The sequence below is a fragment of the Microtus pennsylvanicus genome, chromosome 4 (genome assembly GCF_037038515.1).
Source record: "Microtus pennsylvanicus isolate mMicPen1 chromosome 4, mMicPen1.hap1, whole genome shotgun sequence".
NCBI classification, from domain to species: domain Eukaryota; kingdom Metazoa; phylum Chordata; class Mammalia; order Rodentia; family Cricetidae; genus Microtus; species Microtus pennsylvanicus.
Genome location: NC_134582.1, coordinates 72,063,322 through 72,124,269, shown reverse-complemented (window position 1 = coordinate 72,124,269; position 60,948 = coordinate 72,063,322). Strand labels below are relative to the sequence as shown.

General features: G+C 45.2%; 1 protein-coding gene and 7 pseudogenes across 1 annotated transcript in view; 1 reads left to right on the top strand and 7 right to left on the bottom strand.

The window, feature by feature from the left end:
- Nucleotides 1-1,483: 1,483 nt before the first annotated feature.
- On the bottom strand, nt 1,484-2,257 carry LOC142848545 (chromatin target of PRMT1 protein pseudogene; annotated as a pseudogene).
- A 3,258-nt stretch (nt 2,258-5,515) lies between these two features.
- On the bottom strand, nt 5,516-6,328 carry LOC142848544 (chromatin target of PRMT1 protein pseudogene; annotated as a pseudogene).
- Nucleotides 6,329-9,595: 3,267 nt separating this feature from the next.
- Nucleotides 9,596-10,408, bottom strand: LOC142848543 (chromatin target of PRMT1 protein pseudogene; annotated as a pseudogene).
- Nucleotides 10,409-13,677: 3,269 nt separating this feature from the next.
- On the bottom strand, nt 13,678-14,490 carry LOC142848542 (chromatin target of PRMT1 protein pseudogene; annotated as a pseudogene).
- Nucleotides 14,491-17,756: 3,266 nt separating this feature from the next.
- LOC142848541 (chromatin target of PRMT1 protein pseudogene) lies at nt 17,757-18,569 on the bottom strand (annotated as a pseudogene).
- Nucleotides 18,570-21,835: 3,266 nt separating this feature from the next.
- On the bottom strand, nt 21,836-22,648 carry LOC142848540 (chromatin target of PRMT1 protein pseudogene; annotated as a pseudogene).
- A 3,266-nt stretch (nt 22,649-25,914) lies between these two features.
- LOC142848539 (chromatin target of PRMT1 protein pseudogene) lies at nt 25,915-26,727 on the bottom strand (annotated as a pseudogene).
- A 30,893-nt stretch (nt 26,728-57,620) lies between these two features.
- The window catches only part of Ercc6l2 (ERCC excision repair 6 like 2), a 96,849-nt gene continuing 93,521 nt past the window's right edge, over nt 57,621-60,948 (top strand). The window contains exons 1-2 of the mRNA XM_075969375.1: nt 57,621-57,681; nt 58,030-58,158. Coding sequence (XP_075825490.1) covers nt 58,119-58,158 — 40 coding nt within the window. The 5' untranslated portion in view covers nt 57,621-57,681; nt 58,030-58,118. The remainder of the gene's footprint in view (nt 57,682-58,029; nt 58,159-60,948) is intronic.

The window sequence follows — 60,948 nt, the reverse complement described above, 5'->3', positions numbered from 1 at the left end:
TGGTCCTCGTTGGTCACGTAGGCAGCAGGTTATCTTCAGTCAGGTCACAGTAGGCCTGGAAGTTACAACTAGGAGATGACACACCTAGTTCTCTAGATAGTTTGGAATGCGGGGTGGGTTCCGCTAACAGATAGCTCTCATTAACAACCAATTTGGGTGTGGGGTAGGCTCTGTCAATAGAACCATTCTTAACACAATTAGGGGTGTGGGGTTCTCTGCAGACTCCCCAGGGTGATGGTTCCTGTAATGATTTTAGGAGGAAATTGGCTCCTGACAGTTTTTGAGCCAGGGTTTCTGAGTAGCAATAGAACCTGTCTGGAAACTTGCTCTGTAGACCAGGCTGACCTTGAACTCATTAAGACCAGCCTGCTTCTGCCTCCCAAGTGTAGGGATTAAATTGATTGCCACCAACGCCCAGGCTTTGTTTTTCAAAACAAAACCTTTGGATCTAACCAAAGATGCTTTGTTTAGATTTTCCCTAAGCATTATCCATAATAGATTGTAACTAACACATTACATAGAAACCAACATTCATAATCCATTTTTGGGTGGAGGGGAGAAATATGCATAGTATTCTAGGCTACTTCCTAATGATTGGGTGCTGAAAATTTTTTTGAATGAGACAACAGTTTCTTATAACGAGCCAGATAAATGGATTCCACTGAAACTGAACAGCTAATATTATTGTTAAAATTAAACCTTCAAGATGTTAAAAATATAAGCGATTTTTGTAGATTGAACCAAGACTGGTTCTGGACATAAGTAGCTGCATGTCTGCAGTTAGGTTGTAAAGCTTCTCCTTTGGCGACCACAAATGGTTTCTCTTTTGCTAAATGTGAAAAATCTCTTGGAAATGACACAAAGGCCAGATAAGTTAAAAAATGTTATTTTAGGGTGGAAATTCTACACATCCAGCTCAGCATGTCCTATGCAATGTCAAATACTAAATCAAAGTGGCTACAACGTGTAGGCCGTTCCTGACCCAGGAGCACTATCAACATTTCCAAATTACCCCCTTCACCATCAACAAAGCAAAAACACCTTCAGTTTAGCTGTGAGCACACAGTTCTTAAGGAAGGTGTAGAACTCTAACCCAGAGAGCTCACATCAGTGAGAACTCTGGCTGCTTCTGGGAACTCTTTCTGGGATCATAAAGGTGATTAGAAGAAATATTAAACTATCGGCGTATACAGCAGGTGAGGCAGAGACTGGAAAAAAGTTCTCCTCACAGGGCCCACACATTCCTGCTTAAACCCAAGACTGGGTGACTGGATAAACAACAAAACAAACTCAGCCGAATCAAGGAAAATGGGGTTCATTTCACAGAGCATCGAAAGGTGAACAGAACAGACGAAAGGCACCCATTGGTGGCAAGGGAGTCCACAACCCACGGTGTGAGTCCTTTCGGCCTCAGTCAGAGTCCTTCTCATGGGTGCTCAAGGCTATTTCTTCATAGGCACACCTGTGGTGATTTCCAGAGAGTCTAAGAGGCAGGCAGGCAGGCTTCAGTTTCAGAATCTGCCTCTGCCATGTAGGCATCCACCTCATCATCCAGGCATGCTCTAGTGTTGGACATGTATGCATCCAGTTCTTTGTCCAGCTGCTCATTGGTCAATGCAGGGCGAGTGCGGGCACCTCTGCCTCCATCACGGCATCCAAAGTTCCCTCTTCCCCAACCTATCACAGCCAGACCTCTACCACCGATTCCACCACCACCTCTAGCTGCATGCCCTCGGCCCCTTCTCCCAGGACCTCCACGACCTGGAACAGCACCACCTCTTGAGTCCATTTGTGGGGCAGCAAAGTCTTGGTAACTTCGGAGGAGCGGGCTTCGACCTTGGAATGACAACCCGCCCCTTGGCAGGCTTCTGGTGGCAAGTCCCCCTCGTAGTCCTCCCCTTCCTCTTCCTCTTCCACTTCCTCGTCCTTGGCGAAAGCCTCCCTGGATTTTGGGTAGGCCTTGTACTCCAATCGCTCCCCTGGACAGGTCACCTCTGGGTAGGCCTAAGGGAGCCTGGATGTTCCTCTTGTTATCCAGGCGCTGCTTAAGTTTTAATGCTGCCTGGACGGAGGGTCTATTCTCCATCTGCTGGGCCAGTCTTCTGTTTCTGGCGCTGCCTTGCAGCTGCTGCTGCAGCGAAGCCCGAATAGTCGCTGGCGTGGACTGTTTGTTCTCCAGCAGACTAGTAAAGCGCTCATTTAGAGACAACTTGGGGGTTCTTATTAGCACCACTTCCCCCCCTGACTGTGCATCCATCTTCAGGTCCTGAGAATCAAAGGGAATGGACCTCAGGTCTCCCCTCGCGGACGCTGCCGCCATGTTTGCTGAATCTGAGCTGACAAGAACCACTCGGGTTTATTTGCTGGGTGCTTGGGTTAGGTCCTTGCCTAAAGGGTATGATGCGAAGCTCACTCCTGGTCGCGTGGCTATCTAGTTCACTGACACTTCTGCTTGTCCGGCCCACCCTCTCCTTCCTTTCCTTTGTGCTAGTCCGTGCTGCCAATCCAGGAATCTCACAATGAGACTGTGTCTGAGAGAGGTCTCCACGCCTTTTTATATTCTCCTCTAGGGGTGGGACTAAAGGCCTGCACCAATGGGATTAGAGTGTGTGTTAGGGTGTGGCTACTGGGATTAAACGGGTGTGTTTCTAAATCTGCTCATTAGGCTGATCCATGGCACTCTTTTACTCTCAGATCTTTAGGTAATCTTTATTTATTAAAATACTATTGAAATGTCACTATTTTCCCACTTTCTATCTAAGAGAAAAGAGAAGGCTATAACCAATATGAGCATATACAATAAGTACAGGCAATAAATATATCAACAATGCCCCATCCATTTGTGTTTGACAAATTCAGAGAAAGATTTCACCTCTATCCTATCTATTTGGGTTCCAAGTTTTCTCCATAATTGATTTTCTATCGTAATTTGCTTTCTTTTTCTGGAAAACTAGAGCTGTAGCTATCAAATCCTCAACTCCCTCAGAGACCCAAGAAGGAAATAACAGGAACTGAGTAAGCAGGAGGTGCAAGCAGGCGACTTCCAAACCATGCAATGACAGAAAACGACTGTCTGCCCATACAGTAACCCAAACCGAGTTTCTGGTAGCATCGGGGCATCCATCTTCAGCCTTCAGGCCTAGCATATTCGACAGGCTTTTCTTTGAGGGAGGACATTCTGTGTCCTGCTTGTCTTTAGGACAATGTCATGTAGGCAGTTGAGACAAGGGCATTTTTTGCCCGATGGCTTCCTTTTTTGCCACAGAGAAAGTAAACTCCATGTGCAGTTTCTTCCATGTCCATTATCTTCTCAGAAGAAGATTGCAGCTGCAAGAAGCAGACATGTCTCATTGTCACAAAGAGAAGTGTACAAGGAGCTCTGGGCTGCGAGCCTGCCGCCTGGCTCCCAGCCGCCTTGCTCCCAGCCGCCTGGCCAGCTTATGCCCCGAAATAACAACACACAAACTGTATTCTTGTAAACACTGCTTGGCCCGTTAGTTCCAGCCTCTTATTGCCTAATCTCACATCTTGATTAACCCATTTCTAATAATCTGTGTTGCACCAACATGTGGTGGCTTACCGGGAAAGATTCAGCACGTCTGACCTGGCGGCTGGCTCCATGGCTGCTGCCCTGGAGAGGAGAGGTTTGGCGTCAGGCTCACTTCCCTTCTTCCCAGCATTCTCTTCTGTCTACTCCTCCCACCTACGTCTGACCTTTCAGGCCAAGCAGTTTCTTTATTAATTATTCAGTGAAAGCAACAGATAGACATATGACCTTCCCACACCAGAGAACAACCAAGGTTATTAAAACATTTTAATTGCCATATTCTGTAGATCGCTGAAGTGTTTGAAAATGACCTATCCTTCTAAATTATATCTTTGTTTCATCTTGAAAATATACCTAGTATGACTATGAGTTCAATTGTACTAGATGATTAACTACTAACCTATATTTCTTTATTATATTAAACAGTTAATTGATCATAAGAATTTTCAAAGTCTAGAAATTTTATAATTTATATTAAATGAGCTGTAGAGGTACAATAGCTCAGACAAGAATGGAAATGTGTGTAGAGCATGTTTTACTAAAATTGACCTCAAGTTTGTATCAATATACAAAATTTGTATATATACAGTATACCATACTAAACCAATGCAAAACACTTAAAAGAAATAGGTGCTAAAAACTGGATCAATAATCATTTTTATTTTTTTTTCATTTTATCTCTCTTCTCTCTCTGTCTCTGTCACTCTCTGTCTCTCGCTCTCTGTCTACTTGTATTTCACCATTGTGGGTTTTTGAGCCAGGGTTTCTGAGTAGCAATAGAACCTGTCCGGAAACTTGCTCTGTAGACCAGGCTGACCTTGAACTCATTAAGACCAGCCTGCTTCTGCCTCCCAAGTGTAGGGATTAAATTGATTGCCACCAACACCCAGGCTTTGTTTTTCAAAACAAAACCTTTGGATCTAACCAAAGATGCTTTGTTTAGATTTTCCCTAAGCATTATCCATAATAAATTGTAACTAACACATTACACAAAAACCAACATCCATAATCCATTTTTGGGTGGAGGGGAGAAATGTGCATAGTTTTCTAGGCTACTTCCTAATGATTGGGTGCTGATAAATTTTTTGAATGAAACAACAGTTTGTTATAACGAGCCAGATAAATGGATTCCACTGAAACTGAACAGCTGACAAATTATTGTTAAAATTAAACCTTCAAGAGGTTCAAAAAGAAGCGATGTTTGTAGATTGAACCAAGACTGGTTCTGGACATAGGTAACTGCACGTCTGCAGTTAGGTTGTAAAGCTTCTCCTAGCAGAGAGTCTTTGGCGACCACAAATGGCTTCTCTTTCACTAAATGTGAAAAATCTCTTGGAAATGACACAAAGGCCAGATAAGTTAAAAAATGTTATTTTAGGGTGGAAATTCTACACATCCGGCTCAGCATGTCCTATGCAATGTCAACGACTAAATCAAAGTGGCTACAACGTGTACGCCGTTCCTGACTCAGGAGCACTATCAACATTTCCAAATTACCCCCTTCACCATCAACATAGCACACACACCTTCAGTTTAGCTGTGAGCACACAGCTCTTAAGGAAGGTGTAGAACTCTAACCCAGAGAGCTCCCATCAGTGAGAACTCTGGCTGCTTCTGGGAACTCTTTCTGGGATCATAAAGGTGATTAGAAGAAATATTAAACTATCGGCGTATACAGCAGGTGAGGCAGAGACTGGAAAAAAGTTCTCCTCACAGGGCCAACGCATTCCTGCTTAAACCCAAGACTGGGTGACTGGATAAACAACAAAACAAACTCAGCCGAATCAAGGAAAATGGGGTTTATTTCACAGAGCATCAAAAGGTGAACAGAACAGACGAAAGGCACCCATTGGTGGCAAGGGAGTCCACAACCCACGGTGTGAGTCCTTCCGGCCTCAGTCAGAGTCCTTCTCATGGGTGCTCAAGGCTATTTCTTCATAGGCACAGCTGTGGTGATTTCCAGAGAGTCTAAGTGGCAGGCAAGCAGGCTTCAGTTTCTGAATCTGCCTCTGCCATGTAGGCATCCAACTCAGCATCCAAGCAGGCTTCAGTTTCTGAATCTGCCTCTGCCATGTAGGCATCCAACTCAGCATCCAGGCGTGCTTTAGTGTTGGACATGTATGCATCCAGTTCTTTGTCCAGCTGCTCCTTGGTCAATCCAGGGCGAGTGCGGTCACCTCTGCCTCCATCACGGCATCCAAAGTTCCCTCTTCCCCAACCTATCACAGCCAGACCTCTACCACCGATTCTACCACGACCCCTAGCTGCACGCCCTCGGCCCCTTCTCCAAGGACCTCCACGACCTGGAACAGCACCACCTCTTGAATCCATTCGTGGGGCAGCAAAGTCTTGTTCACCTCGGAGGAGCGGGCTTCGACCTTGGAATGACAACCCGCCCCTTGGCAGGCTTCTGGTGGCAAGTCCCCCACGTAGTCCTCCCCTTCCTCGTCCTCGGCAAAAGCCTCCCTGGATTTTGGGTAGGCCTCGTCCTCCAATCGCTCCCCTGGACAGGTCACCTCTGGGTAGGCCTAAGGGAGTCTGGATGTTCCTCTTGTTACCCAGGCGCTGCCTAAATTTTGATTCTGCCCAGACAGAGGGTCTATTCTCCATCTGCTGGGCCAGTCTTCTGTTTCTGGCGCTGCCCTGCAGCTGCTGCTGCAGCGAAGCCCGAATAGTCACTGGCGTGGGCTGTTTGTTCTCCAGCAGCATAGTAAAGCGCTCATTTAGAGACAACTTGGTGGTTCTTTTTAGCACCAGTTTCGGTTCTGACTGTGCATCCATCTTCAGGTCCTGAGAATCGAAGGAGTTGGACTCCAGGGCTCCTCTTGCGGCCGCTCTGGGCGGGTTTGCTGAATCTGAGCTGACAAGAACCACTCGGGTTTATTTGCTGGGTGCTTGGGTTAGGTGCTTGCCTAAAGGGTATGATGCGAAGCTCACTCCTGGTCGCGTGGCTATCTAGTCCACCGACACTTCTGCTTGTCCGGCCCACCCTCTCCTTCCTTTCCTTTGTGCTAGTCCGTGCTGCCAATCCAGGAATCTCACAATGAGACTGTGTCTGAGAGAGGTCTCCACGCCTTTTTATATTCTCCTCTAGGGGTGGGACTAAAGGCCTGCACCAATGGGATTAGAGTGTGTGTTAGGGTGTGGCTACTGGGATTAAACGGGTGTGTTTCTAAATCTGCTCATTAGGCTGATCCATGGCACTCTTTTACTCTCAGATCTTTAGCTAATCTTTATTTATTAAAATACTATTGAAATGTCACTATTTTCCCACTTTCTATCTAAGAGAAAAGAGAAGGCTATAACCAATATGAGCATATACAATAAGTACAGGCAATAAATACATCAACAATGCCCCATCCATTTGTGTTTGACAAATTCAGAGAAAGATTTCACCTCTATCCTATCTATTTGGGTTCCAAGTTTTCTCCCTAATTGATTTTCTATCGTAATTTGCTTTCTTTTTCTGGAAAACTAGAGCTGTAGCTATCAAATCCTCAACTCCCTCAGAGACCCAAGAAGGAAATAACAGGAACTGAGTAAGCAGGAGGTGCAAGCAGGCGACTTCCAAACCATGCAATGACAGAAAACAACTGTCTGCCCGTACAGTAACCCAAACCGAGTTTCTGCTAGCATCGGGGCATCCATCTTCAGCCTTCAGGCCTAGCATATTCGACAGGCTTTTCCGCGAGGGAGGATATTCTGTGTCCTGCTTGTCTTTAGGACAATGTCATGTAGGCAGTTGAGACAAGGGCATTTTTTGCCCGATGGCTTCCTTTTTTGCCACAGAGAAAGTAAACTCCATGTGCAGTTTCTTCCATGTCCATTATCTTCTCAGAAGAAGATTGCAGCTGCAAGAAGCAGACATGTCTCATTGTCACAAAGAGAAGTGTACAAGGAGCTCTGGGCTGCGAGCCTGCCGCCTGGCTCCCAGCCGCCTTGCTCCCAGCCGCCTGGCCAGCTTATGCCCCGAAATAACAACACACAAACTGTATTCTTGTAAACACTGCTTGGCCCGTTAGTTCTAGCCTCTTATTGCCTAATCTCACATCTTGATTAACCCATTTCTAATAATCTGTGTTGCACCAACATGTGGTGGCTTACCGGGAAAGATTCAGCACGTCTGATCTGGCGGCTGGCTCCATGGCGGCTGCCCTGGAGAGGAGAGGCATGGCGTCAGGCTCACTTCCCTTCTTCCCAGCATTCTGTTCTGTCTACTCCTCCCACCTACGTCTGACCTTTCAGGCCAAGCAGTTTCTTTATTAATTATTCAATGAAAGCAACAGATAGACATATGACCTTCCCACACCAGAGAACAACCAAGGTTATTAAAACAATTTAATTGCCATATTCTGTAGATCTCTGAAGTGTTTGAAAATGACCTATCCTTCTAAATTATCTTTGTTTCATCTTGAAAATATACCTAGTATGACTATGAGTTCAATTGTACTAGGTGATTAACTACTAACCTATATTTCTTTATTATATTAAACAGTTAATTGATCATAAGAATTTTCAAAGTCTAGAAATTTATATTAATTTATATTAAATGAGCTGTAGAGGTACAATAGCTCAGACAAGAATGGAAATGTGTGTAGAGCATGTTTTACTAAAATTGACCTCAAGTTTGTATCAATATACAAAATTTGTATATATACAGTATACCATACTAAACCAATGCAAAACACTTAAACGAAATAGGTGCTAAAAACTGGATCAATAATCTTTTTTATTTTTTTTTTCATTTTATCTCTCTTCTCTCTCTGTCTCTGTCACTCTCTCTCTCTCTGTCTCTCGCTCTCTGTCTACTTCTATTTCACCATTGTGGGTTTTTGAGCCAGGGTTTCTGAGTAGCAATAGAACCTGTCCGGAAACTTGCTCTGTAGACCAGGCTGACCTTGTACTCATTAAGACCAGCCTGCTTCTGCCTCCCAAGTGTAGGGATTAAATTGATTGCCACCAACACCCAGGCTTTGTTTTTCAAAACAAAACCTTTGGATCTAACCAAAGATGCTTTGTTTAGATTTTCCCTAAGCATTATCCATAATAAATTGTAACTAACACATTACACAAAAACCAACATCCATAATCCATTTTTGGGTGGAGGGGAGAAATGTGCATAGTTTTCTAGGCTACTTCCTAATGATTGGGTGCTGATAAATTTTTTGAATGAAACAACAGTTTGTTATAACGAGCCAGATAAATGGATTCCACTGAAACTGAACAGCTGACAAATTATTGTTAAAATTAAACCTTCAAGAGGTTCAAAAAGAAGCGATGTTTGTAGATTGAACCAAGACTGGTTCTGGACATAGGTAGCTGCACGTCTGCAGTTAGGTTGTAAAGCTTCTCCTAGCAGAGAGTCTTTGGCGACCACAAATGGCTTCTCTTTCACTAAATGTGAAAAATCTCTTGGAAATGACACAAAGGCCAGATAAGTTAAAAAATGTTATTTTAGGGTGGAAATTCTACACATCCGGCTCAGCATGTCCTATGCAATGTCAACGACTAAATCAAAGTGGCTACAACGTGTACGCCGTTCCTGACTCAGGAGCACTATCAACATTTCCAAATTACCCCCTTCACCATCAACATAGCACACACACCTTCAGTTTAGCTGTGAGCACACAGCTCTTAAGGAAGGTGTAGAACTCTAACCCAGAGAGCTCCCATCAGTGAGAACTCTGGCTGCTTCTGGGAACTCTTTCTGGGATCATAAAGGTGATTAGAAGAAATATTAAACTATCGGCGTATACAGCAGGTGAGGCAGAGACTGGAAAAAAGTTCTCCTCACAGGGCCAACGCATTCCTGCTTAAACCCAAGACTGGGTGACTGGATAAACAACAAAACAAACTCAGCCGAATCAAGGAAAATGGGGTTTATTTCACAGAGCATCAAAAGGTGAACAGAACAGACGAAAGGCACCCATCGGTGGCAAGGGAGTCCACAACCCACGGTGTGAGTCCTTCCGGCCTCAGTCAGAGTCCTTCTCATGGGTGCTCAAGGCTATTTCTTCATAGGCACAGCTGTGGTGATTTCCAGAGAGTCTAAGTGGCAGGCAAGCAGGCTTCAGTTTCTGAATCTGCCTCTGCCATGTAGGCATCCAACTCAGCATCCAAGCAGGCTTCAGTTTCTGAATCTGCCTCTGCCATGTAGGCATCCAACTCAGCATCCAGGCGTGCTTTAGTGTTGGACATGTATGCATCCAGTTCTTTGTCCAGCTGCTCCTTGGTCAATCCAGGGCGAGTGCGGTCACCTCTGCCTCCATCACGGCATCCAAAGTTCCCTCTTCCCCAACCTATCACAGCCAGACCTCTACCACCGATTCTACCACGACCCCTAGCTGCACGCCCTCGGCCCCTTCTCCAAGGACCTCCACGACCTGGAACAGCACCACCTCTTGAATCCATTCGTGGGGCAGCAAAGTCTTGTTCACCTCGGAGGAGCGGGCTTCGACCTTGGAATGACAACCCGCCCCTTGGCAGGCTTCTGGTGGCAAGTCCCCCACGTAGTCCTCCCCTTCCTCGTCCTCGGCAAAAGCCTCCCTGGATTTTGGGTAGGCCTCGTCCTCCAATCGCTCCCCTGGACAGGTCACCTCTGGGTAGGCCTAAGGGAGTCTGGATGTTCCTCTTGTTACCCAGGCGCTGCCTAAATTTTGATTCTGCCCAGACAGAGGGTCTATTCTCCATCTGCTGGGCCAGTCTTCTGTTTCTGGCGCTGCCCTGCAGCTGCTGCTGCAGCGAAGCCCGAATAGTCACTGGCGTGGGCTGTTTGTTCTCCAGCAGCATAGTAAAGCGCTCATTTAGAGACAACTTGGTGGTTCTTTTTAGCACCAGTTTCGGTTCTGACTGTGCATCCATCTTCAGGTCCTGAGAATCGAAGGAGTTGGACTCCAGGGCTCCTCTTGCGGCCGCTCTGGGCGGGTTTGCTGAATCTGAGCTGACAAGAACCACTCGGGTTTATTTGCTGGGTGCTTGGGTTAGGTGCTTGCCTAAAGGGTATGATGCGAAGCTCACTCCTGGTCGCGTGGCTATCTAGTCCACCGACACTTCTGCTTGTCCGGCCCACCCTCTCCTTCCTTTCCTTTGTGCTAGTCCGTGCTGCCAATCCAGGAATCTCACAATGAGACTGTGTCTGAGAGAGGTCTCCACGCCTTTTTATAGTCTCCTCTAGGGGTGGGACTAAAGGCCTGCACCAATGGGATTAGAGTGTGTGTTAGGGTGTGGCTACTGGGATTAAACGGGTGTGTTTCTAAATCTGCTCATTAGGCTGATCCATGGCACTCTTTTACTCTCAGATCTTTAGGTAATCTTTATTTATTAAAATACTATTGAAATGTCACTATTTTCCCACTTTCTATCTAAGAGAAAAGAGAAGGCTATAACCAATATGAGCATATACAATAAGTACAGGCAATAAATACATCAACAATGCCCCATCCATTTGTGTCTGACAAATTCAGAGAAAGATTTCACCTCTATCCTATCTATTTGGGTTCAAAGTTTTCTCCCTAATTGATTTTCTATCGTAATTTGCTTTCTTTTTCTGGAAAACTAGAGCTGTAGCTATCAAATCCTCAACTCCCTCAGAGACCCAAGAAGGAAATAACAGGAACTGAGTAAGCAGGAGGTGCAAGCAGGCGACTTCCAAACCATGCAATGACAGAAAACAACTGTCTGCCCGTACAGTAACCCAAACCGAGTTTCTGCTAGCATCGGGGCATCCATCTTCAGCCTTCAGGCCTAGCATATTCGACAGGCTTTTCCGCGAGGGAGGATATTCTGTGTCCTGCTTGTCTTTAGGACAATGTCATGTAGGCAGTTGAGACAAGGGCATTTTTTGCCCGATGGCTTCCTTTTTTGCCACAGAGAAAGTAAACTCCATGTGCAGTTTCTTCCATGTCCATTATCTTCTCAGAAGAAGATTGCAGCTGCAAGAAGCAGACATGTCTCATTGTCACAAAGAGAAGTGTACAAGGAGCTCTGGGCTGCGAGCCTGCCGCCTGGCTCCCAGCCGCCTTGCTCCCAGCCGCCTGGCCAGCTTATGCCCCGAAATAACAACACACAAACTGTATTCTTGTAAACACTGCTTGGCCCGTTAGTTCTAGCCTCTTATTGCCTAATCTCACATCTTGATTAACCCATTTCTAATAATCTGTGTTGCACCAACATGTGGTGGCTTACCGGGAAAGATTCAGCACGTCTGATCTGGCGGCTGGCTCCATGGCGGCTGCCCTGGAGAGGAGAGGCATGGCGTCAGGCTCACTTCCCTTCTTCCCAGCATTCTGTTCTGTCTACTCCTCCCACCTACGTCTGACCTTTCAGGCCAAGCAGTTTCTTTATTAATTATTCAATGAAAGCAACAGATAGACATATGACCTTCCCACACCAGAGAACAACCAAGGTTATTAAAACAATTTAATTGCCATATTCTGTAGATCTCTGAAGTGTTTGAAAATGACCTATCCTTCTAAATTATCTTTGTTTCATCTTGAAAATATACCTAGTATGACTATGAGTTCAATTGTACTAGGTGATTAACTACTAACCTATATTTCTTTATTATATTAAACAGTTAATTGATCATAAGAATTTTCAAAGTCTAGAAATTTATATTAATTTATATTAAATGAGCTGTAGAGGTACAATAGCTCAGACAAGAATGGAAATGTGTGTAGAGCATGTTTTACTAAAATTGACCTCAAGTTTGTATCAATATACAAAATTTGTATATATACAGTATACCATACTAAACCAATGCAAAACACTTAAACGAAATAGGTGCTAAAAACTGGATCAATAATCTTTTTTATTTTTTTTTTCATTTTATCTCTCTTCTCTCTCTGTCTCTGTCACTCTCTCTCTCTCTCTGTCTCTCGCTCTCTGTCTACTTCTATTTCACCATTGTGGGTTTTTGAGCCAGGGTTTCTGAGTAGCAATAGAACCTGTCCGGAAACTTGCTCTGTAGACCAGGCTGACCTTGTACTCATTAAGACCAGCCTGCTTCTGCCTCCCAAGTGTAGGGATTAAATTGATTGCCACCAACACCCAGGCTTTGTTTTTCAAAACAAAACCTTTGGATCTAACCAAAGATGCTTTGTTTAGATTTTCCCTAAGCATTATCCATAATAAATTGTAACTAACACATTACACAAAAACCAACATCCATAATCCATTTTTGGGTGGAGGGGAGAAATGTGCATAGTTTTCTAGGCTACTTCCTAATGATTGGGTGCTGATAAATTTTTTGAATGAAACAACAGTTTGTTATAACGAGCCAGATAAATGGATTCCACTGAAACTGAACAGCTGACAAATTATTGTTAAAATTAAACCTTCAAGAGGTTCAAAAAGAAGCGATGTTTGTAGATTGAACCAAGACTGGTTCTGGACATAGGTAACTGCACGTCTGCAGTTAGGTTGTAAAGCTTCTCCTAGCAGAGAGTCTTTGGCGACCACAAATGGCTTCTCTTTCACTAAATGTGAAAAATCTCTTGGAAATGACACAAAGGCCAGATAAGTTAAAAAATGTTATTTTAGGGTGGAAATTCTACACATCCGGCTCAGCATGTCCTATGCAATGTCAACGACTAAATCAAAGTGGCTACAACGTGTACGCCGTTCCTGACTCAGGAGCACTATCAACATTTCCAAATTACCCCCTTCACCATCAACATAGCACACACACCTTCAGTTTAGCTGTGAGCACACAGCTCTTAAGGAAGGTGTAGAACTCTAACCCAGAGAGCTCCCATCAGTGAGAACTCTGGCTGCTTCTGGGAACTCTTTCTGGGATCATAAAGGTGATTAGAAGAAATATTAAACTATCGGCGTATACAGCAGGTGAGGCAGAGACTGGAAAAAAGTTCTCCTCACAGGGCCAACGCATTCCTGCTTAAACCCAAGACTGGGTGACTGGATAAACAACAAAACAAACTCAGCCGAATCAAGGAAAATGGGGTTTATTTCACAGAGCATCAAAAGGTGAACAGAACAGACGAAAGGCACCCATTGGTGGCAAGGGAGTCCACAACCCACGGTGTGAGTCCTTCCGGCCTCAGTCAGAGTCCTTCTCATGGGTGCTCAAGGCTATTTCTTCATAGGCACAGCTGTGGTGATTTCCAGAGAGTCTAAGTGGCAGGCAAGCAGGCTTCAGTTTCTGAATCTGCCTCTGCCATGTAGGCATCCAACTCAGCATCCAAGCAGGCTTCAGTTTTTGAATCTGCCTCTGCCATGTAGGCATCCAACTCAGCATCCAGGCGTGCTTTAGTGTTGGACATGTATGCATCCAGTTCTTTGTCCAGCTGCTCCTTGGTCAATCCCGGGCGAGTGCGGTCACCTCTGCCTCCATCACGGCATCCAAAGTTCCCTCTTCCCCAACCTATCACAGCCAGACCTCTACCACCGATTCTACCACGACCCCTAGCTGCACGCCCTCGGCCCCTTCTCCAAGGACCTCCACGACCTGGAACAGCACCACCTCTTGAATCCATTCGTGGGGCAGCAAAGTCTTGTTCACCTCGGAGGAGCGGGCTTCGACCTTGGAATGACAACCCGCCCCTTGGCAGGCTTCTGGTGGCAAGTCCCCCACGTAGTCCTCCCCTTCCTCGTCCTCGGCAAAAGCCTCCCTGGATTTTGGGTAGGCCTCGTCCTCCAATCGCTCCCCTGGACAGGTCACCTCTGGGTAGGCCTAAGGGAGTCTGGATGTTCCTCTTGTTACCCAGGCGCTGCCTAAATTTTGATTCTGCCCAGACAGAGGGTCTATTCTCCATCTGCTGGGCCAGTCTTCTGTTTCTGGCGCTGCCCTGCAGCTGCTGCTGCAGCGAAGCCCGAATAGTCACTGGCGTGGGCTGTTTGTTCTCCAGCAGCATAGTAAAGCGCTCATTTAGAGACAACTTGGTGGTTCTTTTTAGCACCAGTTTCGGTTCTGACTGTGCATCCATCTTCAGGTCCTGAGAATCGAAGGAGTTGGACTCCAGGGCTCCTCTTGCGGCCGCTCTGGGCGGGTTTGCTGAATCTGAGCTGACAAGAACCACTCGGGTTTATTTGCTGGGTGCTTGGGTTAGGTGCTTGCCTAAAGGGTATGATGCGAAGCTCACTCCTGGTCGCGTGGCTATCTAGTCCACCGACACTTCTGCTTGTCCGGCCCACCCTCTCCTTCCTTTCCTTTGTGCTAGTCCGTGCTGCCAATCCAGGAATCTCACAATGAGACTGTGTCTGAGAGAGGTCTCCACGCCTTTTTATAGTCTCCTCTAGGGGTGGGACTAAAGGCCTGCACCAATGGGATTAGAGTGTGTGTTAGGGTGTGGCTACTGGGATTAAACGGGTGTGTTTCTAAATCTGCTCATTAGGCTGATCCATGGCACTCTTTTACTCTCAGATCTTTAGGTAATCTTTATTTATTAAAATACTATTGAAATGTCACTATTTTCCCACTTTCTATCTAAGAGAAAAGAGAAGGCTATAACCAATATGAGCATATACAATAAGTACAGGCAATAAATACATCAACAATGCCCCATCCATTTGTGTCTGACAAATTCAGAGAAAGATTTCACCTCTATCCTATCTATTTGGGTTCAAAGTTTTCTCCCTAATTGATTTTCTATCGTAATTTGCTTTCTTTTTCTGGAAAACTAGAGCTGTAGCTATCAAATCCTCAACTCCCTCAGAGACCCAAGAAGGAAATAACAGGAACTGAGTAAGCAGGAGGTGCAAGCAGGCGACTTCCAAACCATGCAATGACAGAAAACAACTGTCTGCCCGTACAGTAACCCAAACCGAGTTTCTGCTAGCATCGGGGCATCCATCTTCAGCCTTCAGGCCTAGCATATTCGACAGGCTTTTCCGCGAGGGAGGATATTCTGTGTCCTGCTTGTCTTTAGGACAATGTCATGTAGGCAGTTGAGACAAGGGCATTTTTTGCCCGATGGCTTCCTTTTTTGCCACAGAGAAAGTAAACTCCATGTGCAGTTTCTTCCATGTCCATTATCTTCTCAGAAGAAGATTGCAGCTGCAAGAAGCAGACATGTCTCATTGTCACAAAGAGAAGTGTACAAGGAGCTCTGGGCTGCGAGCCTGCCGCCTGGCTCCCAGCCGCCTTGCTCCCAGCCGCCTGGCCAGCTTATGCCCCGAAATAACAACACACAAACTGTATTCTTGTAAACACTGCTTGGCCCGTTAGTTCTAGCCTCTTATTGCCTAATCTCACATCTTGATTAACCCATTTCTAATAATCTGTGTTGCACCAACATGTGGTGGCTTACCGGGAAAGATTCAGCACGTCTGATCTGGCGGCTGGCTCCATGGCGGCTGCCCTGGAGAGGAGAGGCATGGCGTCAGGCTCACTTCCCTTCTTCCCAGCATTCTGTTCTGTCTACTCCTCCCACCTACGTCTGACCTTTCAGGCCAAGCAGTTTCTTTATTAATTATTCAATGAAAGCAACAGATAGACATATGACCTTCCCACATCAGAGAACAACCAAGGTTATTAAAACAATTTAATTGCCATATTCTGTAGATCTCTGAAGTGTTTGAAAATGACCTATCCTTCTAAATTATCTTTGTTTCATCTTGAAAATATACCTAGTATGACTATGAGTTCAATTGTACTAGGTGATTAACTACTAACCTATATTTCTTTATTATATTAAACAGTTAATTGATCATAAGAATTTTCAAAGTCTAGAAATTTATATTAATTTATATTAAATGAGCTGTAGAGGTACAATAGCTCAGACAAGAATGGAAATGTGTGTAGAGCATGTTTTACTAAAATTGACCTCAAGTTTGTATCAATATACAAAATTTGTATATATACAGTATACCATACTAAACCAATGCAAAACACTTAAACGAAATAGGTGCTAAAAACTGGATCAATAATCTTTTTTATTTTTTTTTCATTTTATCTCTCTTCTCTCTCTGTCTCTGTCACTCTCTCTCTCTCTGTCTCTCGCTCTCTGTCTACTTCTATTTCACCATTGTGGGTTTTTGAGCCAGGGTTTCTGAGTAGCAATAGAACCTGTCCGGAAACTTGCTCTGTAGACCAGGCTGACCTTGTACTCATTAAGACCAGCCTGCTTCTGCCTCCCAAGTGTAGGGATTAAATTGATTGCCACCAACACCCAGGCTTTGTTTTTCAAAACAAAACCTTTGGATCTAACCAAAGATGCTTTGTTTAGATTTTCCCTAAGCATTATCCATAATAAATTGTAACTAACACATTACACAAAAACCAACATCCATAATCCATTTTTGGGTGGAGGGGAGAAATGTGCATAGTTTTCTAGGCTACTTCCTAATGATTGGGTGCTGATAAATTTTTTGAATGAAACAACAGTTTGTTATAACGAGCCAGATAAATGGATTCCACTGAAACTGAACAGCTGACAAATTATTGTTAAAATTAAACCTTCAAGAGGTTCAAAAAGAAGCGATGTTTGTAGATTGAACCAAGACTGGTTCTGGACATAGGTAACTGCATGTCTGCAGTTAGGTTGTAAAGCTTCTCCTAGCAGAGAGTCTTTGGCGACCACAAATGGCTTCTCTTTCACTAAATGTGAAAAATCTCTTGGAAATGACACAAAGGCCAGATAAGTTAAAAAATGTTATTTTAGGGTGGAAATTCTACACATCCGGCTCAGCATGTCCTATGCAATGTCAACGACTAAATCAAAGTGGCTACAACGTGTACGCCGTTCCTGACTCAGGAGCACTATCAACATTTCCAAATTACCCCCTTCACCATCAACATAGCACACACACCTTCAGTTTAGCTGTGAGCACACAGCTCTTAAGGAAGGTGTAGAACTCTAACCCAGAGAGCTCCCATCAGTGAGAACTCTGGCTGCTTCTGGGAACTCTTTCTGGGATCATAAAGGTGATTAGAAGAAATATTAAACTATCGGCGTATACAGCAGGTGAGGCAGAGACTGGAAAAAAGTTCTCCTCACAGGGCCAACGCATTCCTGCTTAAACCCAAGACTGGGTGACTGGATAAACAACAAAACAAACTCAGCCGAATCAAGGAAAATGGGGTTTATTTCACAGAGCATCAAAAGGTGAACAGAACAGACGAAAGGCACCCATCGGTGGCAAGGGAGTCCACAACCCACGGTGTGAGTCCTTCCGGCCTCAGTCAGAGTCCTTCTCATGGGTGCTCAAGGCTATTTCTTCATAGGCACAGCTGTGGTGATTTCCAGAGAGTCTAAGTGGCAGGCAAGCAGGCTTCAGTTTCTGAATCTGCCTCTGCCATGTAGGCATCCAACTCAGCATCCAAGCAGGCTTCAGTTTCTGAATCTGCCTCTGCCATGTAGGCATCCAACTCAGCATCCAGGCGTGCTTTAGTGTTGGACATGTATGCATCCAGTTCTTTGTCCAGCTGCTCCTTGGTCAATCCAGGGCGAGTGCGGTCACCTCTGCCTCCATCACGGCATCCAAAGTTCCCTCTTCCCCAACCTATCACAGCCAGACCTCTACCACCGATTCTACCACGACCCCTAGCTGCACGCCCTCGGCCCCTTCTCCAAGGACCTCCACGACCTGGAACAGCACCACCTCTTGAATCCATTCGTGGGGCAGCAAAGTCTTGTTCACCTCGGAGGAGCGGGCTTCGACCTTGGAATGACAACCCGCCCCTTGGCAGGCTTCTGGTGGCAAGTCCCCCACGTAGTCCTCCCCTTCCTCGTCCTCGGCAAAAGCCTCCCTGGATTTTGGGTAGGCCTCGTCCTCCAATCGCTCCCCTGGACAGGTCACCTCTGGGTAGGCCTAAGGGAGTCTGGATGTTCCTCTTGTTACCCAGGCGCTGCCTAAATTTTGATTCTGCCCAGACAGAGGGTCTATTCTCCATCTGCTGGGCCAGTCTTCTGTTTCTGGCGCTGCCCTGCAGCTGCTGCTGCAGCGAAGCCCGAATAGTCACTGGCGTGGGCTGTTTGTTCTCCAGCAGCATAGTAAAGCGCTCATTTAGAGACAACTTGGTGGTTCTTTTTAGCACCAGTTTCGGTTCTGACTGTGCATCCATCTTCAGGTCCTGAGAATCGAAGGAGTTGGACTCCAGGGCTCCTCTTGCGGCCGCTCTGGGCGGGTTTGCTGAATCTGAGCTGACAAGAACCACTCGGGTTTATTTGCTGGGTGCTTGGGTTAGGTGCTTGCCTAAAGGGTATGATGCGAAGCTCACTCCTGGTCGCGTGGCTATCTAGTCCACCGACACTTCTGCTTGTCCGGCCCACCCTCTCCTTCCTTTCCTTTGTGCTAGTCCGTGCTGCCAATCCAGGAATCTCACAATGAGACTGTGTCTGAGAGAGGTCTCCACGCCTTTTTATAGTCTCCTCTAGGGGTGGGACTAAAGGCCTGCACCAATGGGATTAGAGTGTGTGTTAGGGTGTGGCTACTGGGATTAAACGGGTGTGTTTCTAAATCTGCTCATTAGGCTGATCCATGGCACTCTTTTACTCTCAGATCTTTAGGTAATCTTTATTTATTAAAATACTATTGAAATGTCACTATTTTCCCACTTTCTATCTAAGAGAAAAGAGAAGGCTATAACCAATATGAGCATATACAATAAGTACAGGCAATAAATACATCAACAATGCCCCATCCATTTGTGTCTGACAAATTCAGAGAAAGATTTCACCTCTATCCTATCTATTTGGGTTCAAAGTTTTCTCCCTAATTGATTTTCTATCGTAATTTGCTTTCTTTTTCTGGAAAACTAGAGCTGTAGCTATCAAATCCTCAACTCCCTCAGAGACCCAAGAAGGAAATAACAGGAACTGAGTAAGCAGGAGGTGCAAGCAGGCGACTTCCAAACCATGCAATGACAGAAAACAACTGTCTGCCCGTACAGTAACCCAAACCGAGTTTCTGCTAGCATCGGGGCATCCATCTTCAGCCTTCAGGCCTAGCATATTCGACAGGCTTTTCCGCGAGGGAGGATATTCTGTGTCCTGCTTGTCTTTAGGACAATGTCATGTAGGCAGTTGAGACAAGGGCATTTTTTGCCCGATGGCTTCCTTTTTTGCCACAGAGAAAGTAAACTCCATGTGCAGTTTCTTCCATGTCCATTATCTTCTCAGAAGAAGATTGCAGCTGCAAGAAGCAGACATGTCTCATTGTCACAAAGAGAAGTGTACAAGGAGCTCTGGGCTGCGAGCCTGCCGCCTGGCTCCCAGCCGCCTTGCTCCCAGCCGCCTGGCCAGCTTATGCCCCGAAATAACAACACACAAACTGTATTCTTGTAAACACTGCTTGGCCCGTTAGTTCTAGCCTCTTATTGCCTAATCTCACATCTTGATTAACCCATTTCTAATAATCTGTGTTGCACCAACATGTGGTGGCTTACCGGGAAAGATTCAGCACGTCTGATCTGGCGGCTGGCTCCATGGCGGCTGCCCTGGAGAGGAGAGGCATGGCGTCAGGCTCACTTCCCTTCTTCCCAGCATTCTGTTCTGTCTACTCCTCCCACCTACGTCTGACCTTTCAGGCCAAGCAGTTTCTTTATTAATTATTCAATGAAAGCAACAGATAGACATATGACCTTCCCACACCAGAGAACAACCAAGGTTATTAAAACAATTTAATTGCCATATTCTGTAGATCTCTGAAGTGTTTGAAAATGACCTATCCTTCTAAATTATCTTTGTTTCATCTTGAAAATATACCTAGTATGACTATGAGTTCAATTGTACTAGGTGATTAACTACTAACCTATATTTCTTTATTATATTAAACAGTTAATTGATCATAAGAATTTTCAAAGTCTAGAAATTTATATTAATTTATATTAAATGAGCTGTAGAGGTACAATAGCTCAGACAAGAATGGAAATGTGTGTAGAGCATGTTTTACTAAAATTGACCTCAAGTTTGTATCAATATACAAAATTTGTATATATACAGTATACCATACTAAACCAATGCAAAACACTTAAACGAAATAGGTGCTAAAAACTGGATCAATAATCTTTTTTATTTTTTTTTCATTTTATCTCTCTTCTCTCTCTGTCTCTGTCACTCTCTCTCTCTCTGTCTCTCGCTCTCTGTCTACTTCTATTTCACCATTGTGGGTTTTTGAGCCAGGGTTTCTGAGTAGCAATAGAACCTGTCCGGAAACTTGCTCTGTAGACCAGGCTGACCTTGTACTCATTAAGACCAGCCTGCTTCTGCCTCCCAAGTGTAGGGATTAAATTGATTGCCACCAACACCCAGGCTTTGTTTTTCAAAACAAAACCTTTGGATCTAACCAAAGATGCTTTGTTTAGATTTTCCCTAAGCATTATCCATAATAAATTGTAACTAACACATTACACAAAAACCAACATCCATAATCCATTTTTGGGTGGAGGGGAGAAATGTGCATAGTTTTCTAGGCTACTTCCTAATGATTGGGTGCTGATAAATTTTTTGAATGAAACAACAGTTTGTTATAACGAGCCAGATAAATGGATTCCACTGAAACTGAACAGCTGACAAATTATTGTTAAAATTAAACCTTCAAGAGGTTCAAAAAGAAGCGATGTTTGTAGATTGAACCAAGACTGGTTCTGGACATAGGTAGCTGCACGTCTGCAGTTAGGTTGTAAAGCTTCTCCTAGCAGAGAGTCTTTGGCGACCACAAATGGCTTCTCTTTCACTAAATGTGAAAAATCTCTTGGAAATGACACAAAGGCCAGATAAGTTAAAAAATGTTATTTTAGGGTGGAAATTCTACACATCCGGCTCAGCATGTCCTATGCAATGTCAACGACTAAATCAAAGTGGCTACAACGTGTACGCCGTTCCTGACTCAGGAGCACTATCAACATTTCCAAATTACCCCCTTCACCATCAACATAGCACACACACCTTCAGTTTAGCTGTGAGCACACAGCTCTTAAGGAAGGTGTAGAACTCTAACCCAGAGAGCTCCCATCAGTGAGAACTCTGGCTGCTTCTGGGAACTCTTTCTGGGATCATAAAGGTGATTAGAAGAAATATTAAACTATCGGCGTATACAGCAGGTGAGGCAGAGACTGGAAAAAAGTTCTCCTCACAGGGCCAACGCATTCCTGCTTAAACCCAAGACTGGGTGACTGGATAAACAACAAAACAAACTCAGCCGAATCAAGGAAAATGGGGTTTATTTCACAGAGCATCAAAAGGTGAACAGAACAGACGAAAGGCACCCATCGGTGGCAAGGGAGTCCACAACCCACGGTGTGAGTCCTTCCGGCCTCAGTCAGAGTCCTTCTCATGGGTGCTCAAGGCTATTTCTTCATAGGCACAGCTGTGGTGATTTCCAGAGAGTCTAAGTGGCAGGCAAGCAGGCTTCAGTTTCTGAATCTGCCTCTGCCATGTAGGCATCCAACTCAGCATCCAAGCAGGCTTCAGTTTCTGAATCTGCCTCTGCCATGTAGGCATCCAACTCAGCATCCAGGCGTGCTTTAGTGTTGGACATGTATGCATCCAGTTCTTTGTCCAGCTGCTCCTTGGTCAATCCAGGGCGAGTGCGGTCACCTCTGCCTCCATCACGGCATCCAAAGTTCCCTCTTCCCCAACCTATCACAGCCAGACCTCTACCACCGATTCTACCACGACCCCTAGCTGCACGCCCTCGGCCCCTTCTCCAAGGACCTCCACGACCTGGAACAGCACCACCTCTTGAATCCATTCGTGGGGCAGCAAAGTCTTGTTCACCTCGGAGGAGCGGGCTTCGACCTTGGAATGACAACCCGCCCCTTGGCAGGCTTCTGGTGGCAAGTCCCCCACGTAGTCCTCCCCTTCCTCGTCCTCGGCAAAAGCCTCCCTGGATTTTGGGTAGGCCTCGTCCTCCAATCGCTCCCCTGGACAGGTCACCTCTGGGTAGGCCTAAGGGAGTCTGGATGTTCCTCTTGTTACCCAGGCGCTGCCTAAATTTTGATTCTGCCCAGACAGAGGGTCTATTCTCCATCTGCTGGGCCAGTCTTCTGTTTCTGGCGCTGCCCTGCAGCTGCTGCTGCAGCGAAGCCCGAATAGTCACTGGCGTGGGCTGTTTGTTCTCCAGCAGCATAGTAAAGCGCTCATTTAGAGACAACTTGGTGGTTCTTTTTAGCACCAGTTTCGGTTCTGACTGTGCATCCATCTTCAGGTCCTGAGAATCGAAGGAGTTGGACTCCAGGGCTCCTCTTGCGGCCGCTCTGGGCGGGTTTGCTGAATCTGAGCTGACAAGAACCACTCGGGTTTATTTGCTGGGTGCTTGGGTTAGGTGCTTGCCTAAAGGGTATGATGCGAAGCTCACTCCTGGTCGCGTGGCTATCTAGTCCACCGACACTTCTGCTTGTCCGGCCCACCCTCTCCTTCCTTTCCTTTGTGCTAGTCCGTGCTGCCAATCCAGGAATCTCACAATGAGACTGTGTCTGAGAGAGGTCTCCACGCCTTTTTATAGTCTCCTCTAGGGGTGGGACTAAAGGCCTGCACCAATGGGATTAGAGTGTGTGTTAGGGTGTGGCTACTGGGATTAAACGGGTGTGTTTCTAAATCTGCTCATTAGGCTGATCCATGGCACTCTTTTACTCTCAGATCTTTAGGTAATCTTTATTTATTAAAATACTATTGAAATGTCACTATTTTCCCACTTTCTATCTAAGAGAAAAGAGAAGGCTATAACCAATATGAGCATATACAATAAGTACAGGCAATAAATACATCAACAATGCCCCATCCATTTGTGTCTGACAAATTCAGAGAAAGATTTCACCTCTATCCTATCTATTTGGGTTCAAAGTTTTCTCCCTAATTGATTTTCTATCGTAATTTGCTTTCTTTTTCTGGAAAACTAGAGCTGTAGCTATCAAATCCTCAACTCCCTCAGAGACCCAAGAAGGAAATAACAGGAACTGAGTAAGCAGGAGGTGCAAGCAGGCGACTTCCAAACCATGCAATGACAGAAAACAACTGTCTGCCCGTACAGTAACCCAAACCGAGTTTCTGCTAGCATCGGGGCATCCATCTTCAGCCTTCAGGCCTAGCATATTCGACAGGCTTTTCCGCGAGGGAGGATATTCTGTGTCCTGCTTGTCTTTAGGACAATGTCATGTAGGCAGTTGAGACAAGGGCATTTTTTGCCCGATGGCTTCCTTTTTTGCCACAGAGAAAGTAAACTCCATGTGCAGTTTCTTCCATGTCCATTATCTTCTCAGAAGAAGATTGCAGCTGCAAGAAGCAGACATGTCTCATTGTCACAAAGAGAAGTGTACAAGGAGCTCTGGGCTGCGAGCCTGCCGCCTGGCTCCCAGCCGCCTTGCTCCCAGCCGCCTGGCCAGCTTATGCCCCGAAATAACAACACACAAACTGTATTCTTGTAAACACTGCTTGGCCCGTTAGTTCTAGCCTCTTATTGCCTAATCTCACATCTTGATTAACCCATTTCTAATAATCTGTGTTGCACCAACATGTGGTGGCTTACCGGGAAAGATTCAGCACGTCTGATCTGGCGGCTGGCTCCATGGCGGCTGCCCTGGAGAGGAGAGGCATGGCGTCAGGCTCACTTCCCTTCTTCCCAGCATTCTGTTCTGTCTACTCCTCCCACCTACGTCTGACCTTTCAGGCCAAGCAGTTTCTTTATTAATTATTCAATGAAAGCAACAGATAGACATATGACCTTCCCACACCAGAGAACAACCAAGGTTATTAAAACAATTTAATTGCCATATTCTGTAGATCTCTGAAGTGTTTGAAAATGACCTATCCTTCTAAATTATCTTTGTTTCATCTTGAAAATATACCTAGTATGACTATGAGTTCAATTGTACTAGGTGATTAACTACTAACCTATATTTCTTTATTATATTAAACAGTTAATTGATCATAAGAATTTTCAAAGTCTAGAAATTTATATTAATTTATATTAAATGAGCTGTAGAGGTACAATAGCTCAGACAAGAATGGAAATGTGTGTAGAGCATGTTTTACTAAAATTGACCTCAAGTTTGTATCAATATACAAAATTTGTATATATACAGTATACCATACTAAACCAATGCAAAACACTTAAACGAAATAGGTGCTAAAAACTGGATCAATAATCTTTTTTATTTTTTTTTCATTTTATCTCTCTTCTCTCTCTGTCTCTGTCACTCTCTCTCTCTCTGTCTCTCGCTCTCTGTCTACTTCTATTTCACCATTGTGGGTTTTTGAGCCAGGGTTTCTGAGTAGCAATAGAACCTGTCCGGAAACTTGCTCTGTAGACCAGGCTGACCTTGTACTCATTAAGACCAGCCTGCTTCTGCCTCCCAAGTGTAGGGATTAAATTGATTGCCACCAACACCCAGGCTTTGTTTTTCAAAACAAAACCTTTGGATCTAACCAAAGATGCTTTGTTTAGATTTTCCCTAAGCATTATCCATAATAAATTGTAACTAACACATTACACAAAAACCAACATCCATAATCCATTTTTGGGTGGAGGGGAGAAATGTGCATAGTTTTCTAGGCTACTTCCTAATGATTGGGTGCTGATAAATTTTTTGAATGAAACAACAGTTTGTTATAACGAGCCAGATAAATGGATTCCACTGAAACTGAACAGCTGACAAATTATTGTTAAAATTAAACCTTCAAGAGGTTCAAAAAGAAGCGATGTTTGTAGATTGAACCAAGACTGGTTCTGGACATAGGTAGCTGCACGTCTGCAGTTAGGTTGTAAAGCTTCTCCTAGCAGAGAGTCTTTGGCGACCACAAATGGCTTCTCTTTCACTAAATGTGAAAAATCTCTTGGAAATGACACAAAGGCCAGATAAGTTAAAAAATGTTATTTTAGGGTGGAAATTCTACACATCCGGCTCAGCATGTCCTATGCAATGTCAACGACTAAATCAAAGTGGCTACAACGTGTACGCCGTTCCTGACTCAGGAGCACTATCAACATTTCCAAATTACCCCCTTCACCATCAACATAGCACACACACCTTCAGTTTAGCTGTGAGCACACAGCTCTTAAGGAAGGTGTAGAACTCTAACCCAGAGAGCTCCCATCAGTGAGAACTCTGGCTGCTTCTGGGAACTCTTTCTGGGATCATAAAGGTGATTAGAAGAAATATTAAACTATCGGCGTATACAGCAGGTGAGGCAGAGACTGGAAAAAAGTTCTCCTCACAGGGCCAACGCATTCCTGCTTAAACCCAAGACTGGGTGACTGGATAAACAACAAAACAAACTCAGCCGAATCAAGGAAAATGGGGTTTATTTCACAGAGCATCAAAAGGTGAACAGAACAGACGAAAGGCACCCATCGGTGGCAAGGGAGTCCACAACCCACGGTGTGAGTCCTTCCGGCCTCAGTCAGAGTCCTTCTCATGGGTGCTCAAGGCTATTTCTTCATAGGCACAGCTGTGGTGATTTCCAGAGAGTCTAAGTGGCAGGCAAGCAGGCTTCAGTTTCTGAATCTGCCTCTGCCATGTAGGCATCCAACTCAGCATCCAAGCAGGCTTCAGTTTCTGAATCTGCCTCTGCCATGTAGGCATCCAACTCAGCATCCAGGCGTGCTTTAGTGTTGGACATGTATGCATCCAGTTCTTTGTCCAGCTGCTCCTTGGTCAATCCAGGGCGAGTGCGGTCACCTCTGCCTCCATCACGGCATCCAAAGTTCCCTCTTCCCCAACCTATCACAGCCAGACCTCTACCACCGATTCTACCACGACCCCTAGCTGCACGCCCTCGGCCCCTTCTCCAAGGACCTCCACGACCTGGAACAGCACCACCTCTTGAATCCATTCGTGGGGCAGCAAAGTCTTGTTCACCTCGGAGGAGCGGGCTTCGACCTTGGAATGACAACCCGCCCCTTGGCAGGCTTCTGGTGGCAAGTCCCCCACGTAGTCCTCCCCTTCCTCGTCCTCGGCAAAAGCCTCCCTGGATTTTGGGTAGGCCTCGTCCTCCAATCGCTCCCCTGGACAGGTCACCTCTGGGTAGGCCTAAGGGAGTCTGGATGTTCCTCTTGTTACCCAGGCGCTGCCTAAATTTTGATTCTGCCCAGACAGAGGGTCTATTCTCCATCTGCTGGGCCAGTCTTCTGTTTCTGGCGCTGCCCTGCAGCTGCTGCTGCAGCGAAGCCCGAATAGTCACTGGCGTGGGCTGTTTGTTCTCCAGCAGCATAGTAAAGCGCTCATTTAGAGACAACTTGGTGGTTCTTTTTAGCACCAGTTTCGGTTCTGACTGTGCATCCATCTTCAGGTCCTGAGAATCGAAGGAGTTGGACTCCAGGGCTCCTCTTGCGGCCGCTCTGGGCGGGTTTGCTGAATCTGAGCTGACAAGAACCACTCGGGTTTATTTGCTGGGTGCTTGGGTTAGGTGCTTGCCTAAAGGGTATGATGCGAAGCTCACTCCTGGTCGCGTGGCTATCTAGTCCACCGACACTTCTGCTTGTCCGGCCCACCCTCTCCTTCCTTTCCTTTGTGCTAGTCCGTGCTGCCAATCCAGGAATCTCACAATGAGACTGTGTCTGAGAGAGGTCTCCACGCCTTTTTATAGTCTCCTCTAGGGGTGGGACTAAAGGCCTGCACCAATGGGATTAGAGTGTGTGTTAGGGTGTGGCTACTGGGATTAAACGGGTGTGTTTCTAAATCTGCTCATTAAGGCTGATCCATGGCACTCTCAGATCTTCAGGTAATCTTTATTTGTTAAAATACTACTGAATGACACTATGTCTAAAGAAAAAAGAAGTTAATTAGTAATATGCTTATATACAATATGTACAGGCAATAAATACATCAACAACATCCAGTCCATTTACATTTGACAAATTTAGAGAAAAGATTTTACATCCAGCCTATTTATTTGGGTTCCAAGTCTTTTCTGAAATGACTTTGTATCATAATTTGCTTTCTTTTTCTGGAAACCTAGAGCTATAGCTATCAAATCCTTAACTCTCTCAGAGACCCATGAAGGAAATAATAGGAACTCAGTAAGCAGGAGGTGCAAGCAGGCGACTTCCCAACCATGGGATGACAGGAAACAGCTGGCTGCCCTGACAGTCACCCAAACTGAGTTCCTGGGCAGCATCGGGCCATCCGTCTTTAGGGGTTCAATCTGCACATGGAAGCCAGAGTGTGATGTTAAGTGTCTTCCTCAGTTACTTTCCACCTTATTTTTTCTAACAGCATCTAGAGCTCACTGATGGGCTAGACTGGCCCCTGAGATCTCCCTATCTCTTTTTACAAGTGCTAGTATGACAACCATGCACTGCAAATACCCAGCTTCTATTCAGGTGTTGGAGGCCCAAAAGCAGGCACTTGTGGCTATGCAGCCAACACTTTACCCCCGGAGCCACCCCCCGGCCTGAAACAGGGCTTTAAAAAACACATTAGAGGGGGAAAAAAGCTAAAAATGTATATATACAGGGATCCGAAGGAGATAATTTAGTTTGTTAAGTATTGGACAGGCAATCAAGTTTTGAGTTCAATCCCTAATCCCTAACACTGGCATGTGCTTGGAATCCCTGGTGGGGGCAGGGCATATCTCTGGGGATTGCAGTCACCCAATTTAGTCTAATGGGCTAGTGCCAGGTGCCAGTAAGAGACCCTGTCTCAGAAAACAAGGTTAGACAGCTCTTTAGGAACGACACCCAAGGTGGACCTCTGACCTCCACACAAACCTGTACACATGTACACCCACACACCCCAAATGATATATAAATAAAATTTTAAATCTTTAAAGAGTTAAAGACAGCTTGGCTTGGCATATTTTCCCTCTCTTATTACACTTGTCAAAGTCATTCATTCCTTTCCTTCCCCACCCCCTGCCGAGATGGCCATCTTTGTGGTCAAAGTCACTTGAACAGAGTCCTATATATCCAGTTAATATACAGTGACCTTCTGGTCTCCGTGACCAGTTCTGCAGATCATGTAAATTCCATACAATCTGCATGGCCCCTTGACTGATTGATTATCCAGTCGGGCTGATGTTGACCCCGATGTGTATTCACTTTTGTAAAATTGATGATTGCCTCAAAAGTGGGTCTCCTTTGCATCCAACGGGCCTGCGCCTGGAAAGCAGTTTCCACTCAGCTCTGGACCTTTCTCTGATTAAAAATACACTACCCTGTTTTTCTTGAATTTCAAAGATAAACTGATATAACTGTTCAGTAAGAAAGAAGTGTGCCAGGCTTCATGTGTGATTTCCAAGGAGGTTTGTGTCTGGTGGCAGGAGAAAAAGAGGCCATGAAGGTGGTTTTGGACAGGGACAGTAGGCTTCCACAAGGACAGGGGCTCTGGGTCTATGGGCTTTCTGAGTTCTGAAACACGTATGAGCATCCTGTTCACTACAAGTTGTCTCAGGAGGGTGTGCTAAGTGTTGTCATAGGACGCAGCTTCAGGGGAGGATACCAACAATACTTTGTAGGACCTCACTTTTGCAGTCAACACACACTCGTTAAATATGCCCATGGCTGAAAGTCCGAGACCTTGAATTTGATCTTGAGTGGACTCTTGGGAGCACCAACTGAAGGCTACCCAGTGACATCATAATTCCACTCACCCCAGTGCATGAATGTCCTGCCTCTCCTAATCTTGTGAATTTCCCTGAGTTTCTGCTCACTCTTAATCTAGTTCAGTGTTAACTCTAGCTCAGAGGTGCTTGAAGTGCTGTTTTAGGCTTTAACCTCATTGCTTCATTTGGTTTCCCTTTGAACTTGTTATGTCCAAATCCGTGGGTCCCCATAAAAGCCAATAAAGGAGACCAAGTCCCATATGTAAAAGCAAAAAGTCTTTATTTTAATCAAGTTTGCAAACTCGGTCTCTCTGCATGTTCAATGTATTGGGATATCTGGAGAGCCCCAAGTTCAATTAGAATTGGGTTTTTATAGTAGTAAAGGTGGAGGTGAGGGATCTCTGAGGTTCAGGACCCCTGATTGGCTGACCTTTGTCTAGGGGTGTCCTGGTGAAGTGCTGGCAGGTGTTTCTATTTACAGTGCTTGGAATGCCAGGAATTTCCTTTGAAAGGTCTGTTCTTGGGTGGGGTCAGGTAATCTCCACACCTGCCAGGCCTTGTCTCAGGGTAAACTATTGAGACTCTAGACTCCTTTTAAATTTATCGACAGCCAGAGTCCCAGATGATAATGGTTGGAGGAAGTAAAGAACTTTTGTTTTGCCCAGACTTAGATTATCATGGCTGGCCCTCACAAACTCACTTGAATATTGGAAAGCTATAACCAAAGAAGAGAACTTGCTTGAACTGAATTGTGCCTGAATTGAAAAACAGCCCCTGCTTCAGTTTTTGGGACTGGGTGGTTGGGACAGAAAAGCTCCATTTACAGTCTGCATTTTGTGAGCTCCTCTCCTCATTTTCACACTTGGGAGGCAATCGGCACTATCTTTGCAAAGAACCCTTCTGTGATCTTTCTGACAGCATCTTGCAGGTAAGGATGTTTGCTAATCCATAGTTAACTGGACATTATGCCAGTTTTGTATCTTTCAAATGCTTAAACACAAGGCTTGTTTGCTCCTATGGTTACAGTGGCTCTTCCGGCCAGATGGCATTGCATGCTCCCTTAAGTCTCATCTGAGAGGCTCCATGTGTAAGCATTTGAGTTGGTTGAGACGTTCTTTCTTCTGAGAATATTAGTAACCAAGAGACCGAAACTTCCAAGGTGAGTGTTTTTAGCTTCTCGGGGTTCAGACTTAAAAAGCTCTTCCTACTAGGCAGAACAGTGAATACTAACACCATCCTCAGGTGCATAAACTCAGGGTGTTACTCTTTAATTGCTTCAAATTCAGTACTATTCAGGTGCTACCATACCACATGGCTATTGGCCAGGTTTCATCCTGATAGAATCCCTAAATATTTTGTGTGTGGTTCTAATGCATAATCTTTTGGTGTTTGTCCAAGCACAGAGGTAGGTATAACTCTTTACGGGAATTCCTGGAATCTAAACAGGCGTACTCAGAGCTTAAACAGGGCCCCTACCCCAACAGCCTTCATTGCCAACATAACCAGAGTGCCCTCCCCCCACTGACAAGGAATTCTGGGACGACAACTTCCTTTGGCATATCTTGTTACAAGACTAAACTGTGTAGAGAGAGTCTGGGGGAGAACTTAGAGGGAGAAAAATGGTTACTCACATTCCCTAAATTCTGTTATTGTTTTGGAAGCTTGAACAAACAAAGTGGTTGGTGAGGACTTCTCAGCTGAGCGACCCAAGGAGCAAGGAGCAAAAACAACGGACTTAACTGGAGGGTCTAGAAAATCAAACTAGTGAATGCAGTGTCCTAAAACACAGACGTACATACACATGCTTGCATTTTGCACACACACACACACACACACACATACATGCACACACACATGCACACACACACACGTATTGACATGTCAAAATTATGCGGAAGGAATTGATCTGTGATTATGTTGAATTGAAATTGGAAGCTCTTCTAGAGGATAATATTTCTGAAATGTGTGCTTTTATATTTATCCATATATCGCTACACATTTCTGAATGTACTCTCTAGGATCTCTGCTAGCTACTCCCTGTCATATATACAACAGACAGTGACAGAACCAGATGGGATACCTGGAACGGCCCACAGAGGAGAAAGGCAGCAGTAGTGAGTGGGACTATCGGAACCTCTCAAATAAAAGGTGGGATGCATACCAGTGCGGGGGAGGTATCAGCAGGGTCCACAAGGAGAACAAGGTGAGCATAGGTACGGAGCAGAGGACCTAGCACGAAATGGGAACATTCAGGTAATGAGGTGGCCTGTGGTACAGAGTCTGGGTATCAGATGAGGAAAGGGCACTGAGAGGGGATAACGTCGTTCTAAACTGTAGCCAAACTTCAATGCTAGCTTCAAGAATATGGACATCTTGAAGGCATTGGGAATCCACAGATGGTTTCTGTTGTGTTTAGGGATGTGGGTGCAGCCAGGGAGGGAAGAAGAGGTAATGCCGCGTGCAGATACGGCTGCGAGATGACTCAGCCCTGGTGGGTGATGATCCGAGTGGGGAGAAAGAGAGAGAGGAATAGCTGGGGATCTGCGGGCTGCAGTAGGCCAGGGTGAAGACATGAGCACCCAGCCCAAGGCTATCAGTTAGCACAGCTGTACTCCTGGAGTAGCGTAAACTCTGCCATTCCATCTTACCTCAGTTAATTATTACCATTTTTTATGAAGTAGCTGCCTGACCGTCTTACAGAGAGATCCGGTGTCATACAATGTGTGAATGACAGGTGGGATTTAAACTCACTTTTACCCCCACTTTAAGATCCATGTTCAAAATACACTGTGGCACATTGGTATATATATATATATATTTTAATGGCTAATAACTGCAGAAGCAGAGAATGTAGAAGAGGCTCTGCCTAGGCCAGGTTATCCTTGCATCCCAAGATCCTGGTCATAACCACCGTTGTGTAAGCAGCTCTGTAATCTGTTATCTTCCATTGGGATTTGAAGCAAAAGTCTCCTGTGCTGAGTCCCTGTTCATTCAGGCTTGTGGAGGTATAGATGGGCAGAGAGTCACAACATGTTTTAGGTTTGTGGGAAATTGCAGAGGACAAGACAGAAATCATAAAAGCACAATTGAATTACGTTGTGTTGTGGCCCCTGGGATAACAGCTGTTTTCCAGGTCTACAATCCTCATTAGGAAATTAAAAACCCAAAGCTTCCCATCCGCAGCCTTGCGCTGTTGGCCACGTGGTGACAGGAAGCCTTGTGTTTGTACAGGTGGGGGAGCGAGCAGCCTTGCGAGGTGGGTGGCTTGAAACTCTGCTGGGAGCCCAGGTGGGGTGTGTGAGGAAAAGGCAGTCCAGGAAGGGCTGTGTGCTCTGTGCTCCCTGTGCTAGGGAGGAGTGGAAGGTGGCCCTTTCTGTGTTGCTGGGTCACGTCAGGGCCACAGATTCAGTAAACCTCTGCACAAACAGACCCAGAAGGTTTTGGTCCTGGTATAAACTCAGTTCCTACTTCTAAACAACTACAGAAAAAGCACTACAGCATCATGAACCTTTGCACTGGCTGAAAGTAACCTCAACCTTGAAAACACAAAAAGAAAGGCCATTCATTTATAAAAAAAAAAGCATTGAATTAAAACAAATTATGTATATTTAAAAAATTAAGCATATATTATAAAATTTTAAATATATCTTTTGAAGTATTAAACCACAATGTTATATGTAACATTAAAATATGTGCGAGTATATGTATAAATATGGATTTGTTTTAAAGCATAGAAAATAAATCACAGATATCGAAAATGTGGCTCCCTCAGCCTTGGAGTTTGGGAGCCCATGAGGTGGGGTGTGAAGATGAGGGGGATGGAGGCACAGTGCTGACGGCATTCTAGTTTCTGGGCTATGTGAGGTGAGTTTGCCCGACTGTAGGGGAATGGACATGTACTGAGCACATTTGGGAAAGTGAGGCTGTGAAGGCTGTATGTGAGATGCATAAAGCATGCGGTTTTGGCACGATATTCTCAAATTACAATGGGTGTTTTGGGACATAGCCTCATCTGAGGTTAAGGAGCATATGCAGAGCATAAAGCCAGGAAGAAACAGGTGTTTTGACACAGGAATGCTTCAAGGCTTTGCAAGCAGATGATTCTGGGGAGTGCAGGCCATCGAGTCTACCTCCCAGGTGGTCAAGGAAGAGCTAACAAGGGAGATATTTGACCTTGACCCCAGGAAAGGAGAGAAACAGTCACACAACCACCTAGGAGATGTTTGTGTTTCTTGTTTGTTTGTTTTGTCTGGGGTAAGAAACGGTGACCATTTGGGTCCTAACGCAGAAACGGCTGCCTCCCCAGCCATTTGAAGAGGTGCGGGTTGAATGGCTCAAGCCAGAACTCATTGTGTCATCTGAAAAGCTGAATGCAAGAGGAAAAAGAGAGGCCCCTTGTCTCCCCAAATTATCAAACATTTGGAATAACAGCAGGGTGCAGAAGCACCATAGGACCCTGTCAAGCTTAGGAGTCTGGGCTATTGCAAACACAAAGCAGGCTTGGTCTGCTCCAAGGAGCAGCAGAGAAACTGAAGAGATCTAAGTGTCAGGAGCCAATTTCCTCCTAAAATCATTGCAGGAACCATCACCCTGGGAAGTCTGCAGAGAACCCCACACCCCTAATTGTATTAGGAATCGTTCTATTGACAGAGCCTACCCCACACCCAAATTGACTGTTAATGGAGAGCTATCTGTTAGTGGAACCCGCCCCACATTCCAAACTATCTAAAGAACTAGGTGTTCAACTCGTGCCTTCCTGGCCTAGGTGACCTGACCGAAGGTAACCTCCTGGCTACGGTAACCAACACGGACCATGTGACCAACGTGAACCACGCGGCAAGAGCCCAGGCCCCTGTGCCCATCCCCCAACTCCTTACCTATATAAGCTGTACCCCATCTCTAATAAACTGAGGCTTTGACAAGAACCCCGCTTAGCCTCCTTCCTCTTTCTTAGCCCATTTATCTTCCAGATAGTGCCTCTCCGTGACCCTGGAATAACTGAACTGCCAGGCGGGTTACTAACCCTAGACTAAGTAACCCGCCAAGGCAATCAACATCTAAGAAGTGCTAAGGCTGATTAAGGCAACCTTAAATTTCGCTCTGTGTGCTGCAGAGGCCATTGGCAGACTCTGAGGAGAGAAACAGTAGAGCGCAGTATGCATCTAGAAGGTTCTCTGACTCTTGTCTGGGGCAGTAAGAAGGTCGGGGAGGATCTAATCTAGGTAGATGATGAATCACAACAATCACAAGAAAGAGTTCTACATAACACACTTTGGTCATAAGCAGGTTCAACTAGGTCGTCACCACCTCCTGCACTGGGAGTCTTCTGCGTGTTCTTTGGTTTGGGTGATAATTGAACTGCTGTTGTGCTGGTGTGGATGTGGATCGTGTACTGAGACAGATGGTAAGATAGCCAGGCTAAAGGTGTCCTTTCCCTTCTCACTATCCTGACCTCAAATAATTTGATACCACATGGAAACAATCAGTAGAAAGAACAAAACTCATGATATGTGGGAGTTCCATGATGTAGAATTCCATTACATTCTTTTTAAAGAGCAAAGGACTCCTGTCCATACTGTCTATAGGTGTCCCAAGAGGCTTTCCCTCTTGAGGACTTCAGAATTCCAGCTGAGCCAAGAGGGAGGGCCAGCTCAGGAGTCTGATACAGTAGGTGGCCTCAATGAAGCAGGGACTTTAGTGGACACTCCACTGTTTTGATCTCAGCCATGGCAGGGGTGCACATGATTGTACCTTTGAGCACAGAGCTCCTTGGAGTTATATGAGTGAGCTTGAGGTCTCTGCCTTAAGAAGGAGGTAAAGGTGATAAGGACACAAAAGGAAGAAGAAAAGGAATAATAATCAGGCAAAAAGCTAGACAAAGGATATTAGATTCAGGGTTCTTGTTTTGAAAATAAAGAAAGGAGAAATGCTGTGGAATAAAGCTCTTGTATACTGAAAAGATTTGTTACTTGAATTGGTTTAATTAAACACTGATTGACCAGTAGTCAGGCAGGAAGGATAGGCAGAGTGACCAGACTAGGAGAATTCTGGGAAGAAAAAAGGCCAAAATGCAGTCATCAGCCAGACATAGAAGAAGCAAGATGAGAATGCCTTACTAAGAAAAGGTATCAAGCCACGTGGCTAAACATAGATAAGAATTATGGGTTAATTTAAGTTGTAAGAGCTAGTTAATAATAAGCCTAAGCTAATAGGCCAAATAGTTTATAATTAATATAAGTCTTTGGTACTGGATGGTTGCAGTACTGGGCAAGACAGAAACTTCTGTCTACACACACACAAATATATTTCCTTTTAGATTTGTTTTATTTTTAGTTATGTGTGTTACATATCTGTGTGGATGTGTATGCACACCTCTATGTGTGTGTGTGTGCATGCACGTGCATACTATATACATGAGGAGCCCATGGAGACCAGAAGAGGGCCTCAGACCCCTTGGAGCTGGAGCTATAGGCAGTTTTGAGCCACCTGATAATGGTGCTGGGAACTGAACTTGGGTCCTCTGTAAGTATAATAGTGTTCTTAACTGCTGAACCATCTCTCTAGCCACATACATATGTCTCTTATTATGCCAGTTATGTCTTGCTGAAACCATATTTTTTAAAAGAAAAAGTGGAAGTAGATTAGAATTAACCAACTGCTTATGGACCCCATGAGCTTGAACATGGCTTTGTACCATTTGTGGCAAACATGACCCCTTGCAATTGTGCAGCAACAGAAAAGGTCATTAACTTGCCTAAGGTCGGCCATCTAGAAATGGAGGATTCAGGATTCAAAATCAAGTTCATATGCTTTTCTGTCTTGGAAAAGTAAACATAATAAGGGTGATTCCTCCCATCAAATCCCACAGGTGATGACTGGCTGACCCCTGAGGCTCATCGAAGGGGCTCTATACTGTTTTTCAGGCTACATCAGAGCAAGTCACACAGCTTCCATCTGAGCCTCTTGGGGAGCTCACTGTTAGGATGTTTCCTCTGTAGACACCTCCTCTTGGGGGGCTCACTGTTAGGATGTTTCCTCTGTAGACACCTCCTCTTGGGGGGCTCACTGTTAGGATGTTTCCTCTGTAGACACCTCCTCTTGGGGGGCTCACTGTTAGGATGTTTCCTCTGTAGACACCTCCTCTTGGGGGGCTCACTGTTAGGATGTTTCCTCTGTAGACACCTCCTCTTGGGGGGCTCACTGTTAGGATGTTTCCTCTGTAGATACCTCCTCTTGGGGGGCTCACTGTTAGGATGTTTCCTCTGTAGACACCTCCTCTTGGGGGGCTCACTGTTAGGATGTTTCCTCTGTAGATACCTCCTCTTGGGGGGCTCACTGTTAGGATGTTTCCTCTGTAGACACCTCCTCTTGGGGGACTCACTGTTAGGATGTTTCCTCTGTAGATACCTCCTCTTGGGGGGCTCACTGTTAGGATGTTTCCTCTGTAGATACCTCCTCTTGGGGGGCTCAGTGTTAGGATGTTTCCTCTGAAGATACTTCCTCTTGGGGGGCTCACTGTTAGAATGTTTCCTCTGTAGACACCTCCTCTTGGGGGGCTCACTGTTAGGATGTTTTCTCTGAAGATACTTCTTCTTGGGGGGCTCACTGTTAGAATGTTTCCTCTGTAGATACTTCCTCTTGGGGGGCTCACTGTTAGGATGTTTCCTCTGAAGATACTTCCTCTTGGGAGGGACTCATTGTTAGAATGTTTCCTCTGAAGATATTTCCTCTAGGAACCTGTCAGTCTTGAGAAGCCTGATCCACATGGAAAGGTCACATAACTTGTAAGTCCCAGATCTGATTGAGCAGCCCAGCCCAAGTACCAGCCATGTGGGTGAAGAAGCCATCTTGAATGTAATCTTCCCAGCCCTAGTTATTCAGTCTTACCAAACAAAGCCCCAGATGCCATGGGGCAGAGATCAACCAAATCCTCAACCCGCTGAATCCAAAAACATAATTTTATTCTGCTTCATTTGGCATGGTTAGGCAGCAGCAGACAGTAAGACCAGCAATTTGCCTGGGTGGTATAAACAGATCTGAGCCTGAATATCCAATAGGACGAAGCAAGGTAAGCCATGAAATGGATTAATTGCAAGAATGACAGATTAATCCCTTACCTGTTATCAACTCTGGTCCCATTTTAGGGAATGTCATGTAGTTTCTTAAGTCCTATCAATTCAGTAAACTTCTTGGGTCAAACAACTAATACATAGTCCTATAGAAAGTTGTAAAGTTAAACCAGTCTTTCTGGCTCATGTAGATCATTAAGGGCTGCTTTTGACACAGTAATTCCTTGCTCTGTAGACTGTAAAGACATTTGGAATTGCATGGCTAATGACATTTCTCAATCTATAGCTGGTGGGAGTAATTTTAAGACAAAGTATTGGATAGTTTCAATTTTTTTCAAAAGTAATATGTTTGGGGTGTATTTATTATAGAAGAAACATTGGTCAAATTGATATTTGTTCAGGAACCCAAACCATGACCAAATTGCTCGTGAACGTTTCTTTAGGGCAGTGTGTAGTGTGCAATTGATTTCGATAAGCATGACTCCCTGTAAACCTAATAAAGATGTATTTCTCCTGAAGCCTCCTTTAACTAAAAATACATTGCACTGAAAATTAAATGCTCTAATCAACTAGATTCAGTCTCTGCAGTGTATTTTAAAAGTTCATGAGCATAAAAATCCTGATGGGGTGGTGCACGCCTGTGATTCCAGCATGGGGGGAACCGGGAAGGTGGATGACGAGACAGGGAGATCCCAGGGTCTCTTTGGCTGGCTAGTCTAGCTAAAGCAGTGAGAGCTAGGTCCAGTAAGAGACTGGAGAGTGATAGAGGAAGACACCTGCTAAGTGACCTCTGGCCCCCTACACACACACACACACACACACACACACACACACACACACGCCACTCAGGAATCATGAGCATAGAGATTCAAGCGTGAAATAGTGAAGCCACTGCTCTCTGGCCAGGCTAGGCTACATATGCAGGACTGTGCCCCAGGCTTTCAGCACATGAAGGCGAGACACCAAGACAGCTTGAGCTTTCAAGGGGGAAAATGGCTCTGGAGGAATCTAGATAGAGCTTGGGGAAACATCTGACATAAAAGCAGAAGAAAGGGAAAAGGTGCAATGGTTAAGAAAGCGGTAAGAACTATAATAATTTGAATGTAATTGGCCCCATAAGATCTTAAGAAGTGGCACTAGGAGGTGTGGCCTTGTTGGAGGAAATGTGTCACTGTGGGGGAGGATCTTAAGATCATCTGTGCTCAAGTTATGCCCAGTGTCATGGACCACTTCTTGTTGCCTGTGGGTCAGGATGTAAGACTATTAGTTCATTCTCCAGCACCATATCTGCCTGCACGCCACCTTGTCCCACCATGATGATCTGAAACTGTAAGCCGCCCCAATTAAATGTCTTCCCTTAATAAGAGTTGCCATGGTCTTGGTGTTTCTTCATGGCTATAGAACCTCTAACTAAGACAGAAGTTGGTACCAGAGACTGGGGTATTGTTATGATAGAACTGACCATGTTTTTGTTTTAGGAATTTGGACTTTGGGAGTTTGCACTAGCAATAAAAACCCTAAGACAGAGCCAAGAAGAAAAATACTGAGTACAAAGCAGAAGTGATCACGCAGAGTGTTCCTGTCACCAACTACAGCTGTCTTCTCAGATCACTATGGCGAAGCAGGACGCTCCTGCCTAGCCCTTCGGCCTCAAGCACCCTTTGTATTACACAAATCCATGTTGATGGTGCTATGTCATTCCCACAAACTCCAGATTCCTTCTGTGAGTGTGCACTAAGGATTGTGGCAGAAACCCACATGAAAGACTCTGGTTAGCACAGTGATAAATCTTCTGGAAGATGAAATGGCTCTTGATGACTTCCATTCTGCCATCTGGACTGTAGCCATTTTGAATGTTAACTCTTTACTCCTTTTAATTGGTTGTGGCTAGTGTTGCTTGTGTCGTTAGATTAAAAATAAAACGGAAATCCTTCCCACTGCCACAAAGCTCATAGCCGGCCATAATGCAGCCAGAGGCTTGCTTTGTGAGCTGTTTAGGAATGAATCATCAGGCTACTTGAAGCCAGGGGCTCCAGTAAATCTAAACATTTGATAATGCTTGTTTTGGCTTCATTTAGTGGGTAATGTGAGATCAACCAGTCAAGCTCACTGCCATGCCAGAGCTGGGCGGCTTCTTACAAAAACAGCAGCATTTCCCTCCAGAGCCCAGGAACACCTGTGAAATAATGCAGTTTCTAGACTCAAAAGGGATGGGAGTGTCATTCAAGTCAAAGTCGACTTGGTTAAAAGCTCCTTGAGAGGGGCGTGGACCCTGGTAAGTTGCCCATGCTTCTGAGGATGGCCAGGCCCCACACCCATGCACATGCAGGCAGCACCAACCGGACTCAGTCCTTTATTAAAGAAGGGGAGGAGAGGAGGAAGAAGAAGAAGAGACAAAATTAGGTGGGAGATATGAATGAGAAGGTCTAGGGAGAATTAGAAAGGAAAAGAGAGGCAGATGTGATCAAAATGTACTGTAAGCATGCATGGAATTCTCAAAGAATAAATAATTTCTTTAAAAGGTCTTTGAGATTTACTACTGGGTGTCATGCAAATTGTATCAGTCAGAATTTGTACAAAATTGGGTTCCCTGGGAACAGCACTTAGAAATGAGGACTGTGTGAGGGACTGATTGATTAAAGACGCTCATCCAGGGAAGCCCAGTCAGGCACAAATGGGGGAACCAATAAAGCTGGCTCAGGGTGGTTTGGAAGTGTCCCTCAAAGTTCCATGTCTTAAAGGCTTGGTCACCAGACTGTGCTTCCTTTTGGAGGTTTGGAACCTGTGAAGTGGTGGAGTCTAGTGGAAGAAAGTGAGGTCATTGCGGGGAATGTCCTTTAAGAGAACACAGGGGCCCTGGCACCTCCCTGTCTTTCTTTTTTGCTTCCAGGCCATTGCATGGCGAAGAGCCTCCTCTTTCAGACACTGGCACCATTAATGGACTGTGCTGTCACAGGACCAAAACGTCAGGGCCAAGAGACCATGAACTGAAATCTCTGAAACCATGAGGCACAGACATAAGCCCTTTCTCATCTTAAACTCAATTATCTCATGTCTTTTACGACAATGACAGAAAGGCACCGTGTTGGCATTCTGTCTTAGGTCAAGTGCTGTGAAGCCTGGTAGCAAAGGAACTGGGATGTCATTTAGTCTGTGATCAAAGCCCCTGTGAGTGCCACTGTGAATATAATCCAGGAGTCACTCAAGACTTGTAAAGGATGTGGGAGTTTATGTATTGTCATCCATGAGGCAGTTGTTCAGAAACTGTAGCTGAGCACAGGTGAACTTTCAGCTCTCATTGGGGACAAATGGTTGTCGGATGCTCAAGCTTGTCCATGGTCCTCTTTCCTCAAACTCCAGCTTGAATGTTCTGCATAAGAAGACGGGGAAAGTTGGGTGTGTCTTAATCATCCGAGGAACTTGTGTTGTGTGTTAGCTGTTATAATATTCCTTACCATCTCTGCAATGCCCTCCTTTCTGGTACAAATAAGAGAAATAATTTGGACACAGTTTATATTGAATGTTCAAGTTTTCGTGAATCCAACTATCTATGTGATGGACACCTACTGTGTGTTTTCATGTTCTGAACACTGTTCTCAGTCTTGGAGACACAGGACAGCAATGCAGCCTATGGATCTTCTCACATCCTCAGAACAAAATTGAAGGCTGGAGAAGGAGAGACGAGAAAGGTGAACAGGAGCCATACCAGGAAGCTTCTGGAAGATTGCCCTAAGTTCACTGAGTTTTCATGAGTCATCTCTCCCAGGGTCATTGTGTCTCTTGAATTAATACCAGCAACCGAATTCCCCTTGACTCCATTCTATGATGCTCAGAGGTGATGAGGTGAGCTGTCAGGCACCTCACCCAGGAGCTCCAAATTAGAATGTTCTTGCAAACCACCCCTTGAAGGCATGGGCTACGTAGAACGTAGATTACTATATTCCTTTAGGTCTGTTATCTGCTTTCCTTGGCCTTTTCCTGAATTCTCTTAGTTTCTATGAGGCTGACACTTGCATAAAACAGGAAGAACTAAGCGCTGTGTTTTGTTTAAAATAAAATACTATTTTATGATTCAAAAGTTACTCATTCTGCTCACATTTTAAAAAAATATTTATTTTATATGTATGAGTATTTTGCCTGCATATATGCCTGTGTGCCATGTGTGTGCAGTGCCTGCAAGGACCAGCAGAGGGCACTGGATAACTTGGAACAGTTCCAGGTGGGTGCTGGAAACTGAACCTGGATCACTAAGAGCAGCCAGTGTTTTAACCACCAAGCCAAGTCTACAGCCCTGTGTGCAAGCTTTTATTACTGGAATGACATTTACAAAATCCATAACTAATCACATTTTGGATCTCACATTTTTGAGGGATGCTGGGGGTTGAATCATGAGGTTATGTTGCCAGCAATCGGCTATGACCCCAACTGGGGATTATTTATTTATTCTTTGATAGGAATATCTCTGAAGCGTGTAGTCCTGGGCGAAGGAGATGCCATGCGAGTGTCCTGAATTTGGATGCCCCGAACTCATAAAAAGCCAGGTCAGAAAGCACTCACCCCTGCTTTATTTCAAAGGATTTATTTTATTATTTAATTAAGTGTATGCGTGTATGTATGTACATGCGTGAGGCCAGCAGAAGGTGTCAGATCCCCTGAAGCTGGAGTTACAGGTGGTTGGTTGTGAGTCACCTGATGTGGTTGCTGGGAACTAAACAGACAGCCACACCCTGCGTTCACCCCTTCCCAGCGGGCCCCTGTTCTACCGTACCACAACAGATAGCCACACCCTGCGTTCATGTTCACCCCTTCCCAGTGGGCCCCTGTTCTACCGTACCACAGACAGTCACACCCTGCATTCACCCCTTCCCAGTGGTCCCCTGTTCTACCGTACCACAGACAGCCACACCCTGCATTCACCCCTTCCCAGCGGGCCTCTGCGCTACCATACCACAACAGACAGCCACACCCTGCGTTCACCCCTTCCCAGCGGGCCTCTGCGCTACCATACCACAACAGACAGCCACACCCTGCGTTCACCCCTTCCCAGCGGGCCCCTGTTCTACCATCTGTTCTACCGTACCACAACAGACAGCCACACCCTGCGTTCACCCCTTGGCAGTGGGCCCCTGTTCTACCGTACCACAGACAGCACTTCTCTATGGTCTCAACAACTTGATGACTACCAAAATGCAGTCTGCACCCTGACCTGGTACTCATGCATGGTTCTCAGATACGGGCTTGTCTTATCCACACCCCGCTGGTTACTGTTCCCTCTTTTCTCTTTCCTGCTCCCCACTGGGCTGGGTTTGTAATTATTGTGGAGTAATATAATATGAACTTCTAAAGCCCGAACTCTTTACCCATTTACGCCAAATTCTGTGCCGATGACTCCAAAGTGAGCATCTCTACATTGAACTCCAGGTCTGTGCCTCCTGATGCCAGGCTAACCTTTAGAAGATAAATCATCCCGACTCTGCCCCTGTTGTCCTCCGTTCTTCTGCCGTGGACCACCACCTCCACCATAGCTCACCTGGACTCCTGCATTAACTCTGTGCTTCCTGTTTCCACACCTGACAGGATGGTTACTAAAAAAAAATCAGATTGTATTACTCCCCTGGTTCCTGCCTTCTGTTGACTTTTTATTGCACCTAAAATTAAAAGAAAACAAGAGCCCAAGTCTTCAGCACAGCTTCCTAATGGCAACTACTCTGGCTCCTGCCACCCCTCTGACCTCTCTCGCTAGCTCCGACCAATGGATGAGCGCAGTCAGCCTTAAGTGAGCAACAAGAGAATGTGTTGGCCACATAAAATTAAAGAACGGTAATCATACAACCTTAGTTGGTCTGCTTTTTTGTATTGGGGTTTCTTAACAATCTCAATAATTAAAGTCACATTTGTTAACCTGAGTTTAAAATAATTGCTGGATGTATGAAAATTTTTCTTTTAAGATTAAAATTTCTTAAATCTATTTTATGTACATGAGTATTTTGCCTGTGTGCATCATTTGTGTGCCTGGTGCCTGCAGAGGCCAGAAGAGGATGGCAGATCCCTTGGAATTAGAATTACAGATGGTTATGAGCCACTATGCGGGTGCTGACAATCAGAACAGGGTCTTCTGGAAAAGCAGCCGGTGCTCAGAACTGCTCAGCCTTCTCTCCCGCCCCAATTTCACTTTTATTTTTTAACTGTATGTACGTTTGTGTTTGTGTTTGTGGATGCAGGTGCCTGTGAGGTGTAAACCCTGTTCCAAGCTGTGTGTGTTCAGCTATGGAGGAGGATCTGACAGCGGTTTATCACAAAGAAAGGGGCAGGTACCGCCTGTCAGAGTGGACACAGCAGCACAGCAGACTGTACAGAAATACATCCCCCCCCCCACAGTCAGTCACATGCATTAACACCCTCAACCCAGACCACCTCCCTCCAAGCTGCAGGTCTCTCTGTCTTCTAAAACAAATGCCCGAGATAATCAACCTCTAAAGGGAAAAGAATTGCATTGCTCCAGCGCTCCTACAGAAAATGAACATTATTCTACTAAGTAGACCATGCTCTGCCTCCTGAGAGTGGATGTGAGGTGACCAGCCGTCCTCCCGATCCTGCGAAACTCCTGTGATGACAGCATTTCAGAGTGACACAGCGAATCATCTCCAGGGTTTTCACGCTCCACACACAGTAAGGACTCAGTGGAGAGAAACAATGGGGATCGGGGTGTTGCAAAGGAAAGGCAGTTTTAGGTAAGGGGTTTGCCCTTCCTCCAAATGCGTACTGCATCACTATCAGCTCCAGCTTCATAGGCTGCAGGTATGCAATGGTGTTACCCTGTTGTTATAGTTTGCATTGGAATCTATTCCTCCAAATACACATAGTAAATCTTTGCTTGCCAGACTGAGAGTCTAGAACAATTATTAGATGGGCAATTATTAGAGCAAAATCTTCAGGTTATTGGAGGCGTGGCCTAGATGGGGTTAGTGAGACCCTGACTGCTTCATCTTTCTACCTTTTGGATGTGAGGTGGGTATTTTGTTCCACAAAGGCTTCGGCTATGCCCCAGGCCTAAAGCAACAGGGCCAATCAATTGCTTATGAGCAGAAACACACTGTATAAGACAACTGTCTCCAGTATTTATTGTAGTTTGTGGTGATTAGCTCTAATTGCCCAGTTGACTTAATCTAGAATCATCTGGGAAGAAAGCATCAACGAGACTGGGTTAACCTGTGGGAATGTCTGTGGGGGCATTATCTCAATAAGTTAATTCAGTGGGAAGACCGGACCACCCCGGGTGGCACTATTCCCTGGGCAGGGGTTCCTGGACTGTGTAAGAGTGGAGATATTAAGCTTGGCACAATCATTTCTCTCTGCCCTCGACTGTGGATGTGATGTGATCAGCTGTAGGCACCTGATGGACTGTAACCAGGAATGCTGAGCTAAGATAAACACTCGCTCCCCTTCAGAAGAGTAAGCCAAAATGAACTCTCTCTTCCATAGGTTGTTTTTGGCAATGGTACTTTATTGCAGTAACAGAGAAGTAGGTAATACAGACAGAAAAGGAATGGTAGGCGGTTGGTTAAAGGGTGTTATTCAGCTTGTAGCCCCTAAAATTAAACTGGAGATTTCTGCTGTGAAGAAATTCAGAGGCTGTTGGAGGGCACACTGCAAAGTTCGGGGCGCTTGAGAGTAGAAGTCAACAATTGAAGTTGGTTGTCTTAAAGGATGCTGGGTCAGGTGGGAGAGTCCACTACGGTGGAGTCCATTTGGGTGGTGTTGGGGGAAGTGTGAACACAGGCAGCTGGAACAGAAAGCTGAGAGATTGCATCTTCAGCTTCAAATACCGAAACAGAAAATGGACAAGAAGTGGGGCAAGACTATTGTCTTAATGACTTTTATGTTGCTGTAAAGAGACACCATGACCAAGGCAACTTATAAAACAAAAAAGTATTTAATTTGAGGGCTTGCTTACAGTTTCAGGCTGGTCCATGAGCACCACGGCAGGCAGCAACATGGCTGGCAGGCAGGCATGTAGGCACAGCATGTGAGAACTTACTCTGATCCACGTGTATGAAGCAACGAGAGAACTAACTGGAATGGCCTCCTCCAACAAGGCCACACCTCCTAATCCCTACCAAACAGTTCCACTGACTGGAACCAAGTATTCAAACGTATGAGCCTATGGGAGACATTCTCATTCAAACTACCATAGCTTTATACACTTAAAGTCCATCTCCAATGATGTACTTCCTCCAAAGGTTCCATGACCTTCCCCAAAAGCATCACCAACTGGGGACCAAGTGTCCAAACACAGGAGCCCATGGGGGACATTTACCATTCCAGCTAGCACACAATCTTTCTCCATACCGATGATGTGCGAATGAACAGACAAGCAAAGAAAAACTACAAAGCAAAAGCAAACCAGATGAGCAGATGCTAGTTCCCACGGTGTAAGTACTCTCTCCATGGTCTGCTTCAAGCTCTCAATGGGGCAATCCCTGTATGTGGAAGTGGGAAGAGACCCTATAGTTTACCCTTCCAGCCAGTGCAAGCAGCCTGGAGTAAACCATTCCCCAAACCTCCTAAATAAACTTCACGCCCACAGATCTTTATTTTGGTGCCCACTTTGGGGACAATACAAAGAAATATGGAAATCAAAGTCCAGGGAAATTGGGTAGTTTTCTTAGATGTGGACCGTTGGCCAGAGGCTGAAAGAACAGTTTGTTATTACTTCATAAGTAACATGATAAACTGTGACAGTAAGTCAGACGTAGTTTGCCTGTGAGTTACTTAGACTTCCAGTGTTTGTTGGTGGTAATACATTAGATGCTGATGCTTTATCCAGCATAGCATAAAGGAACTGTGGTCTTATTATAAAAGCCTAAGCAGATCATAAAATCCTATATTGCAACATTGTATCACAGCGTCCTGCCAAAGGGCCTGATTTACTCCGACCATTATTCTTCGCCATGACAGTTTCACTAGACCTGTTCTCGTGTTTGCTTATGTAATTAGCAAGACGGACTTTGCATCTTCAGATGAGAACCATATTTATTGCTTTCTTCAGTAGAACAGAAATGAACTAATCGGTCTTGGGTTTTGTCCTTTCCGAAAGTGTTGTTATAATACATTTAGAACCTCATAACTTTTGAGAACACTGCCTGGAAGTTGCTTCTTTTTAAAACTATTTTTCTATTGCCAAAAAATTCAAGGCAGCTCATCTTTTTTTTTCTCTCTTTTGTAATATGGACTTTCTACCTCTGTCTTGCCAAGTGCATGCAGCCCAAGCTGCAGGAATTACCCTCCAGTGTGCAAAATGAAAGGATTTCAATGCTCAGGAGCTTTCCATTTTGGATTCTTGTGAAATCTGGGCCAAATATATGTGATGTGAGTTGGATGCTCAGAGCAGCCTGGCTGGCTGCCGCACAGAGTCCTTCGGGCTTCTAGTAGCCAGCCTATGGGAGTTTGTCCCACTTCTCTGATGAAAGTGGACACGGGTGTCAGAGATAAATCATGTCCTCCTTATCTATTCACCTTTGTCTTTTACACTTTGTATTTAAGTATTCATTAATATCCCCTTGTATACAAATTCCTCTCTTTAAGATTCTGTCCCAGTCGGGTTGAACCCAGAGCCTCTTGCATGCTGCAGGCAAGAACTCCCTAGTTCCTTACCTTTCTTTCTCAGTTTAACAGAGCACACCAAAATTGCTTATCATCTGCCCGAGAAGCCCTAGCTAGCTCGCATTTGAAACTAAAGGCACAGTATTTTACATATGATTGTGTGGCATAGAATCAGATATTTGGTCTAATTGTGCAAATTAAAAGCAAATACATCAGAGAGTGAGTCATTGGCGGGCTGTTAGGTTTGTCAGTTTTCTTACAAAGTCAGTAAGTACATACTGTGCATGGGAAAGCGGACATGCCAAGAAGGTTCTAGAATACTGGTATATGGAGAAAGGACCAGACCGTGTGTCTTGTTTTGTTTTGACTTCTTTAACTGTGGTCTGCATTTGGCTTGAACAACTCGAGATGCAGTCATGGATGTGTTTGTCTTACTCTCCATTGGACATTGAGGACTTTCAAGGCAAAGTCTTGGTCTTCTATTGTTTTACTTTTTATTTTTGTTGTTGTTGTTGTTTATCGAGACAGGGTTTCTCTGTGTAGCTTTTGGTGCCTGGAACTAGCTCTTGTAGACCAGGCTGGCCTGGAACTCACAGAGATCTGCCTGCCTCTGCCTCCCAAGTGCTGGGATTAAAGGCGTGCGCCACCACCACTGCCAGAACTAGGTCTTCTATATCATTCATCTAAGTGCCTCCTGGAACATGAGAAATTATATAATTTTTTGAGACAGGGTCTCATGTATCTCAGGCTGGCTTTGAATTCCCTGTGTAGCTGAGGCTGGCCTTGAACTCCTGATCCTTCTACTTCCTTCTCCCAAGTGCTGGGTTACAGGTGTGCCCCACTATGCTTGGATCTATGTATGAGAAATACCATTAAACAGCAGCAAACTAAAAGGTACATGTGTCTTTTCAGCCCTGGGCTTGAGCTAGCAACAGAGCTTTGGACTCACTCTTCCACGTTTCTGTCTGCTCTATCCTCTGTTTATAACTTAAAGCATAACTTGTGGCATACTGCCTTTTATGTCTAAATGGTTTATTATTAATGGGATCACTTGTGGGCCTAAAATGGCGACACATATGACTGCCTCTCTGGAGGACGCTTTCAGAGTGTTGAACTTTATTCTGCCTCAGCAGATTGAATCTGTCACCGTCTCCTCTAAGTGTGGCCCAAAGTTGTGGGTGGCAGAAAGCGTAGCCTGTGGAGCACATGTGTCCTCCAGGCTCTACTGGAAACATGAGGCTTCTTCAATTCCAGATGCCACTTAGGCTTCCAGAATAGTTGGCCTGAGAAAAGCCATCCCTGGGAGATTCTGAGACAGTGCCAGGCTGGGCCCTGGGCGTGCACTCTGCCCTTCTTGGCATTCCTGTTGGTGCCTGCTTTCAATTGAGCTCAGAAGGCAACTTTGCACCCACGTTCCTGTCTCCCGGTCTGTGCTCTAACCTGATTAGACCAGCCAGCTTGTTCCCACCGCCTTTCCCACTTTATTCTGATTGTCCTTCCTTCATTCCAACTACCTCTTCTAATAACAACTTCATCAAACCCACACTTTGCCTTGGCTGGCTGTTCTCAGCACCCATTGCTCCTGTCCTGGAGTTCCTTTCCTCTTAGCCTGGGCAGGACTACAGAACCCTTCTCTATGCAGTGTAAGAGATTTACTCACCTCCCTTCTAGCTGGTCTCTATCTGGAATCTTCAGTTTAAAGGCCTCTGTGGCCTTCTCTTATGGGAAGAGAGAAAGTCTCTAGAGGACATAGCTCATCTGCATGAGCAGTCAGAAACAATGAATTCTCTGGCTTCAATCCTGCCATACACAGTCAGAAATTCTGAAACCAGAGTCCAAAAACGTGTGTGTGTTACTCTGAACCATTTATAGGTGAGGTTATACATATTATATTTACCCACAAAGCCATCGGTGGTGGTTTGCATAAGAATGGCCCCATAAACCCATAGATTTGAATGCTTGGTCATCAGGGAGTGACACTACTTGACAGGGATTAGGAGGTGTGGCCTTGATGGAGGAAGTGTGTCCCTGAGGGTGGGCATTGGAGTTTCAAATGCTCAAGCCAGGCCCAGTGTCTCTTCTGCTGCCACTGATCTGGACTCTTCTGCTTCTTCTCCAGTACCATGTCTGCCTGTGTGCCTCCACACTTCCCTCCATGCTAACAGTGGACTAACCTCTGAACTGTAAGTCAGCCCCAGTTAAATGTTTTGCCTTATAAGAGTGGCCGCAGTCATGGTGTCTCTTCACAGCATCAGAAAATTGACTAAGATACCATCACTATTTATTTCTAGGTCTCAAATAGAAAGCTCATATTCATTAAGCAACAGCTTCTCATACCCCCCTTCTTGAAACCCTGGGCACCTCTGCTTCCTGTCTTCATGTATGTGTCTGTGGAATGACATCTTCTCTAAGTGGGATCGGAAAACACATGTCCCATTCTGTGCCATGCTGTGCTGCTCAGAATGACTTTTACTGAAGCATGCACTTGAATTGCCTTCTTTTTCTAGGCTCAGAAACATGCCTCTGCCTGTATATAGTACATTTTACCTATCTGTTGGTGGTCATTTTGGCTTCTACTATGATCGCTGTTATATTATGTGATTTGAGTCCTTGCCTTCGATGCTTTAAAACTGCTCAATTATTCATCCGGAGATGCTTCTGATCTGTTTCCATGGTGAAAGCTCCAATCCCATTTCCATCACCAGGACACAGTGTTCCTGTCTCACTACAGCTCTATCAACATTGATTGTTTTCTAGTTCTTTTTTAAATCAGTGTGTGTGTGTGTGTGTGTGTGTGTGTGTGTGTGTGTGTGTGTGTACATACACATGCATACAAAGGTCAGAGGACAACCTGTGGAAATAAGATATCTTCTTATACTATGTGGTTCAAACTGAAGTCATCAGACTTGGCTTTTACCCCATGAGACATCTCACCAAACCTTTTCTCTATATTTTGAAAGTTGCCATTCCCTGGGGAAAGTGATATTTGTTAATGGTTTTGATTTTTATTTGCCCGATGACTAGTGACATCATTTGAGCACCTTTTCAGGTGCTGTGGAATGCTTATATGTGTTCTTTGGAGCAGTATCTATATAAAGTCCTTTGCCTCTTTTTAAATATTTTCCTTTTCATTGCTGTAGGTACTCTTTATATAGCTAGATACCAAGTGCTTATTAAACACATAATCTATAAATATTTTCTGCTATTTAATATAATCTTCTCACTCTCTTATTTCTGATTCTTTTGTTACAGAAATTCTAAATCATGATGAGGTCCAATTTGTGTGCTTTCTCTTTTGTCAAAATCTGAGTTTTGGGGTATTGTACCCAAGAAATCATTGCCACATGCAATATCATAGTACTTTGTTCTTGGGTTTTGTTCTAAGAGTTTTTATGTGAGCCCTTAATCCATCATGAGTCCGTTTTTATGTATGTGGTACTAAGTAAAGGTTCCACCTCATTCTTTTGAGCATGGCTATTTGGTTTCTCTGTATTTTTTGAAGAGCCTGTCCTTTCTCCATTGAATGATGCTGTGTGTGAATGTTCTCCAAACTAAGCAATCATCATCTCATAGATTTCAGAGGTGCCGCCTTGCAAAAGAGCCATCCCAGCTGGGCTTATTGACTGTTCACAGCCCCTCGTGGAGGCTTGGGGAGTCAGGGGCTCCTCACCCGGGTGTCCAGTATCTCTCTATAACCAGTTTTGTGCAATGCTGCCTGAACTGTTGTGGCCTTGGGGAAGAGTTAGAATATACAGGTGGGGGAGACATAGGAAAGGAGGTCTCCATCCATGCAGCTCCAGGGAAGCCTTCATCCCTGCTGGGTAAAGGTTTTCTAGGTACAGCCTGTTGGGGGAGGATCATCCACACTGTTGTCAGAGGTTTTCTGTCCTGCCTGGTTCCCACAGTCGTTAAGTCCCAAAGAAATCACACAGAGATCTACATTAACTATAAATTGATTAGCCCATTAGCTCAGGCTTCTTATTAACTCTTATAACTTATATTAGCCCATTATTCTAGTTTATGTTAGCCACATGGCTTGGTACATTTTTCAGCGAGGCAGTCACATCTTGCTTCTTCTATGTCTGGGCCCACAACTTTGTCCTCTTTCCAGAGTTCTCCTGTTCTCCTTGACCAGCCTCTACCTCCTGTCTGGTTGTCCCACCTATACTTCCTTCCTGGCTGCTGGCCAATCAGTGTTTATTTAGAATATAATTGACAGAATACAGACCATGGTTTCACACTACCTCACCCTTGTAAGTAATCTCTTACTCAGGTTCTGCAAGGAAACCTAATACACTCATTGGTTCCCCAGAGAGAACTTTGGCAGAATCGTGCACTGGTTTGTCGGTGGAACCTCACGAAGAGGGTAACCATTGCTTTTGTCTCTCTCTGGAAAGGGATTTTTAGCAACAAATGGCCTTGGCATATTTTTATCAATTTGGATTTGTTTGTTTGTTTGGTTGGTTGGTTTTTCAAGACAGAGTCTCTCTGTGAAACAGTCCTGGCTGTCCTGGAACTCACTATGTAGACCAGGCTAGCCTCGAACTCACAGAGATCCACCTGCCTCTGCCTCCCAAGTGCTGGGATTAAAGGTGTGTGCCGCTATCACCTGTTCAATCTGGATTTTTAATGAACTGTTGTAGTAACTATTCCTGGGGAGATGTGAACTAATGTCTATTCACCTGATAACAGACCTAAGTAAGGATACCACTGAAGTCCAACTTGGCGAACCAAAGAATTTACTGAGGTTACTTATAGGAGCATGGGGGAGGGGTACATGAGCATGGGGGAGGGATACAGGAGCATGGGGAAGGGGTAAAGGAGCATGGGGGAGGGGTACAGAAGCATGGGGAGGGGTACATGAGCATGGGGAGGGGTACAGGAGCATGGGAGGGGTACAGGAGCATAGGTAAGGTGTATAGGAGCATGGGAAGGGGTACAGGAGCATGGGGAGGGGTACAGGAGCATGGGGAGGGGTACAGGAGCATGGGGAGGGGTACAGGAGCATGGGGAGGGGTACAGGAGCATGGGGGAGGGGTACAGGAGCATGGGGGAGGGGTACAGGAGCATGGGGGAGGGGTACAGAAGCATGGGGAGGGGTACAGGAGCATGGGGGAGGGGTACAGGAGCATGGGGAAGGGGTAAAGGAGCATGGGGGAGGGGTACAGAAGCATGGGGAGGGGTACAGGAGCATGGGGAGGGGTACAGGAGCATGGGGAGGGATACAGGAGCATGGGGAGGGGTACATGAGCATGGGGGAGGGGTACATGAGCATGGGGAGGGGTACAGGAGCATGGGGAGGGGTACAGGAGCATGGGGAGGGGTACAGGAGCATAGGGGAGGAGTACAGGAGCATGGGGAGGGGTACAGGAGCATGGGGGAGGGGTACAGGAGCATGGGGAGGGGTACAGGAGCATGGATAAGGGTACAGGAGCATGGGGAGGGGTACAGGAGCATGGGGAGGGATACAGGAGCATGGGGAGGAGTACAGGAGCATAGGGGAGGGGTACAGGAGTATGGGGAGGGGTACAGGAGCATGGGGAGGGGTACAGGAGCATGGGGAGGGGTACAGGAGCATGGGGGAGGGGTACAGGAGCATGGGGAGGGGTACAGGAGCATGGGGAAGGGTACAGGAGCATGGGGAGGGGTACAGGAGCATGGGGAGGGGTACAGGAGCATGGGGGAGGGGTACAGGAGCATGGGGAGGGGTACAGGAGCATGGGGAGGGGTACAGGAGCATGGGGAGGGGTACAGGAGCATGGATAAGGGTACAGGAGCATGGGGAGGGGTACAGGAGCATGGGGAGGGGTACAGGAGCATGGGGAGGGGTACAGGAGCATAGGGGAGGAGTACAGGAGCATGGGGAGGGGTACAGGAGCATAGGGGAGGGGTACAGGAGCATGGGGAGGGGTACAGGAGCATGGGGGGGTACAGGAGCATAGGGGAGGGGTACAGGAGCATGGGGAGGGGTACAGGAGCATGGGGAGGGGTACAGGAGCATAGGGGAGGAGTACAGGAGCATGGGGAGGGGTACAGGAGCATAGGGGAGGGGTACAGGAGCATGGGGAGGAGTACAGGAGCATAGGGGAGGGGTACAGGAGCATGGGGAGGGGTACAGGAGCATGGGGAGGGGTACAGGAGCATGGGGAGGGGTACAGGAGCATGGGGAGGAGTACAGGAGCATGGGGAGGAGTACAGGAGCATGGATAAGGGTACAGGAGCATGGGGAGGGGTACAGGAGCATGGGGAGGGGTACAGGAGCATGGGGAAGGGGTACAGGAGCATGGGGAGGGGTACAGGAGCATGGGGAGGAGTACAGGAGCATGGATAAGGGTACAGGAGCATGGGGAGGGGTACAGGAGCATGGGGAGGGGGTACAGGAGCATAGGGGAGGGGTACAGGAGCATGGGGAAGGGGTACAGGAGCATAGGGGAGGGGTACAGGAGCATGGGGAGGAGTACAGAGCATGGGGAGGGGTACAGGAGCATGGGGAGGGGTACAGGAGCATAGGGGAGGGGTACAGGAGCATGGGGAGGGGTACAGGAGTATGGGGAGGGGTACAGGAGCATGGGGAGGGGTACAGGAGCATGGGGAGGGGTACAGGAGCATGGGGAGGGGTACAGGAGCATGGGGAGGGGTACAGGAGCATGGGGAGGGGTACAGGAGCATGGGGAGGGGTACAGGAGCATGGGGGAGGGGTACAGGAGCATGGGGAGGGGCACATGAGCATTGATAAGGATACAGGAGCATGGGGTAGGGTTTGCTTACAGAAGCATGGGGAGGGGCTGCTTACATGAGTGTGAACAATTTAAGAGTCACCGTTGTCATGACAGGGTTAATTCAGTTACATCTGAGCATGGCAACTATAGAGTCACCAAGTTTCCAGAGATGTGTCTTCAACACAAGTCTGGGAGACAAAGAGTTACTCTGAAGCTGTCAAGCAGTGCAAAATTCCCTGACATACTGCTTTTTCCCTGCTCTTTAGAGACCCGGGCTTATTTAACTGACAAATTGGACTTTGGTTTCTTAGTTAACTGTATCTTTCAATAGTCGGGCATCACACAACTCTGAAGTAAATACTGGCTGATTAAAGTAGTAAAGGTTAAAACGTTTAAACCATGTGCTGTAGATCTCAGCAATCAAGTCAATATGTTTAAAGGGAAGAATTATTAGAGGTTTTATAAAGCCTGGCTTGAACAAATTAATTCATCAGTTTGCCAAGGGTCTGCCGATGAGTTCAAGAACCCATTTTAAAAGAGAAACATCTGCTGAGTTTAAGTTCCTGTTTCTAAGTGTGTGCTGTGGGCTGCTCTCTCTGAACGGGAATATGCTTTACACAAACGCATCTGAAAGCTGATTTGAAGTCACTCCGGTGGTTTTGAAGATCAGGAGGCAAATTCCTGAGTGACATCAGAGATTACTGGCCTGTCCACTTGTTCTCTGTGACTGAAGAGGACTTTGACCTTTCTGGAACTGCAAGGAATGCCAACAAACCATGATGCCAGCTGAGTATGAAAACCCTTTACTTACCCATGCTGGCCTTCCTGAGGTCACATCCCTAGTGGGATGCTCACAGGTACTTCCTTACGCTTATGCATATGTGTTTGCCAAAGACACACAAGTCTGTCTTACATCTATATTAACACTAACCTCAACTTAGACTACTTCCCACTCTGTCTTGAGCTAAAAAAAAAAATGCAGCTGGCACACACCAACAGCCAAGGAGATGGACGTTCAGAACCATTGTGTGAATCCATTCAGGGCTTCAGCCATGTAAGTGGAATGCCTGTCTTTGGTTATAAGGACGTTGTTTTTCCAGTTCTAAGCATGGCCTTCCTTGACATTTTCAGATATGTTTTCAAAAAAAAAAAAAAAAAAAAAAAACCACGAGGTCTCTGAAGAGTCCTCAGTCCTGGTACACACAGGCTGTGATCTCTAGATTGGCTGCAGGCTACAGCAGCATTTCTTAAGAGCTGCTGAAATTCAGAATCTTGGGCCCCACTCTGATCTAATGATTCAGAATCTGTCTTTTTTTTTTTGTTGTTCTTAAAGACAGAGTCTCATGTAGCCCAGACTACCCTCAAGCAGTTAAGAACACTGGCTGCTCTTGCAGAGATCCCGGGTTCAGTTTCCAACACCTACATGGTATCTCACAAACATTTATAACTCCATTTTCAGGGGAGGCAATGCCCAATTCTGGTCGCCATGGGTGCAAGGCACATGCATGGTACACAGATATATACACGTAACATAAGATAAACATAAAAACTTTAAATTGCGATGTATCCACGGCTGACCATTAACTCCTGATATTCCTGCTTCTGCTTCCCAAGTGCTGTAACGCTGTGATTGCAGGCATCCACCACTGGGCCCAGGCCTAGAGTCTGTGTTCTGACAAGACCCCCGGGTACCTGCCCCTGCTTGAGAACCTCTGTTTCAGACCCATTTTAAGAAACCAGTGCTGGAATTCACACATTGGAAGAGACTTTTAAAACCCTTCCAACTTAACAGTCTTTCAGAAAATAATTTTCATAATGATTGATTTGTATGTGAGGGACGAGGATTTTGTTCCAGACTAGTAAAAACCAACCATTATGAGTCTGAAACCAATTCTTTAATTTTTATCTAAGGATTAATTCAATAATACATGGAAGAGATTTGAGCAATTATTCCTGTCTTCAAATCAAGAATCAACCTTTTAAAAAGATTTTGGGAGCTTAAGTTCATAACTCATGGTGTCCTCTATTGCTTTTAGGTTATTTTTATATACACTGCATGTTCTTGGTATTGTTTATGGTTTTTATCATAGTTTCATAATTAAATCTGGGATGTGTAGGTTGTAGTTTGCTCAGGAAAAAATGGGAATCTCAACTGAATGGAGTAGCCAATATTGCCCCTGGGTATGGCAACTAGAAACAGCTTCGTGGTAAATCAAATCAGCCCTCATAATACTTCCTAAGTCATACCCAGCAAGTACGCACACCACACCACACACACACACACACACACACACTAACTTCTGTGATCCAATGGTCTGCATTAAGCCTGTGGCTGCATAATTAAACCCTAGAGTTAGGAGCTGATGAGAGTTAACAGCTAAATTTTGCTCAAGGTTCTTTGTGACATGACAATTTGGGTTAGTTTTCAGTACATTTAAAGTTCTTATTTTTAATTATGTGTATGTATGTGGATATGTGCATGTGAATGAAGGTACCTTAGGAGGCCAGAAGATGGTGTCAGACCCCTTGGCACTGGAGTTTCAGGCAGCTGAGCACTGCCTGGCGGTGTACTGGGAACTAAACTTGTGCCATCTGCAAGACAAGCACATCTGTCCTAATTGCCACTGAGCCGTCTCTCCAGCCCCTGGATTAGCTTTCAGGGAAAACCAAACATGTAGACATGACAAAGAAGAATCAATCCCATTCCTCATATTTCCGACTTAATAAAATTCCACAGGACCAGATCCAAAATTCTTGTGTTGTGGCTGTGATCTACTTGAGGGTGCCAAAGACCCCGACTGAGATGCTCCGCCCTTACCATGAGACTTGGGCATAGCTAGATGTGTCAAGGACCTAACCAGGTGCCTTAAGGCCTCTCTCTATGTGAGGTCAGGAAGCTGAGGGTGAGAATAACAGTGTCTAGCTGCTTCATTAACTGCTCTCCACGAGCCTGTGAAATGCATTCATTTTTGCTTCAGTGCTGTTCATTTCTGGCACTTCTGCTGGGCTCCTTCTTAGGACCTTCTTTTCTGCTTACATTAACTATTCTCTTTTACATGATAATTGATGTTTCCCATCAGAGCACGTTTATTTATCATGGTTGTTTTAAGTTTCCCAATATCCCAACCAATATGGTGATAAGTGTATGTTCTGTATACAGAAGGCTGGGGGAAAACTTAAAAGAAAATTAAACAACTACCCAGGAACTGTGCATGATCACAAGAGGTGTGGGGTATGTGTGGTGGGAACGTAAGAAAGAGAGAAAGAAAGACAGGAACTATTGGAAGCCAAAAGCACTCTGTCCTCTGTGGGCCTGTACCATGAGGTCTGCACACATGGTGACTTTCTCCTTGGAAACAAGAGTATTCTCTCTCAGATGTGTGCTCTGTTTTCCTTGCCTGAGTTACCCATTTATCAACCTCTGGGAAGTATGTTGACCACTGAGGGACAGCTCCTCTCCCTGCATCAGTGACCAAGCTTTTCAACTTCTGGAAAGTCCATTTTAGGTGCTCCCTGTATGACTCAATGGTGCGCTCACTGCTGATAAATAATCTCATTATGACTCCCCAGCGCCTACTTTTGACAACTTGTAGTAGAAGGAATGAGTTGCTGCGTAGACATTTTCTTCAGGTGCCTTCTCCCGTCAAGTCTACAGTTGGAAACTTCCCTTTTGAAAGACCAGAATGTGCACACATTAATGCCAAGTGCTTGTTTCTGCCAGTCTCTATCCCTCAAAAGAGCAGAAGAGACGGATGACTATGATTTTCTACTGTTAACGGAGATTTTTAGAAAAAGATGCTCTTATTTGATGGCCTGGATGTATGCGTGTTTCAGATTTTAAAAGAGGAGAAGGAAAAAACTGAAAAGCTGCCATCCGCCTGTGATGTCTGAGCGCAGCTGAATGAAAAAGAGACTTCGATGTGTGAGGTGAGAAGCTGCTTCTGTTGAAGTTAACTTGAAAGCCAGTGGATATATTGGGTCGCCGTGTATCGTTTATTCCACGTCAAAGTTCATGTTGAAACTCAATTGCACTGTGAGTAAGAGGGCAGAAACAATTTGATTATACTATTGGAGGTGGAGACTTGGTGAGGTGAATAGTGTTAGATGAAACCATTAGGGTGGAGAGAAACTCTTTGACCCACTGCTAGTAGGTTTATAGAAAGAGGAAGAGATTAATAGCAGCACACACACACACACATACACACAATCTCAACACATGCTACCCTGCACCATCTAGATGCTACCAGCAAGAAAGCCTTCACAAGATGCAGCCCCTTGACCTTGGACCAGAGCTGTGAACCAAAGTAAGCATCTTTTTTCCCCTCCACCTCTCTCTTCTACTGTCCTTCCCCCTTTCTCCATATAATTGAGTGCTGATTGTGAAGTTAATAATAAGAAGGAAACTGAAATCAACACCAATTACTTGGTTTTTAATCTTTTGTGCTAATGTAGGCCATCGCAGACAACACAGCTGATGCATAAACCTTATTATAAAGGGGTGTGGTTGTCATCGACTTTTGCTGAAAGCCTCTAGATAAGCTGCTTCCTCTTGATCACACTGTTAACTGTTGGAACAACAATTGTAGCTATAGAGAGAGCAGCTTTGCCATCATACTGATTCTTCAGCCCAGTGTTTCTTCATCCTTGGAAAGGTAGAGCATTTGCCTGGAAGTCTATCTCAGCCTGGGCTATAAAAACGCAGCAGTGGGAAGCATTGCATACCAGCCACAGTGTCACAGAGATGCCCAGATACAAGTTCAGTGAGACCCTCGGCTACTCAGGTAAGTTAATCTACTTCTTTGCTGCATTACTGAGACAGTATGGTCGTTACTCAAACCATTCCACGTTTGAAACTTGTTAGATGTTGCTAGCTCTGAACGTCACCTGAATCCTCTCCTAAGGTTTATATCAAGGTTGAAAACCTTTAACATTGAAGATAATTAAAAAACGTACTGACCTCCATGAACTTAAAAGTTTATGGTTAAGATTATTAGCATTGTCTTCATCCTGAGAACTCAAGAAAATTAGAAATTTAGATAACTGGTATCAAAGGCCAGTTGCCCAAATTTTAGGGATAATTAGTTGCTTTCTCAGACTTGTATTTGGAAGTGACTAATTTGCTTACAGAGAGTACGGGTTCGTTTTTGTTATTCTGTATTCGCTGTTCAGAATAGCTGGCTTCCTTCTCACATCCAGTTTACCCAGGGTTTCTGGCACTGCTCTTTGCCCGCTAATCTCCTGATGGCTGGTTCTTCACCTTAGTTGGAGATCTCAATTTAGCTCTGTATCTTTCATAAACAGAATCTCTTTCCTAGAAATTCTAGAACTATCTTATAAGAAATAATTTTATTTTCCCCCAGCTTTTGATTGTAAATATTTTACCATGTTGAAAATTTGAAAGACAAAACAATAAATAAATCATAACCCAAGGCTCACATTACCACATCTGTGCCACCTGAATTCATAAGCCTTGAATGTTAAAACATCACTAGTTTTTTCATGTGTGCATGTGTGCACATGTGTGTACCTCTATGTGCTTAGGGATGCTACATTAAAATGAATTGCATACTTCCTAAACTCTACCCTAAATTTCAGGGGCAACTTCTATAAGCAGGGTGCTCTGTTGTGTAAGTACAATATCAACATAACAAAAAAATAGTTTTGCAATGTTATCTACTCCCTAGACTACATTCAGCTTTGTTCATGTGTCCTTAATACAGTTTATATAGTATATAGTATGATATTCCTTTAAAAAAAATCAAGTTTTAGATACTGGATTTTATCTTTGTGTCTCAGTTTCTTTTGATTTAGAACAATGTTCTAACATAATCTACCCAAAGACATACTAATTTGATACTTACCTGCTGGGGAATGACAGCAAGAAAATATTGACTTTAGAGTTGTGAGCGGGTGTTAAGCAATTGGGCATTGGAGCTGGATCAATGACTCAGCAGACAAGAGTGCTGCTCAGAGGGGAGTTTGGTCCCCATCATCCACATCAGGGAGCTGTAACTCTAGCTTCCAGGGATCCAATACCATCTTCCGGCCTCACTGGGCACCCATAGTTACATGCACCTAGACACATGTGCACACACATACCCAGAGGCATATAAATAAGAAATAACACAATACATTTTTTAAAAACGAAGTCAGACACTAGCTGACCCCTCATGTCCTTACTTGCTACAAAGTACATATTCCTTAGTCTCCCCATGAACACTTGCATTTACTACATTGAAGATGATCATTTTTCTTAAAATATACTTTGGTAAATGTGGTAAATTTAGCAAAAGAATTATTAGATTCATTCTCTAATTTATCTTAAAACCGACTGATTTCTGGCCACTTGACTCAGAACTGCCCCTACTAAGAGGAGCCATTTAGTGTTTATTGACAGAATCACAGTTAGGAGAATGGTCACATGTGAAACAAATTGCCAAGGACTAGGTTTAGTTTCTGAGCACTGTAATTTCCTAGAACCTACTTGGATCGCCATGCCAGACTCTGTTCCTAACTAGGTTAGACTCTGGTTCTAACTAGGGTGAAGAGAGCCTACTATTGGCAGTTAAGAGTTTCAGAGCTTTAACTGCAGAATGCTAAACTACAGAAAAATCTTTTTTTAAAAAAAAAGGCCATAGGAAGGGTGTATTTAAATATTAGAGGTCAATTTCTAGGGAATTAAACAGGTGAGATTGGGATTTTAGAGCTGTTTGCCATAGAGAGCACTCATATTTATGTCTCTACCCGAGGACCCAGGGAAGCTGGGGTAACTGAGATGAACTCAGCATTCTGTCACTTGTCAAATTTTCAAATTTTAGGGCTGAGTTAAAATAACAATGAGATCAAGTCTACAGGTCAAGGCAGCCCAGCTTCTTCAAATCGCCCCCTGCCATCTTGAGGGGTAGCGCTCATCTGCCACCAGGTGGCTGTGACTTGGGCTGACTGATCAGCCTTCTTCCTGGTCCAGGAAAACCAGGGCTCAGGCTCAGCTCTTTACGCCCTGTGTTCCTGCACTGACCTGATACAGCAGCTGGCCTGCTAGTTGTTGACCTAGTTCAAAGCCGGGTCTTCATACCCACTGTACAAATGCGTGGTGAGCTTGCAAATCTAAAGCCTAATAGGAAAGTGAGAAGGTCTTAGTGTGGAAACAGGAACAGAAACTTAGTGAAGCTGCCAAAACTAAAACTGAGAACACCCAGAGCTTCATTTAGGCTTCAGGGATTTCTCAAGACTTGTTTGCACTGTTTCTTGGAGGCAGCTTCAATCTTCTAAGTCCTTCATTAGCCAGTCAAACGAAAGTTCAAGGAGACATTGAGAAGCTCTGTTTGATCCTGAAAGTCATTACCAATAATCAAAGGGCCTTGGCAGCTCAGCTCAGTAGGCACACTGGGAGCATCACGTGGCTTTCGTCCTTGGGATGTCACTAACTTGATGGAAAATCCATAGTGGGGTCAGTGGACTCTCAGCCTCATCCTTGAGATCCCCTAAGGCCACAGATACTTCAACAAGACTTAATTATGTTTTTTTTCCCCTCTTACAGTTCCTATGAACATTCTGATTTTTCTGTTTAT